Source organism: Elaeis guineensis, chromosome 6 (assembly GCF_000442705.2).
Source record: "Elaeis guineensis isolate ETL-2024a chromosome 6, EG11, whole genome shotgun sequence".
Classification (NCBI taxonomy): domain Eukaryota; kingdom Viridiplantae; phylum Streptophyta; class Magnoliopsida; order Arecales; family Arecaceae; genus Elaeis; species Elaeis guineensis.
In genome coordinates, this window is record NC_025998.2 from 13,425,321 (window position 1) to 13,497,409 (window position 72,089).

Consider the following 72,089-nt stretch of genomic DNA (forward strand, 5'->3'; position numbering starts at 1 on the left):
AGAGGACATCATCTCTTCTGAGGTGCTCCTTCCTCAATGCATAACTGGAAGGAGTGCTTCTTTTTCATCTCGGTCGAGCAATTCTGGGACTTCAACACGTCATGGAGTCGACCTCATAGGTCGGCGGTTAGAGCTCTAATTTTGTCAAACACCGAGGAGGAGGTGTTAAAACAGATCTTTAGTTATACTTTCCCTCCATAGATCAAATTTCTTATCGAGGAGACTTTGTTCAAGGTCGGGTTGAGTTTGGCCGACCCAAAGAGTAAGTTCTTTTTTATGTTCTTCTTTAGTTCGGCATTTTTTTTTCTTTTTAACTAACCTTGTCTTTCGTGTAGCAATGAATTCTATAGAGATAGAGGCTATTCGTCGGGCTATTGTGAAGAGGAAGAAGATAAATGCGGCCCCTGCTTCAAAGTATGGCCAGACCGAGGCCATACTTGCCCAGCCCACGGTTGGGGGTTCCTCGAGGCCCAGCAGCACTTCGAGAAAGGAATCTTTAGTGTCAGCAAAAATGGTGGCGCCGCTTCATTCTGTCGGGCTGGAGGAACCTACCCCCCGGCCTTCTGCATCTTCGTCGCAGTGAGGTTCGGGCACTATCCGGATTTCGATATGTATGTCTTCTCGTCCAACCGATCTATCGATCGAGGTGTCCCCTTCGGTGGAGGTTCTGCTGAAAACCAAGGCCCCGGACGTTAGGAAGGCTATTGATGATTATAGGCTCACCCGATCTCTACTTAGGTCGGCTTTACTACCGGCCGACATTGAAACCTTCAACTCTAAAGGCAGGGCATTCTGAATTCAAGATTCATAGGACTCCCTTCTCCGGATAAGTGATGATCTATTGACCTTCCTTGGCTACTTCTGATCTCTTCTTCCTAAGTACTTTTTACTGACCTGCTCTTTCTTCTTCTTTCTATCTCTTTTTTTTTTTTTTATAGCTCGTCCATCACTTCGATCACTTTTCGAAGATGGTGCTCGAAGCTTGGCGTATCTTGAGGGAGGCTGAGGAAAAGGTCGGCTAGGCTAATAGAAGGGCGGATGACGCCCCACTATCCAAGCTGAAGATCGAAGAGAAGCCCAAGTCACTGGAGGAAGAGGTGAAATGACTGGAGTCTGAGCTCTCCAAAGCTCGAGCTAAAACTAAAGCTCGGCTATCAGCCGAGAAGAAGAAGCATGAGGGGGAGCTGGAGGCTGCCAAGGTCACCACAATCGAAGCTTTCAGGTCTTCGACTGAGTTTTTGGACATTAAGTTGGAATTTGCTTCACTTTTGTATATGCAGGGGACCAAAGATTTCAAAGAGAAGGTCAGGAATCACTTTTTTGATCTCGACCTCGACCTCCTGGAGTCAGACGGCGAGGAGGAGGTTGGTGAGGTTGGAGATGAGGGTCTACAAGTTGAGGACCTCTTTAGTCCAACGTGAGAAGATCGGGCAGCCGAAGAGGCGATGCCAGCTCCACCCTCGGCCATCATCATCCTCTCCAACTGCACTGAGGCTGACGAATCCCATGCCCCCTAAAGGGGGCTTAAGTCTTTTCCTTTTGTATCTCAGCTCGGGCACGTCCGAGCTTAATGTTTGGTCAGTTCTTTTTGTCAACCTCGGTGTGTACCAAGGTATTTTGTAATGGGTCGATCAAAATCTTATAAAAAATTTTTCTTTAATGGAAATGCTATTTTTCTTTATCACTATGTCAACAAGTTGTTGAGATCAATTATTTAATTGTACTTGAGTTTGTGTCTGACCTATGCCAAATACCGCGGAGACCGTTTGTCTGCTTTAGATCATTTTCTTGATGACGAGTGGAAATTGATTCTCCGTATGGTGCTATAGCTCGATAGTTGAAAGGTCGGAGTTGGGTTGCTCGATCCTCGGCCATATCTGAGGACCACATGTTGAAGATCAAATGGAGGTCAAGGAGTTTGTATGGAGATGCATACCAATGGCCGAGGAGCATGTGTTTGAAAAACCGCATAAAGAATACATCCTTATCCTCGACCGTGATCGAGGAGCACGTGTTTAGAGAGCTGCATAGAGAATACATCCTAATCCTCAGTCATGGTCGAGGAACACATGTTTGGAGAGCCGCATGGAGACGCATCTTGATCTTCGACTGTGGTCGAGGAGTGCACGAGCCAAAGAATCGCATGGAAACACGTACCACTCCTCGACCATGATCGAGAAGTGCGTGAGCTAGAGAACTACATGGAGATGCGAACCGCTCTTTAGCCGTGGTCGAGGAGTGCATGAGCCAGAGATTTGCATAGAGAATATCGAGAGCATGTTCCGCACCTCGTCTGTGGACGAGGAGTGTGTTTGGAGAAAACACAATTTGGTAAAAGAAATCCTTTATTGTTTAATAAGAAATTACAATTCAAGGGTGAAATATCCATAAATTATTGGTATTTCAGGTCTTAGGGATTGGAGTTCCATCAAGTCAACAAAGGTGATAGACTTTCGATCGAACTATTTCGACGATGTGGTATGGGCCTTCTCAGTTTAGTACAAGCTTCGATCGTTTGGTTGGACGAGATGCTTTAGCTCAGTTGAGAACTAATTGTCCAGTCATGAATGATTTACTTTGGACTCGGGAGTTGTAGTACCGAATTACTCTTCGTTGATAGTTGGCCATCCGAATCCATGCTCACTCTCGGGTCTCCTCCAGCAAGTCCAAGTTTGCTCTTAATCCAATGGAGTTGCTGTCTGCATCGAACTCTTCCACCTGTAGTGTGGGTAAGCCGATCTCAAGAGGTATGATGGCTTTGGTTTTGAAAACTAGCTTGAAGGGACTCTCTCTTGTTGGAACTCATTGGGTTGTCTGATATGCCTAGAGCACATGATATAGCTCTTCGACCCACCATCCTTTAGCCTGGCCTAGCCGAGCCTTTAATCCTTACAGTAAAGTTCTGTTTGTGACCTCGGCTTCACTATTGCTCTGAGGACAAGCTACCAAGGTCAGCCTGTGAGAGATGTCAGTCCATTACAGAATCTTATAAATTTTGGATTATCGAACTGACGCCCATTGTCGGTGATGATGGCATGTAATAAGCCAAAACAGCAGATGATTGATTTTTATACAAAATCATGGATTTTCACCTTGGTGATAGTTGCTAGCACTTTCACTTCCACCCATTTGGTGCAGTTGTCGTGATGAGTAAGAATTTCTTCTACGCCATCGGGATGGAAAAAGGTCCGAGGATGTCCATGCTCTATTGAGCGAAGGGCTAGGGCATGGTGATTGGAGCTAGAGGAGTTAAAGGTCGGCACTGGATAATTGAAGTTCTCTGGCACTGATCATATTTGTTTACTAGGTCGGCAACATATTTCTATATGGTCGGCCAAAAGTACCCCTCCCGTAGGTTTTTATGAGCAAGAGCCTTACCCCCCAAGTAATTGCTGCAGATTTCTTCATGAACTTCTCGTAGGACGTACTCAGCTTCTGAGGGACGGAGGCATCGGAGCAAGGATAGGGTAAAAGACTTTTTGTACAGCTTTTCGTCATACATGAGATATTGAGGTGCAAGATGTCTTAGCCTCTTGGCTTTGTCCCGATTGGTGGGCAACACACTGTCTTGTAAGTACTGAAGGATTGGATCTATCCAGCTTGGCTCGAAATCTGTTTGCTCAGCTTCTTGAGGGTTTCAAGGTATGAGCTTCTTTTTAGATCGGCCACACCAACTGTTGCAAGCTTTGAGAAAAGATCAGTCTGCACATTCTCCATCCTTGGTATTTATTGGATATTCATAGTGGTGAAATTTGAGGCAAAATCTTTAACCTTCTATAGGTACTTTATCATGTTCGACTCTGGAGCTTCATATTCTCTCTAAATCTGATCGACAATAAGTTGAGAATCATTGTAAACTCTGAGGTGTCAGACACCCAACTCTTTCATCATTCTCAACCCGATCACCAGTGCCTCATATTCGGCTTCATTGTTGGAGGCAGGGAATTCAAAATGTAGGGTATATTCCGCGACCACTCTATCTAGGCTCGTCAAGATTAATCCAGCTCTCAAGCCGATTGTATTTGAAGAATCATCTACATGGAGAACCCAGCATTCGTTGGCTGTTGGAGCTGCCTCATTGTTCTGTTGCTTATTTGGGATGGAGCACTTCAAGACAAAATTGATCAATGCTTGAGCTTTGATGGATGGTCAAAGTAAGTATTTGATGTCAAATTCTTCTAGCTTGACTGCCCATTTAGCTAGTCGTTCGGAGGTATTAGATCGATAGAGTATCGATTTGATAGGTTGATCGGTGAGGACGACAATAGTATGTGCCTGGAAGTATGGGCATAACTTCTTAGAAGATATTATAAAAGCAAAAGCTACTTTCTCAAGCTTCGTATTTCTAGTCTCAGCATCGTGGAGTACTCGGCTAACATCGTAGATCGACTTCTGTAACTTGGCCTCTTGTCGAACGAGAACTAAGCTAATCATCAAGGGTTAGACGGTAAGGTACAAATATAACACTTCTCTAGATTCAGGCTTGCTGAGGAGGAGAGGTGAATCGGGGTATCTTTTTAGATCATCAAATGCAGCTTGACACTCATCCGATCATTGAAAGTTCTTCGTTTGCTTAAGAGTTTTGAAGAAAGGAAGATTCCTTTCGACTGACCTTGAGAGGAATTTATTCAGAACTGTAATTCTCTCGATTAGGCATTGTACTTTTTTTATCGTCCTCAGAGGCTTCATTTTTTGAAGAGCTTAGATTTTTTTTGGGTTCGCTTCAATCCCTCTTTGAGACATTATGAAGCCAAAGAATTTGTCGGAGGTGACACCGAATGCACACTTGCTGGGATTAAGCTTTATTTGAAAGCATCACAGCGTAATGAATGTCTCCTCAAGGTCGGTAATGTGATGCTTGGCAGCTTTATTTTTAATAAGCATGTCATCAATGTATACCTCCATGTTTCTACCGATCTGCTCTTTGAAGATCTTGTTGACGAGCCGTTGGTGGGTTGCACCTGCATTCTTTAGGCCGAACGGTATGACCCAATAGTAAGAAAGATCTTGATCAATAACAAAAGAGGTCTTCTCCTCATCCTTGGGGACCATCCAAATCTGATTGTATTCGAAGAATGCTTCCATAAATGATAAGAGCTGATGCCTCGAGGTCGCATCCACCAGCTGATCAATGTGGGGCAGAGGGTAGCTATCTTTTAGGCACATCTTATTAAGATCGGTGTAGTCAATGCAAGCACGCCACTTTTCATTAGCTTTTTTAACCAGGATGATGTTGGCCAACCATTCTGGTTAGTAGACTTCTCACACAAATTTTGTCTTTAAAAGCTTGTCCACCTCTTCTTGTATAGCCTTTTATTGCTTAGGTGCAAAGCTATGCTTCTTTTGTTTGACCGGATGATATTTTGGATTCACATTGGGTCGATGAACTATGACTTTCGAATCAATATCGGACATGTCGGAGGCTGGCCAAGCAAATATATCTACACTGGCACGTAAGAAGGAAATGAGGTGTTGATGATCCTCTTCACATAGATTCGAGCCGATCTTCACTACTTTGTTTGGGTTTTCATCAACAGGCACTTGGATTAGGTCTTCCACTGGATGACCTCTCTTCTCGGTTAGCTCACCCCGTTCATCTAACTCATCTGTTGGTTGTTTCATGGGTGTTGCCCCATGCAAGGTTGCCATATAGCATTCCTTCACAAGTTGTTGATTTTCTCAGAGTTTTCCAACCCTCTTTGGAGTGGAAAATTTTACCATCAGGTGATAAGTCGACACTATAGCTCGGAGAGTGTTCAATCCAGACCGACTGAAGATGATGTTGTATACAGATGGGGTCATGACTACAAAATAGTTCATTTTGACAACTGCCAGTTTTGGAGCTCGCCCAGCTATTGTAGTCAAAAAAATAGTTCCTTCTATGGGGACAATACTATCCGAGAATCCAATCAGAGGTGTGTTCCTCTTCACCAGCAGCTCAGAATTCAGGTTCATACGAACAAAAGCATTGTAAAATAAAATATCAACTGAACTTTCATTATCAACTAAGATTTGAAGTATATCATAATTTGCAATATTCAAAGAAACAACTATAGGGTCATCGTGTGGATACTTTATTCCATCTAGGTCAGTTTCAGAGAAAGTTACTTCTTCATCGACCTTCATATTCTTTGACTCTTTATCCTCAGCTTGGCTCGGATCCGAGGTACGATGGTCGAGCTGCCCCCCAGAGATCACACGGATCTCTCATGCTGGTTGGTCTCTGTGGGGATCTTCTTATCGAGGAGGCTCATCGCGTTAGTTCCTTGGGATCCACCATTTATCAACATACCGACGAAGGCATCCACATCGGATGAGTGCTTTTATCTCTTTCATGGCTGCCAGTATTTCTCTGTATCATATCCATGGTCTCTATGGTATTTGTAATACTTTCTTGGATTCCTTGCACATGCTGGGGTGAGCATCCTCTTCGATCAGGGGAGCCCTTCTTGCTGCTCTATCTCCATAAGAATTTGAACTCGGGGGGGGGGGGGTTTGTTCAGCAGAGTGAAATAATGAAACCTCCATGGGAGAGTCCTAGATCGGCGCGGTGCTGTAGGAGACCTAGGCCAGTTATTTTGAGGTAGGATTCAAGAATGATGAGGCTTTGGCTCCGCACGTCGATGCTGCACTCGTCGATGGTCCTTTTTCTTCTACTCGACGTTATACTATGATCCCCCATCGAGGTTCTCCCCCTATCGATCCCAGACTTCCTCAGCTTGAGCATAGTTCTCTATCCTTTCCAACATTTTAGCAAAGTCCTTTGGATAGTTGAGGTTGAGGGAGAAGAGGAGGTCGTTTTGAAGAAGCCTGGCCTTCAACGCAGTCATCGCCATGGATTGATCCAGATTCTGAACTTTCAAGGTTGCAGCATTGAAATGATTGATATAATCATGGAGAGGCTCATTCTCCCTCTGCTTGATGCTAACAAGAAAGTTTGAGTTATGTCGCTGTCGGCGACTGCTGATGAAGTGTGCGACGAACTGCTGACTCAACTGATGGAAGGAGTCTACAGAGTTTGGCTGTAGGTTGGAGTATCAATGGCAAGCTGCCTTCCTTAGAGTTAAAGGGAAAGCTTGACAGAGAGTCACATTATTGGTCCAATACAGAAGCATAAGAGTTCAGAAGTTCTCCAAATAATTTACTGGATTGGTAGTTCCATCGTAGGGCTCCATCTGAGGTATCTTGAACCGAGGCGGTAAAGGCTCATTCATAATTCTCTATGTAAATGGCGAGTCGATGTTGAACCCCAGATCGTCGTTCGACTGCTTTCTGGCCTGCTACATACTTAATAAGATCTCGAGCAAATCTGTATATAAACATCATATGAGATATGGTCAAGGCATAAGCTGGTGCTTTCACATCTTAGGGTTTGGAGATGTCCGACTATGTTAAGCATTTAAAAACAGACAAACTTAGATCTAGGTCTGATAAATACTTGTTTATAGGATACCCAAAGAAAACTAAAGGATATTACTTTAACCTCACTGAAGAACAAAAGGTATTCATCGGCAACAGGACAGTCTTTTTAGACAAGAAGTTCCTTGAGGAAGCAACTAATACCACTAAAATCGAACATAGTGAAGTTTATGAGGTAGAAATACTGGCACATACAGAATCGAATTTGATTGAAGAATCAAATCCAAAGTCAGTGGAGGCACCATTAAGAAGATCCGATAGAGTACCGCGTCAACTGGATAGAAACTATAATTTCTTACTCCAGGATGGTGATCCTGTCGAACTAGATGAGAACGATGAGGATCTAATCACTTACATGGATGCTATACAAAGATCTGGCTCTCAAAAATGGTTTAATGCTATGAAATCCGAGATGGAGTCCATAGAGATCAATGGTGTATGGACATCGATTGATCCACTTAATGAGATTAAACCCATAAGGTGTAAATGAATTTTTAAAAGAAAAAGATGAGTGGATGGAAAGGTGGAGACCTATAAAGCCCATCTTGTTGCCAAAGAATACCGTCAGTATTATGGTATTGACTATGACGAGACGTTCTCTCTTGTGGCAATGCTTAAGTCCATCTGGATCATGCTTACAATAGCGGCACACTTAGATTTTGAGATCTGACAAATGAATATCAAAATCATTTTCCTTAATAGTGAGCTGGAAGAAGAGGTGTATATGATACAACCTGAAAGATTCATATCCTCAGATAAATCTAAGGTGTGCAAGCTAAATAGGTCTATCTATAGATTGAAGCAAGCATCTAGGAGTTAGAACATACATTTTGATAAGACAATCAAAACGTATGACTTCGTTAGAAACAGAGAAGTGCTTTCATCTATAAGTGAGCTAACAATTCTATGGTCATCTTCTTTGTACTGTATATAGATGATATACTATTAATAAAAAATGACATTCCAGCTTTATAAAGTGTAAAGCTGTGGCTATCATCGCAGTTCTCTATGAAGGATTTGGGAGAAGCATCCTACATTCTAGGGATGAAGATCTATAGAGATAAATCAAGAAGGTTGCTTGAATTGTCCCAATCCACGTACATCAATATCATACTGAAACAGTTCAGTATGAAGAATTCTAAAAAGGGCTATTTACCGATGGTCAAGAAATTTCTCTCTTTAAAATAGATTGTTCGATAATCTCTTAGAAAAGAGAGCGTATGAGTAGAATTTCATATACTTCGACAGTAAGATCTATCATATATACCATGATATGTATGAAACCGATGTAGCCTATTCACTAAGAGTAGTGAGTAGGTATCAGATCTGGAAGAAAATTATTGGAAGGTTGTGAAGACAATCCTTAAGTATTTGAAAAATATTAAGGGCCAATGACTTATCTATGAAGATACTGACTTAAAATTTATGGAATATACTGATTTTAATTTTCAGTTAGATCACGATGACAGCAAAAATAGGTCGGACTACGTGTTCACTATGAATGGAGGAGTGTGCTAGAAGAGTTTCAAGCAACATACGATGGTTGACTTAGTATGCGAAATGGAACATATTGCGGCATCTGATGCTTCAAAGGAGGCTGTTTGGTTGAAAAAGTTTATCACTGAACTTGAAGTGGTTTTCTCTATTGATGGTCCAGTTTTACTATATTGTGATAGTACTGGAGCTATAGTACAAGCCAAGGAGTCCAAGTCCCATCACAGAATCAAACACATTCTGCGATGCTATCAGCTTGTCCGTGAAATCGTAGATCGAGATGATGTTGAGCTGAAAAAGATTGATGAAAAAAAGAACCTGACCGACCCCTTCACTAAAGCTCTCGAGATCAAAGAGTTCGATGATCATAAGTGAAAGATGGGTATAAGATATTACCCCGATTGACTTTAATCCAAATAGGAGTTGTTAAAAATTATGTCTTAAAGTCAATTAACTTATTATAAATAATTAAATTTTGTATATAAATTATTGATCAATGAATAAAATTATTTTTGATATTTTCGTCACAAAATGTACATCTTCTTAGAACTTTTGTGTTATGATGAAGTTCTTAGAACTATATTATGATAGATAAAGAAGGATTTATCGAATAGTTCTTAAACATATTTGCAACCAAATGATATCTCATTGATAGGATGACGATGCTTATTGAGTATAGATCGTTGTATACCATATAGGATGTCAAATATGCCATAGAATGTTATTATTTTCTGGGCCATATTATGACATCTTACATGTAAAAAGTCATAATATGCCACAGGATATCATAATTTTTTTCAAAGAATAAAAATATTTTTGTTATATAAAATTTTTAAACAAAACATAGGACTACAGATATTAAATGCGTGTTGGAAAGTGATAATTATATAGACCAATCATATAAAATAGTATGCTCCATATCGGATTTTCTACACCATCCATGGTGCAAAGAGAATTTTTCAAGTTTGTCCTCATCAAAAAATAGTCCATTTGAAACTTTTGTTTAATCTACCGTCTACTAATACGCATAGCTGCGACGCAGACCCTCCATGTAGAAAAGCACGCATTAAATACATAAAAACTATTCACCCCTTCTTCTTAGTTTTCCTTAAAAGGTATATTAAAAATATATGCATCGGAGGAATAGTACACAAATATTAGACTTTGGAGCCTTCCTTTCTTCAGCGGAATAGAGAAATCTGTTAATGGATTTGCCTCAACCAATCTTTATTTATTTATTTATTTTATTAAAAATTTCTAGCAAGATGTGAAAAAGAGGAAGTCGACTAGGATAGAGATTTTTAAAATTTTGCTTGTTTCCATTGCTAAACTTTCACAATTTTATATAAATATTTCTCAATTATTACCCAAAAAAAAATCATCTCCTGCTTTCGTTTTTCCCAAACTGGCAACTATCGATATAATACTTCGATGAATTGGTGCACGGCCAGCAATGCATGACCACATCAACATGTGTATTTATATCTTTATCAAAAATATATATATATATACATATACTTATACGCACAAAAACAAGTATAGCAATATTTGAAAAATAAAAAATTTTATTTTTAATTCTATTTTCAACTTAAAAGCAGCTTCCTAGTTGAGTTTTATATAAAGTAGCTCCCCATTCCAAACATAAATTAAAAGCAACTCTCTATTTTTGACTGAAATTATCCTTATACCCTTATACAATAAGGCATTATTTCTTTACAATAAGATAGTATTACATTATATTAGTACAATATTCTTTTATAATAATACAGTATTACTTTATTATATTATATTAATACAGTATTCTTTTACAATAAGATAGTATTACATTATATTAGCACAGTATTCTTTTATAATAACGTAGTATTGCTTTATTGTATTATATTAGTGCAGTATTCCTTTACAATAAGATAGTATTATATTACCATAGTGTAGTATTACTTTACAACAATGCAGTATTGTTTTATAATAGTGTAACAGTATAGTATTATCTTATAATAGCACAATACTGTTTTATAATAATACAGTACTAGTTTATAATAGTGCAGTATTGTTTTATAATAGTGCGTATTGTTTTATAATAGTGTAGTGTTGCTTTATAATTGTAGAGGTAATTCGGTCATTTTATATCATTTAGAAAGTTGTTTTTAAATTATGTTTCAAATAGGAAGTATATTTTACTTGAAACCTAAATGGGAAGCTACTTTTAAGTTTTAACTCAATTAAAGATTTCTCATTAGTTTACCTATTGAAAAATAATATTAAACAAAATTGACAATATTTTTTTGGATAAGAAAGGTCATTACCATTAAGTTCGTTTTAAGAGAAAATTGTCATCATATTTTAACCATGGGTAAAAATTTAATGAGAAGCCTCAATAAAAAAAAAAGGGTCCGATGGTGACTGTCCGTGGCACTGGGTTTGTGATGCATAGATGGTGGCCAAAGATGATAATGAACGGTGATGGCCGATGGCGAGGGTATACAGTAACCTTAATCAATCATAGTGCTAGGGTGACAGGAATACGGTGGTGATCACCCAATAGGAGGTTGACTGATTGTTGCTGCAAATGAAGCTCTTTAGCATAAATTTTTCAAATCATATGTTCAAAACATGAGTCGGGGACTATTTTCAAATAGTTTAGCACTTGTCTTTCTGGCTTCTGCTTTATTTTTTTTCATCCCTTGGATTCCAGTCCAATATTGCATGGTCTTTGTTAATTGTATAGCCGTGCTAACTTTGCTATCAGTTTCAACATTTTGATATCCATGTTTTAATATTGATAAGTAGCTTGTTTTCTAGTTATCTTTTAGAAACATTATTATGTCGGGAACCTCCACACAAGATTTTTTTTGTTGGGTATAGATCCTCTGCGGTACTAAAAAATTATCCTAGGGTGCTGTATATGATTGAGCACCGTCCATTTTAACATGAACGGCTACATATATTCACACATGTATATTTTAAAAAAAATAATATATATATATATATAAATCTTAGAGATATTTAGACAGCTTGGATAATCATCTATTTTACGATGGACATCATCTAATCATACACAGTACTCTACGATACTTTTTAAATACCGCATAATCTTTTTTATTTGCTCTTTTGTCTCTGCAAATCATCAATATTTAAACATATTTTTGGATATTTTATCTAATATTTTGGGTTTTACATCTCAGACTACAATTTTATATATAGGATGTTAAACTATATAGGATAATAAGAACACTTATAGAAAGACAAAGCCGTTTTCCTTTGATTTAGTATGCCTAGCTACAACACAACAAGAGGAGCCAGAGCAACATCTTGGTTTCTCAATCCCGATTTCAAATTTACAAATATTCTCGAATGAGTTGGGGATCAAATTTATGAGGTATCACTTTGTAACTTAACTCATTCATCAAAGACAGCAAAAACACGATTAAAACAAATAAATAAATAAATAATTTGATATCATATTAGCGAGGGTCATACCATGATGAGCTTAAATTGGATTGTGTCCAACATAGGGCTGACAATATAGGAGTAATTAAGCAAATCCATCCTACCAAATTCAGCATACATCAAAGTATTCACTTTATCAACTTAAAATTGCAATTCATCCTTTTTCTTTCATATGGGTTTTCTTATTAACAAACAAATTTAAATGGAAAAAAAAAAAAAATTCCATCTAAGCACTACATCCACCAAAAGTCTCAGGCGCACATGGGATTACTTGGTATGGTGCAACGTTTCGTGAACAAGGAATCGACCAAATAATTTTTTTACTTAAACGGAACGCATCATTAAGCACAAAACTATTATCTTTCCTGCGTTGGTCTATGGTAGCTGATCGCAAGAGCATAATTGTTATGACTAAAGATTTTTTTCCTTAAAAAAGCTATTAATGATACAAGAACATATATCCTCGAACTTTATCGGTAGATAACTTGAAGTGGTTCCAAACAAGAAAGATAATTAAAAAGACAAAAGACCATTTGAAGTAGATCAACTTTCTAGGTAGGTAACATGAAGTGGTTCCAAAACAAGAAAGATAAAAAGACAAAAGACTATTTGAAATAGATCAAAGGCCTGGCAGAGTTGGGATCCCATGTCCCAGCCTCCCTCATGTATTCCAAATACCTCAAGAACTCAGGCCTTGCCATAGCCTCCTTAGTCGGCGCTTCGAGAATTTTGATCACAGGGTGAGCTTTTATATCCTTTTGGTTTGATGTCTTCTTTTTGGCCGTGGCGGCCTTCGCTTTGCTCTTCTCGGTGAAGTTGAAGGAGAACTGCTGCGACAGGAGTCGACGGTAGCCTCGGCGATTCTTCTGATGGCCCGAAGCTTCAGACATTGCTGTGGAGGAAGAGAAGGTAAGGGAGTAGGTTGGCGTACGCTTAGTCTTGTGTTGCTTGTGCTAATGGTGAATGCAAGTAGACGATGTTGAAGAGTTTAGAATATAAAGGCCTGGAATTTGTGGAAATGGTCGAGTTTTGATGGAATTGATTAATCTTGCATGCATCATTTTTAACTGTGTATCCTAAAGAGATGTATTTGACTTGGTTAACCTTCATTGACATTGTCTTGGCGTTGTTAACACGCTTTGATGAAATGTAACATATATTGTAAAGAAAGCACCTTGCTGAGCTATCTTAGAATGCCGAGTCATGACTTCCACAAGTTGGTTGGGGAAAAAAATGAACGAGCATACGTCAGACCATATTTAGTCACACCATGGTCCCTTTCTTCTTGGCTTGATTGTAAACTTCTGGTCCCTTTCTCCTTGGCTTCAATGTAAACTTCTGTTTACTTTATTCCATTTTTTTTTTTTTTTTTGAATGTCAGGATCCACCCCAACGGCAAAAAAAGACAGAAAAAGGGGAAAAGAAAAGGAAGCAGCACAGGTAATAGGGCATGCACAAGGGGTATGGATCCTTCACAATGCAATATTGTAGAATGGCTATGTAGCCATAGGTAGCCACCATTAAAAGATGGATGGTCATCAAATAAGACATCCAAATATATTCCATATCATACATGGTATATATTATTTGATGGCTGTCTGTATCGTGATAGCGGCTATCTAAAGATGCACAACATTTTGCAGTGCAGCTTGTGCACATCATAAAAAATCATGAGATGTTTGTGAGAAAATAAAGAACTTGATCATTTTCTGTAATATTATATAAAAGAATATGTGCCTATGCTTCAACTGCTCTGAATCTATTTTAGCCATCCCTCTTCTTTTCTTCTTCCAACTTAGGCTTCATATCTTCCATCAAAAAAAAAAAAAAAAAACTTAAGCTTCTTATCTTTTTCTAATAAGCATATATATATATATATATATATATATATATATATATATATATATATATATATATATATATATATATCATAAGTATGATACATCATGTGAGAGTTTTCTGAGAGTGCAAGAGGACTCGGCGTGTTGAAGAGTGGTGCAACTAGGGCTTCCTAAGCTGATTGATTGCTAGTATTGGAGAATCTATTCAGCTAACGACGGGCTTTTGTTAGTGCTATCAAGGGCATTATTTGGGCACCTATCCTCTTCATTGTTACCATCATGTTCATCTTATTACTGCATATACTGTATAATGATCAGTGAATTAATTGAAAAGAGTATAAACCTGAACCTGTGGACATAGAAAATTCTGTTAAACCATGTATAATTTGTTGTGCTGTGCCATTTTGATTTTCTTTTATTTTCTAGACATTTTTCTGCTGCTAACAATGGGTTCTAAGAAATTCATATATATATTTTGATGTTTTTGGCTCGTGAGCTTACATTGCTGAGCTCATAACAACGCTATTTGTCAGTTTGATAATACAAAATTAGAAACAATTAAGTTCATAAGATAGAAATCTCATTCTTTTTAATACAAACTATCGCTCAAAAAATCACTCTCCCACATTGTTTGCCATAAGCCTCTTGCTTGAGATTTGTACTTACTTCATGGTTCTAAAAAAGTTGGTGGAGCTTGCATCCTTCCTTTCTCCAAGTATAAGAAAGTTCTACTCTCTGGATAACTCCATTTTGATCACAATTTGCTATACCAACATTGTTCGTTAGCCTAGCTTTGTTGCCAAAACGCACCGTTGCCATGTTCATCCTTTTAATATTAATTTAATGTGAACTCCAACTTCCGTTCACATTGTCCAATTCAACGAATCTTTTGTATACTAGACAAATTAGATTATTTTAAGCAAGGGTTAAGTCACCGGCAATCCACTTTGATCCGTCGAGTCCGACATGTTCAAAAATAATCAAGCCATAGGTATAAAATACCGAATTTTTTCCTTATCTTTTTGGAGCTAGATTATTATTGTAAGCAAAATTGGTCATTGATGAAATTGCTAGAAAAATTATTCATGTCAAACATGTGGAAAAATACCTACCAAAATTAAAAGAGAGAACTAATTAATTCCTGCTGTGCTTATTATTTTTTAGCTCATGTTCAACATCTAGAATGCGTAGTTTTTTGAGATCGTAAGAAGTGAAGTCTAATTTGAGAGAGTAAACTCTGTTAAACCGTGTTTTACTTATAAGTATCTGACAAGATATATGTGAGTAGGCTTTTTGAAGTGTGGACAGATGCACATAGTGTGAGAACTTGAGAGGCCAAATTGAGGTTGGAACTGACAATCATCGCCATCAGTAGTCCTAGTCGAAAAAAAGCTGATTAGTCATAGCATATTAATCTATCTATCTATTTATCTGTCTATCTATCTATTTGCATATACACGTGTGTGTATGTGTGGTGTGTTCTCCATAGCTCTACTTTGGAAGTTGGAGAACCATGTGAAACTAAATTACATGGGGTATGAATGCTGATTAAGTGCTTGTACTTGGATAGTTTATTCGACTCCTTAATCTACCATCATTTAGCTCAAAATTCTACATGGTGGGCAAAAGTTTTAATTGGTGATACGTTGGCCATATAGGCGTGGATGACTTGTACCGTAGTAGATGCCTATATCCCAAGGTAGAATGCTTGGTAATTTGATATATCCCAAGACATTAGTTGATATATAATGATTGAGATATCAAAATATTTAAAAAATATAAATATAAATTAATAAACTATATTTAAGCTGATATTTTTGTTTTTGGTAATTGATCAGTGCCAATACATTGATAATGTATCAATTGGTCTCATAATATATTGTTTTTTATGTATAAGCAAAAATAATAACGATCAACGTAGATACAAACAAAAATCTCCCACGCGCGTGCACACGTGCACACATCAAGGATATTGCAGCATAGGTCCTTTAATTGAGGCTGGATCATGAGTTGGTTATGGTAATTCTATGTCTAATTTGACTCTTTTGTGGCGAGAATGCTTGGAGTTAAATGGGATCAGACCAGTAGGTACTCGCCCTACCTCTAAGGATAGTTTTTAGTGTTAGTGGGGTGGGAGGGGGAGCAACAATAAGGTCCATGGACGTCCATTAAGAGAGAGTGTTAGGAGTATTGCGGCTAATCTCCCATCGCTTGTCGTCGATAAAGAGCATCTACAAAATAAAATTCTCACAGACTGAAATTGTATCCGACAGAAACTCTCCGATGCTTAAATCAGCGAAAAATAATGAACAACAGATAAAGAATATTTGAATTAGCAGAGTTTCAGTCCAGAATTGTCTTACCCATGCTGTTCATTTACCTCCTTTTTATAGATGATTTTGATGTAACTGTCGAGCATGTGATCCCACTTTTATGATACTAAATTATCGAGCCATAATTATGGAGTTAATGGACTGTTTATGCCCACTAATAACCATGACACGTAGTCAATAACCGTTTATAACAGTTAGATGTGTAGGTTCCACACATTCCGATCTTATGTGATCATGGGAAGATAAGCCGACTATGTGTCGGAAATAGTAGTAGGTCAGTAGTTGTGAAGACCCGAATGAGCATCGGATGATGATTCTGATATGCCGATGGTCATCAGTCGGATATTAACTGAATCGTCGTGATTGTCCATTGTTGGTTGATAATAGCCGACTGTCGGTCGGTTAATTGATTGTTAGTCGGAGTATTGTGTTCATAAGATCAATATAGGATCAAAGTCGGGAGTCGGTTGAATGGTCCCAACAGGAAGATACATTTCAGAGTACAGATTAGTCTTCACCATAGACGTTGGACCACTCTTTGTATTAACACGTAAGCATTTCAGACTACAAAATAGTGTTTACTATATATGATTGCTCATATATTTCTCTTCAAGCACTTGGAAGCAAATGGAAGATGCATTTGCTTTCCTCATCATGCTGCGACTGAAGAGCGATATCCTCAGTACAACATGCCCCAAAAATAAGTGCTTCTTTCAGTGCTCTGGTTCATGAGATACTGCTATACTGACAAAATAACAGGTTTCACTGAGTTCACTCTAAAAGACCAGTGGAGTTCTGGTTTTTCTTTATGCATCACACGGAAGGACTTTGATGTATCTTCAATGGATCACCAGCTTATCAATCTTTTATAAGCAACCATTTATACCCTTGTTCACTGCATCTTTTTTTCCGGATTCTCAACCTGTTATAAGTTGTATTACCGTCTGTAGATGCATTCGGTAGCATTAGCACTCGGCTCCACAGACATCTACCTGTTTATGGTCATGCTCAGCTTTTTCTTGTAAAGAAAGTTTTTTGTTATCTTTCTCTTAGCTGTTTGTGTTGTATTTTTTGTAGTAGTCACAGTAGTTTTGGTGTCCTCTTTTGGTACCTCTTATACCTCCGCATGTACTCTTGTATTTTCACTTTATTACTACTAAATATGTAGACACTAGCTCCTCAGTTTTATCAAAAAGAAGAAGAAGACCACTAGAGTAGTGTCCATGACCATTAAAATTTTTCTCAAGGAAAAAAGAGATTTATGGGACATATATAAAAATTGTTCTTGTAGGTTTAAAGGGATTGAGTACTCTATGGAGGAAGGTCATGGACCTTGGCCTCAAGGAAGGTCATGGACCTTGGCCTCAAGTTTCAGTACTCTATGGAGGATATGTTTGATGCCGCCATCGTAGAATAAAATGTTGATACCCCTACGTTGTGGCATTGAGGCAGGAGAACATGCGGCATGGATGTTGTTGGGGGTAATTTCGTACTAGTCGAAGACATGAGGTATACGAGAACATGAAGGTACCTCGAATTTAGTCAGCTTCTCCTGGTTCACTTACTTCAGACAGTTTCTGATCTAAAATCCGGTAGGGACTCGGCCGTCTCTTCAATTCCGACTCAACAAGGTATTTAAGCTGATCTTATTCGACAAAACAGGAAAGGTTGATCTTCAGCCCCCACACAGATCCTCAAATTACATGACCATTAGGAATAAATGATGACGAGAGGATAATGAATAAATAACAAGCAATCTCTTCAGATAAGAGAAGGATAACAATCGAATTTCATCAGATAAAGTAAGACTAACTATCTAATTTTTCTTCAGCTTTTGCCTATAAATAAAGACCCATAAAGAATCTCCAAGGTACGAAACCTCTTTTCTTGCTACACACTTTTTTCCATCTATGCCAGAGATTTGATTTGAGCATTGAAGGATCTCCACTGGAGCCAACTCCGATCGAGGACTTTTCTTATAGATCCTGCTGCTGCCATCTAGCCATCGTAGTCCTTCAGTAGCCGCCGACCTCCAGTCAATCCGATCTCAAGACAGATTTCTGCCGCAATAGATGTGAAGAGAGTAAATGAATTTAATGATTCGAAAGTCCTAATAGCTTAGAACGAAGACCATGTGGTATGGTCATATAAAGCGAATATAGTTTAGGATAAATTACAGTGACATCTTTTCAAATTTTTGTGATTTACATTTATCCTCCAAAAATTTTAGTTTTTTTAATTAGATCTCAAAATTTAAATTTTTATTGCAATGTGGCCAATTGTCTATCTACGCCGGAATCCATGAATATATTATAATCACCAATATAACTTAAGATAGAAAATATTAAACATGTTTCTGTTGGTTATATTATAGTATTGTGATGTGTTTTGGCAGGAACGGAAGCAGATCACATTGTGCCTTCCATTCCTCTTCCTTTCTTAGTAAATAGGGCCTTAAAAAAAATCTGATTTAGATCAGTTAAGAGAGAGAGGAAAATACTTTGGGTCGGGGATGATGGGGGTTTGTGGTTTGTGGAGGGGTGGGGACATGCTGCCTTCAAACTTTCGAAAACTTCTGGTGCACTTAGAGAAAAGGAAAGTACCAATCTGTAGGCTTCAAGCTTGGGATTAACTTACTAACAGAGGTGCTCTTTGTTTGCTGTCCTCCAAAAAATTCTCGCCTGCTTTCAAATTTGGGGAGCTCCTGGGATCAGACAGAACATTGCTGGGGCATTCTGTAATCTGGAATAATTTGAGACCTTTAGCTACTTTGGGAGATATTAGTCCTAGTCCTGTTAACAAGGAGACTGCAGATTGAACTCTGTTTCTTAGCTTGGGATGATGGAATCAAACGGGAAGGTGGCTGCTGCTTCAAACGTTGTTCATCAGCAAGGAATGCATCTTCAATTCTTCGACTGTAACCCTTTCTTTTGCTCTTTTTCCTGTCTTGCAAAGTACTCACAAATGTTTGGGCATTTCGTAGGCAATACCTTTCTCTCGTGACCCTGTATCTCTATTGTGGGTTGAGGGTTTCAATGAAGGTCTCATGCACCACAACAAATCCTTGGGGCCGGTTCATAAGCAATTGTAGATATAGTAGTTAGCTGGGAGGAGTCACATGTAACGTTTTAAAAGTATTGAGATTTGAATGAAAATCATGAATTATTGAAAGAGTGTTCTTATAATTTTTTAATAATTTTTTAATTTTAAAATAAAAAATAAATAAGTAATTTGATAGTTACCGTTAATGGCATTAGATTTTTGTTGGATGGTTGGAACATCTTGTAACAAAAACTTAACTTTTGAAATTTAATTGAAAAAATTAGAATTATTGGATGGTAAGTGTAAATCGTAAAAATTTGAGAACCTATTCTTTTGAAGATAAAAAATTTACTCAGGATATATATTTTTCTAAATAAATATTTTTTAAATAATATTTGGATAGAAAAATAATTTATCAATGTTCTTCTATACATTAAAAAATAGTTCGAGAATCTTTTAGCCATATTTTTTTGCATTACTAATTTCCTAAATAAATTGCTAAGATCAATCCATATTTCTCATAATATATTTATTATATAAATATTATTATATATAATAATTAATATTAATATAATATTAATATTTTGTATTAATATAATATAATATATTATTATATATAATAATATATTATATTATTATAATATATTATAATAATATAGTATATTATATTATAATATACTATGTTAAAATATAATATAGCATATTATATTATAATAATATATTATTATATATTATATAGATATTATTATATAATAATAATATATTATATTATATTATATTGTATTAATATAAGATTATATTAGGAATGAATTAAAAAAATTATTTTTTTAATTGATGAAAAAATAATTTAGCCACTTCATAAGTGAATAAGATTTTTTCAATTTCATGTGTAAATACTATCCATGAGAAAGTAACTTATCCATTTTAAAAAATATAAAAATATGCATAAATTAGTCAATGAGAAAGTTAACCAACTTTTTCATAATATTTATCCATAAAAGAATAGATCCTAGAGAAATATCATGATAATTTATTCTATAGTTTATTATGAATATTTAGTGGAGCACATTCTCATCATTTGACTTTTTTTTTTTTTTTTTTTGTCCCTTTTTATTCCTCTGACGCTGCTAGAAGACTTCTGCCAGGTTGTGCTTCGTTACTAATTCAATAATCAATGAAAATGACTGGTTTCAATCAACCACATAAAAAAAAAAACAATGAAATGGTTGATGAATATTTCTATTACTGTTAAAGAGAACCGGAAAAAAGAAAAAAAAATGGAAAATTGCGTCATATGTCCAACTCCTTTATGCAGTTTTAAGTTTTAGTGCCATCTTTCGAGATAGTATTAGTCTAACCAGACCAGCGGGAAGAAAGAAAAGAAAAGTGTAAGAATAATCTCATATAAATTGTTGCTGGAAATGCTCTTCCTCTCTATCCGTCTCTGTCTCTGTGAATGTGTGCGTGCACGTGTTGTGTTACAAAATACCCTTTGTCTGCATCAATGTTCCAACGTAACAATCTTAACCAGGGTTAGCAAAATGATAACCTATCCCCCAGCATTTTCTGAATCAGAAGTTAATTTTATCTATTATAACTCATCATTAAGCAACCCAAATTGATTATTTTGAACATCATTTATAAGCACCAATTTCAGTTGTTTTCCAGCAAGTTAAGAATTTCGCGTGCACGTGCAGAATGCCACATGCTGCATTTGTTTGAGTCATTATGATAAAAAAATCAAACGACCTGTCATCTGGGAAAAAGAGGTAGGTAGAAATTATTGGCCAACTGAAAAATGATGAACTTCTTGCACCATGGATTTCATTGCAATAGAAACATTTTTGCTCTGTGTTATATCTCGTTGGAGCAGGACTAAAATTCTAATACAAACTACTAGAAACTACACATATACATAAATGCAAAAGAATGATTACAATTTAGCAATGTTATCAAACTTGCTGGATCCAAAATTACATTGCCTCTTACTCTAAAATCAGCTAAAGCTTGAACTGTGAACAATATATAGTACCTGTTCCATCTGCTATCGCTCTTCTGAGTTGAATCTATTCCAAGCTTCCTGCATAACTCCCAAAGCAGTGTAAATATAAGAGAATATAATGGCGATATGATATCATGCATGTGAAACTTTTCGATGGCTATGTAGAGCTTTATCTGCATATAACCTTTATAAAACATAGAATAGACGTTGTAGTATAAGGTTTCAACTGGGGAAAAAAACCAAAACAGCATAAAGATAAGAAGGATTCAATTTGCATGAGTAAGACTCCTTAATAAACATTATTTATTTGCATATGTAGGCTAATAACAATATAATCGAGTAAACTCATTAAGCAAATGAACATAAACAAGAGAAGAAAGCAAAGCAATCCTCTGTATAGCTACCAAGAGCTCATTTTCCAATTAAGAACCACACCTAGAGGCATATGTACAGATAACCATCTATACACCAAGTCACCGACATAATACCATTTTCATTCTCATAGAATGAACGAAAGCATATATGGTTTGACAATGCACCAATTATATACAAGGCTTGGGTTCGCATTATTAATCATATTTTGTCATTGATTCTTATACAAGGCCATCCTTGACAATACAAGTACTGACCAGCAAAATCATGAGCAAACTTCAATTTTTAATGATGCACAAATAGAGGAATGTAGAAGCCTAATCTGCCAATCCACCGAAATTACTAAGTGCAATATGGTTGGAGAAAATGGCAAAGGAGCTCTACTCTACATAGACTGTGAACCTTACATCAAGCAACTATAACAACCATAATTTAACAAAGGCTGTGCTTAAAAATTCTTTTGGATACACATCCACCTCAGAAATGTCATAGTATTTACTGACATGACCTGAATCCAGCGCCCTCTTTCCTGTGAGCATCTCACATCCCAAAATGAGCTCCCAGTTTTCCTGAATATAAAACTGAAACTGGACAACTCAGAAGAGAACTTATGGGAGCACAATGTTGTGGAATCATGTAGTCTTGTAAATTGTGCAAGCAAAGAAGTCCATGAAACTTCTGGAACCAGAAATAACAACTTAAAAGATGAAAGTCCAAGGTTGCAGCGAGGGTAAGATGGCAAGTCTGTTTTCATCTTTGCTGTTGACTTTCATATGCTACAAAAGGTGGTTCTACCTAATTGCCCTATCCCTTCATTCCTATCGATATCATTTCCATGGTTTCCTATATAAATTAATTGCTAATCACGAATCTAGCTAGTTATACAATGTCCTGATATAGTCAGTTCTTTGTCACTCTTATGGTCAGAAGGATGTCATTGTAGTCTGGCCAAAAGATAAAACTGCACCATGTCGGCATAAGGTTGCTCTAATTAATATACAAGCTAATGGATCTCTCAGATTATAAACAAATATAACAAATATAACGTTCTCTTTTACTTTTGATATGTAGGATGAGGAGAAGATGCAGAGCTCCACCTATTCTTATTTGGGTGATAATATATGGTAGTCTCTCTATATTGTCGTCTACCTTTGCTCTCTATCACCATAATCTACATGATACTCTTCCCTGCTTGGATTCCAGTTACTAAATTTAAGCCTCTGTTAACTGGAACATTTGATCCTTTCCAGCAATACTCCTATTGAAATCCCTTAAATCTTCTGATTATTTCTCATTCCTCCATTTTAAAGTCTGCTAAGAATCCATCTATTTCTCCACCTCCATTGCAGAACACTAGTGGAATCTAAATTTGCTACATTTTGCAGAAAGAAATGACATCAGAACTCAGCTACATCAATGAGGACTTCTATTTATCAATTCTGATCTCCGTATCTTTCTTCTGGTTGGTTTTGGACAAGGTTCTGACATGTTACACAAGAATGAGAGAACAAATTAACTTGTTTCTTGGTTCAGACAATTATTGCTTGCTTTTGTTCTGTCAATTTCTTTAAAGGATGATTGAAGGCCTACTAGTGGTGTTCCTAAAGAGGAAGACGAAGAAGAAGAAGAAGAATTTAAAGAAGCTTGTCTCAACCTAGTTCAAGTTTGCCGACTTGTTTCCTCCCATCTCTTTTTCCTTTTTTTTTTCTTGATTATATAGTTATTCTTTAATGATATAACATATGAAAGTATAGCCAAAATTCAAGTTCTGATGAACTGCTAACTTAATTTCTGATTTTTATTTATCAATCTAATAACTGAGCATTTTTTTCCAATTACTTTAACCAGGCATGTGCTTCACTTCCATATTCTAAAATATTTTATAAAATTGCATGTATAAGTTTTAGTCCACATCAATAAAGCTCAAATCCTCCATGCATCATCATCTTGCCAGCAACTGTTAACAGGGTATTTTGTACAAAACTCTTAATATAAAGGCAATCATCACAATTTTAAACAATTTAGTTTTTGTAAAAGGACATCTTAACATCAATTATGCTTCCATGCATATTGTCTTAAAATGCAGATTTCTTTTACCAGCATCCAGCTTCATAATTACCAAACAAGTCAGAAACTAACTGTGATTACTCAAAGCAATCATGTATAATAGTAATCCTTTTCTGCGAATATCATAAACATGGGTAAAGAATCTTACTACTAGATGAAAAAAGTTTTTAAATTACATAATCAGGAAAAGACAAGCCTATTCAGGAACATACCTTAAGGAGATCAAAAACCTTCTCACAAACGTACTTCTGTTGAATGCTAGCACCCCTCTGCTGCAATTTATCTGGATGAACGCAAAGAGTAGCCTTCCTGTAGGCTTTCTTTACAGCAGGAGCTGTAAGAATATCTGTCAATGGAATTGGCTGCCAGCCACTCTCAGGCCCAAGGATCTGCCAATTAAAATATCAAGTGAAAACACTGCCAATGTACATGGTTATCAAAGTCTTGTTAGCTGCTGGTGCAGACTGAAATTCGCAAACCAGTGAAAGGCTACGAGAAACTTTTGTGGTGCTAACAGAACTTGGTAGCAGTCAAAAACTTTTTATGAAAATAAATAATGCTACCATGAAGACAACAAAATAAAAGACTCCCCAGGAATCACCTAATCTTCCTATTATATCAGAAAAAATCCAGATAAGCACCCTATTGAATAGAAGCTCTAGACAAGCAGAACTTGGGCAAGAATTCTCATTCAGACATGGTATATTTCATGCATATGTTAGTGAAAGTACTAACTGCATGATTATATATAGAAGACTACTTAATACATCCACTTTCCAAAACTCCAAACCAACATCATTCACTTTCCAGAACTCCAAGCCAACATCCTTTCACTTCTAGGCCGAGCTCACTCATCGCTAGTTTCATTCACCCACTAAATTCTGTATACATGGTTTCATATACTTACTGCTTTCAGCTTATGCATTCTTTTTATAAGAGAAATGCAGGAGTCTATTGGTCCATTTCTTTTAACTTCAATGCATGAAATATCCATAACATAGAGTTGTGCAACATTGAAGGTGGACCTCAAACATTTAACTGCATTAAAGGTGTATGAACGAATTTGATGTCAACAATAAGATTCAGTTAAGGATATAATAAATAATTCTTCAAATCTATCTAAAGACATAAAAGAATCCGAGCGGTCTACAAATTTAAGCCATCATATACTAAAATATGGCAACTATTATACACTTCAAGTTTTTACTGGTAGATAAGCATGAAAATACCTAGGCTTTTTTTTTTTTGGACATAAGAGGTTACAACGTTTTATTGGTTCTGCCCCTCAGGAAAACCCAACTGTTAAGAATTTCAGTGTAGGCACTTGGTTCTTCATTCTAGTGAAAAAGTAGTTTAACCCATTTATCCTAATACATTTCAAGCTAAGAAAGCAGCTGGCACGGTGAAATAGATATGCAATGCTTAGATATATATGGTAATAAAATCAAAGACAAAAGAATGCTTACATATTGCAATGTTGACAGCAAAGCCCGCAAATTTCCTTCTTTTCCATTCGACCATCTCTTGACTTCAGCATCCAGATACTCTGCTAACCTCTGCAACCACAGTTCAAGGATGGTCACTGAAAGAAGTGCACTATACTGCTAGTCCTATAAACCTTCATGAATTAAGTCATTACATGTCTTTCTGCCTGCTCCCTTTGTGAAAGAAGATCACGCCTATTCTTTTCTGCAAGAGCTTTTGCCTGAAAATAGCAATGCAAATAATTAAGGAAAGGCATAGGCAATCAAAACTAAAACAAATAATTGGCCAATAGCATAAAAAAGCATGAAAATTTTAGATACTTCACATACTGCACGTTCAACTGTCCGTTGATGCCTCTCAAGTCTTGCTTTATATCTTAAATTTGACTCACCCTCACCTGTTTCAAAATTAATCATCAGAAAATGATAGTGTAATGAAGTTGAGGAGAAGAGACATGGAAATGCATCACCAAGGCAAAATGGTATAAATAGATGGCACTGGGAATTATCAAAATGAAGCAGTTATCACCTTGACCGTTGAAATCTGAATATATTTGGCAACTGCCAGAAGAACTTCTTTGAAACTGTGCACTATGTGCAACATCCTGCATGTCCTGCCATGGTACATCAGTCAATCAACCAATGCCATACAGTTTAAGAACATCCAATCTGAAAATATGAAGCCAGAACTAGAGAGGTACTACATATTATAATTCTACTTGTGCACAAGCCAGGTTTTAGCCTTGTTCCAGTAACTACCTTATCTCTGGTCTTAAAATGATCCTCTGCCACATTATCTTTCCTCATCTTGTTCCTAGAAGTGGCATTAAATCTCTCCATGCGTTCTCTTGCTTCTGAAGCAGCTTTTTCAGCAAGTGCTCTTTCTACAGCACGCTCCCGAGCTTCTGCAGTTGCTCGCTCCATGGCAGCACGCTCCACCCTCAATCTAGCTTCTCTCAAAGCTTTCTCAGCTAGTGATCTTTCCTGAGCTTCACGAGAAGCGTTCTCCGCTTTCTCTCGGGCCTCTGCTAGTGCTCTTAGCCTAGCTTCAGCAATAACCCTCTCCACTGCTATCCTTTCTGCCCTTTCCCGGGCTTCAGCAAATGTCCTCTCCTGTGCTTCATGGGTAGCTCTTTCAACAGCGAATCTGTCCTTTTCTCTTTCTCTCTCCCGCTCTTTCTGTTCCTTGAAGTTCCTTGCCTGCTCTTTCACTTGATCTGTTTCTCTTTCTATTCTTCTTTCATTTTTCCTTCCTTCTGTTCTATGCAAATTGTTAGCAGTTCTGTCAGATGCCAAAGCACTACTCTCCATAGCATCTGGAGCTGAACTTGGCATTTTATCTTTCTCAGCAAGCTTCTCTGCTTGCCGAACATCTTCAGTGGTTCTATCAGAAGCCAAAGCACTACTCTCCATATCATCTTGAGCTGAATTTGGTATTTCACCATTCTTAGCCAACAAAGAAGCCTGCCGAACATCTTTAGTGGTTCTATCAGAAGCCAAAGCACTACTCTCCATATCATCTTGAGCTGAATTTGGTATTTCACCATTCTTAGCCAACAAAGAAGCCTGCCAAACATCTTCCATAACTCTGCCTGCAGCCCTCTGGAAGATCTCTCGAATTCCATTCAATTTTTTAACTTCTTCAATAATATCAGATGCCACGTGAAATTCTTTAACATCCTTGCTTCTTTCCTCTCCATGGTCACTTACAAATACAGTCTGCTCATTTCCCAGCTGAAGCGACGCTTGATCTCCCTCTTGTTGCTTGTCCTTTTGCAAAAATTCCAGTTGAGCATCTACCATTTTCATTTCATTGAAATCTTGGCAGCATGCCTCTTTTGCCGATCCTGTTTTCTTCTCTTGTTCTCCATGCTCCATGGCCCCTATTGCTGTTTTCTGTTCCTTCAAATCACCTTCCAGCTCATCGGCTTCTGGATTCACCTTGAGCTTTAACTCATCTTTCACCTGCAAACATGCCTCTTGAGTCACATTTACCCTTTTACTTTCTTCCAGCTCATGCAGCACCCAGGTGTCTTCTGATCTATGTTCATTTTCTGCATGATAGCATTCAACATTTCCTTTTATTCTTTCCTTACCAGAATTTTCACACTGGCTAGCTGCCTGAGGTGCTTCCAGGTTGTCTCCTTCCCACATGCATGATCCATGAGGAACTTTAATTTCCTTCTCGATTTCATCCCGAATACCTGTTCTGCTGTCCACATTCAAATTATCTTCATGTTCAGAAGGTACACAAGTTACATCAGTTGTACCGAATTTCTCCTCATTGTCTTCACTTTCACAAGCCTCATTAGCAGCTTCCAACTTTCTTTTTTCATTTCCACTGGCATAATTCTCCTCCAACTTACAAGCATCATCCAAAGGTTTCAGTGTCTTTTCACTCTCTTCGCATGCAGGAGCCTCATCACTAGTAAATCGTTTCTTTACGTCTTCTCCATGAACACTGGCTTTTTGAATCTTCCTTAAGTCATTTTCCTCTTCATCAGGATCCTGATCGTCTTCTAGAATATTTGCGCTCTCTTCATGCACACAAGCCTCTGGAATCATATCTGGTACCTCCTTGATTTCTTCCTCCCTGCAAGCTATATTACCATCTTTCAATTTCATAGTATTTTCTGCCCTTTCACTATTTCCAGCACCTTCTCTCAACTTCCCGATTCCTTTACACTCATAAGCCTGTCCAGCATCTTTATTCACATTTTCTTTGTCTTCACTAATCATTGCAGTTTTTTTTGTATTCTTCACAATAATATTCTGATCAAAGACCTCTCTGACCATTTTATCATTCTTCTCATCATTTATCAGCTCATAGAATTCTTTATCTGTTTTCCACTTTCCAGAATTCTTTTCCAACTTATGGGACACTTCAGAAAATTTAAAACTATTCCCTTGAATTGACCGTTGATCCTCTTCAGCTGATAGTACATGCCCTTCTTTCTCTTCATAATCCAGAGTTTTCTTGGTTTCACTTATGACTTCATGTCTTTCCTCTGAAGCAATGCCATCAATCTTTTTACCCTGCTTTACTAATGTTTTCCGAGTTCGTTCTTCATTGAAGCTTTCTACTTCTTGGGTAGAATGGTCCCCCTTCCTGCCATTACATTTTACAACATCATAATGACCCAACCTGCGGCTCTGAAGATTATCACGTTTCCTCTCCATTGACTCCTTTGCACTTTTTAATCTACCTTGAGCTAGTTCCATTGCTTCTTTCATAGCAGCGGCAGAAGCTGCAGCAGCTGAACTAGCATCCACCTCCGCATCAAAAAAAGGTGAGCTGCCTTTCACAGACTCCTGATGTGCATGGTCTTTGGAAGAGGCCACACCATATCGAGTTTGATGACTTGCAATGGGTTTACATAGTTTTACTTCATCTAAATCAGTTCTGGCATTTGCATATGTCTCAATTGAGCAAAGCCCCTGCTTATTAAATAACTTAGGTGGTGGCCTTGATGGTGGTGGGACTTGCAAGGGTTGTGTCTGAAGACTAATATCAGATACACTTACATACAAAGCATCCGCAGAAGAAACATCTACTGTGCATGTTGATTGATTGCTAGAAGAGCATGAATGGTGCTTCGCTTTTGCATGACCACTTTGTGAGGCAGAAAATTTAGTGGCATGCAATTTCTGATCTGCTTTCAAGTCACTTCCTGTACTCTTTGTATTGTCAGCAGAAGAGGTCGGTGGAACTTTTTTTCCTTGATCCAGATCAGCTAGCTCACCATTGACCATGTCAGGAGGATTGTTGCTCACATTATTCTCCAGGGGGTTGCAACCATCAACCACAACGGCAAATCCAGGAACAGCATGAAGTTGAGTTACATGAGTTCTACCGCTTATTGCATCTTCTATGTTTCCTCGGCTTGTCTTGTTGTATAACACCTTCAACTGTTTTAAGCCATCATCAGGATGATTAGAGTTAGATGAGAATTGATCCTCTTCTGTGCATGCCACATTATCTCCTTTAGGATGTTTTGGAGGAAATTTGGATACTTCTGTCATCTGTGGGCCAAATCCAGTTCTTCTTTGTCCTCTATTAAATTGAAAACAGGAAGAAGAAGCAAAATGATCAGATTTGTATAGAACATTTAAGTCAGAAAATTCATGCAAAACAAAGATGCTGCCATACCAGCAGAGTAAAAAAACTGCAAAAAACTACAACCATGGTAGCTAAATGACTGAAATAAATGTTTTACATGTACTGAACAATGGTTTCCTTGTTCACATATCAGATAAAGTTCTAAACTGCAATAATTTCAATCATGCAAGTTTAAAATCATCAGAACTAAAATGGAAGTACAGAACTTCTATTTTCACCAATCTATATGAGTTATGTAGGTACCAGATAACCAGACTACTTTTTTTGATTTTCTAAAAAACAGCTATTTATGCTGTGCATGATTGTGATAAGCACTTTCTAGTTACAATATATTCAGGGGTATTCTTTAATGTTTTCTGTGAATGTGAAGGGAGGAGTTTTATATGTTTCAGAAAAGAAAAACTGAAACTGAAAAAAACTACATCCATGGTAGCTAAACGACTGAATTAAATGTTTTAAAGGAACCGAACAATGGTTTCCTAGCTCCAATATCAGATAAAGAGATAAACTGCAATAGTTTCAATCATGCAAATTTAAAATCATCAGAACCAAAATGGAAGTACATAACTTCTATTTTTACAAATCTATAAGAGCAATTAGACACAGGACTTCTTTTTTTTTTATTTTCTAAAAGCAGTTCTATATGCTGTCCATGAATGTGATAAGTCCCTTCTAGTGACATTATATTCAGGAGTATTCTTCAATGTTTTCCAAGAATGAACAGGAAGGAGCTTCGTATGTTTCAGAAAAGAAATCTAATGCACATTTCTCTTAATAGTGCATACGGAAATTATCAACATACAGAGCGCATCCCTATTTGTTGTTGCTACCTCAGTAAATTTTGCATTGATCAACCATGGTACTCTATGGCTGCATCCAACAGCTTCTGAACTAGAAGCAAAAAAAATTAGTTGAGCAATTTTTGAAGGGAAAGCTCTGATTTAAAAGTTTAAAATGGATTAGAATGCATATGATGAATGTTGGGCAAGACAAAATCAATAATTGTGTTCAAACAACGAATTAGTGTAAGAAAATATTGGCAACAAGGCCTTCTTTTTCAGGGTGACCAAAATGTTAAAAAAGTGCAACATTTTTTTACTTTTTTTCATAATATAACTCAAAGTTAATTTAATTTGAATAGTAGACATCAGAATCTGAAGTAAAAGTTATTAATGAAGATGGAGGCAGATCTAAGACACAAGGAACCAACATTTAGTTGGTCTTGGAAGGATTTTAAAGAAAGACATGTCAAAACTCTTGTTTGCTAGAAATTTCTATTTTCCTAAGATTTTTGTCCAAGCAAATTATGGATGTCAGAAAAAGACAAAAGAAGGGCATAATAAGGTGTGATATGATTGTGGTACAATGAATAATGGGCTCAATCTGATTTTGGGGTTTCTCCATGAGGGTTTAAACATTTCATACCAAGGTAAAAACAATGAGATGAAGTGGAAAAAAAGGGTTTAAGGGAACTTGCAAAAAGGATTTGAAAAGTTGATTTAAATTTCGATTTCAGCCCTTAGTTGCAAAAATGGATGCTGGTGCAGGAGAAGATTAGGTGCAGGGAAGTCAGTCTTTTATTTATTTATTTATTTATTAACAAATAAGTGGATTTACAGATGAGTTTCCATCAAGATTCCCAAAGGGGTGTCGTCCCCCAAGCAAAAGATTCCTGACACTAAGTTTTCCAGGCCAAATGAATTCCAATTTGGTAGTTCCAGCAGTTTTGTTGGTTTAGGCCATATTTCAACAGCTACAATTGACATTGTAAAAAACCCAAAATATATCAATTAAATAAGGAACCATCAAGAAACAGTTAAATAAAATAGGTCAAGAAAATAAAGTGGAAATCATTTTGAAGCATGAACAAAGTGTTTTTGGACCTTCTGGATGTCTCGTTTTGCTGGTTTTGCATGGCTATAGTAAAATACGTACAAGTTTCCATAATCCCTCTATTCTTTACTCATTATTATCTGGCTGCCTGCTCTCCTCCTCCTCTCTCATCCTCTCCTTATTCTCCCTTTTCCACTCCTCTACTCTTCCCTTTCCTCCACTCCTTCCTCCTCTTTTAGTCCACTACAAGGCAATGTGCCAAACTTTTCTGTTCTGCTCAACCTCTATCAACTTACCCCACCCCACCACCTAGGACCATGACTATGGCTGTCCCGAACTGGCACCTTTATTTCCCCTACCTTAGCTATTACTTTTAAGGATAGGCTCTAGCTTAGATATCATACTTCAGGCTGATTTATTTCCCTACACCGAATTCTCTCCTGCACCCACCACCAAATAGGGTAACTAAGGTCTTGCCCATTATCATGCCTACAAGTGTAACAAAAAGAGAACAACTTGAAGGATTAGGCAATATAAGAAGTGAGATAACAAAAACTTTCGCAGCAATTAGAGAAGTTTAGCTTCATCTTTGTTTTGTTGAAGATAATGAACTCATATACCTCCTAGAAGAAAAATCAACCAAAAGTGGCGAATGTAAAATAGGCATAAGATAATGAATGCCAACTAAAACAATCACCCTGAAATATATTAATGGCTATTTTGACATATATACTTGGTAAAATCCATATGCAAAACAAAGTCTGCACTTACAGTAAGTTAACCTGGAGGGTCAAAAAAAAGCTGTAAATCCTATAAGGTAAGGGGTGCAATGATGATACCCGCTGTAAAATAAAAAAGAAAAATGAAGGAGAAAAGGGAGGGGAAGAAGAAAGTAGCTGGAGGTTCAAGTGTCAGAAAAGAAAAAAAAAATTGAATATACATATAAACTAAATTTACCTTTTAGAGGGTGGGTAAAAATATATCATTGAGACAATCATTATATTCCTCCTATTTGTATCAGTTATAGCAATTCTATTTTCTATTTTCTATTTCAGTCCTATCTTAAGCTAAGGGCTCTGAGATGGAAAGGCTTTTCAACTCCCTTCCCACAATTCATCTAAGCTTTCTTTCGTCTCGTCCCCTCTTTTAGCCCTTTAGAATTGTCTACACCATTCATATCCATATCGGACGTAGTAAAACAAATTATATTTGTCGCAAAATCCAAAATGATATGGGGATGACTAAATTCATTGTACTTAACAAACTTGTACTTTCCTCTGAACAACAAATAGGACTATCACATTGAACATATAATTAACAGATGATACCAAAAGTTCATGCCCTGTTTCACAATTTATTTGGTATACAATATGCCAGTTTGCTTAGCTGCTATACTTGTCAAAAATCGTTAACCCCCAATAAATTCGATTATTCTTCACCGCACAAAGCTAGTTATAATAACAAATCATCGAACAGCCACCCCATCCAATTAGATGCTTTCAAATGAAATGACACGAAGAACATCTCATGAAGAGGGATTGAATGAACAAACAACAAAACAGAATCTTCCACGGTAACCTGCTCTATTTTGCTTTTCTAAGCCAAGCAATATAGAAGTGGCCAGATACAACATTGCGAAGCAGAACTCATGCTTTATTTACCTCCATGAAACGAACAGCTAGCTCCATATAAATCCCCAAGTTGCCTAAATGTCATTTAACCATTTAGATGCAAAGGAACAAACACCTCTCTAAGGCAGCTTGTTTGACCAAGAAATTGGGCATGAGCCCTCCCAACTACCTAAGTTAATCACACACTTTGAACAATAGATTAACTAAAAGCACAAACATACAAATTTTTTATTTCCATAGAAGATAACTCATCTAACCATGAAAATATCAAGAAATCAACAAGTAAGGCCAGACCTCTCATCCGAAAAAGAAACCTCCTCCTTGTTGGGCTCCGCGAACAATTCCTGATAGGAAACCACGAACTCCCCGCCATCGAACCCCCGAAAAATCTCAGCATAATCAAAGCCGGACCTCCAGGCATCGACCGGAGCATCGTCGAGGCCATCCATGGTCGGCGGGAGGTCAAGCACGGGAATGAAGCACGAACCGGCGAGGCCGCCGAATATCTCGGAGTAGTCGTCTAATCGGGCGGCGAACGGCACCGCGTACCGCGGCGGCCCGCCGAACACATCGTCGTAGGCCGATTTCGCCGCCGCGGCCGCCTTCTTGGATGCTGCCCGGGCCGCCTTCTTGGAGGTTGCCGTGCCGCCGATGCGGGAGGCCGGCAGCTCCTCCATAGGAGCAAGAGCGACAGAGAGAAAGGGAGAGAGAGGCAGAGCGCTCCGCTTCGGATTTTGGGGGTTTTTCCCTCTCTAGCTTGCTTCTATATTCTTGAGCGCTGGAGAGAGAGCGGATTGGAGACGTTCTTCGGCTGTGCGCGGTGAAGCAGTGCCTCACGAGCAGTCAGCGGGCGCCAGCTTCCTTTTGTCTTTTTTTTTTTTTCCTTCTTCTTTCTGGACGATTTTTTTGGGTGGGTTTAACATGGACATAAATACGTAGCACCCGAAACACGTCGATTTATTGTGGATGGGCGTTTAAAAGAAGAGGTGGAGCCCAGAGAATGAATGGGTGGTGGAGCCCAGCTGTTTTTTTTCGGTGAAAAAGACTGAAAGGTCCTTCAGGCCCCCGGGCCAACCTGGCTCAAAACAAGCATCATGGTAATAAAGTCCATATCTCGACCCATATGTCAAAAGTCGTTTTCATATTTATGGATTGATATGATGCTATATTGTATTAGCTGGCTTTTGGATATTTTATAGAGTTTAGAGCAATTAACGAGTGATTATATAAGGCAAGATATATTATACTTGAGCCGGTTTGATCATATGCTCTCCCTTTCATTGGATTTCTCCATATTTAAACACAAATAGAAAAGATCCAAACTCTAATTTACGAAAATTTAAATAAAGATCAAAATCTAATATATGCGTGCATCGACTATATTGATCAGCATCTTTTGCTTCAGTAAATTGATATTAGAATCTAAATTTTACCAAGACAAAATAATGAAACTAATTGTATGCATGTGTTTTATCCTAAATTTTGTTCTACAATTTTATAAGATGTCCTTGGAGTTCCACAAGCCACGTCAAACTTTCTTTGGAAGTCGCATCATTTTGAGAAGGAAACGTTCCAGTACTTATATGCCTAACGGTCCTTTGTTAGGATTAGATAGCTTTTTCCAAGATCATGGATAGAATTTCTATGCTTGTCTAAAAATCAAATTTATTCTATGTGCTTTCATTGGGGACCAACTACCACATGCAATTAAGTGTTAGCTCTCAAATATAAACACACACCCACATATGCAATGATAAGCTCTCTCATAGTCATTTCCTGTAATCAATCATGATCCTTGCACCGTCATATATTTCATTTGTAAAACCTTTTTTTTGTGTTTAAATATTTGCCCACATTTGCGATATCCCTCTCATGGATGAGAAAGAGAGGTTGTACACTTTGAGTATTTAAAGAGGAAGGGCCAAAAATGAAAGGGAAATAAAGGAGGGCTGTAATTGATATGATCTTTTAAATTATCTATTTAAAATTAGCCTGGTACCTCACCTATTATATCATTCCAATTGTTCCTTTAATATATGGGTCATATTTCAGAGAACACAGTGCATTGCAACATCTCTTAAATACTTGCTGTAAGCATAAAACAGTCATATGGCACAAAATTTGGTACGATATGAATGACAACTTTGACTTTTTGCACATTAATTTTCAACATGACAAATGCATTAATTTCATAATCACTTCAAGTATATAATATTATTAAAATTTTTATTTGGGGGCGCTAGCATGAGCATGTCCAATGCACATGAGAAAAGGATGAATAATTTCTTCCTACATTTTCCTTATATAATGTTACTGTTAAATTTTTCTTAAATAAGAGATTGTATTGGCACTTCAATTTTCCCCTTATCTTTGTAGAGAAAAGAAAAAGAGTATTGAGATTTCTATTTTTATTATTAAAATGGTTAAGTACTGAATTAAATGAAATGTTAATTCGATAAACTCTACAGCTAACTTTATTCAAGATGATGGTGAAATTTTTTTTCTTAATGAAAATTCATAGAGAGTCCATGCTCCTCCAAATGCTTCTAAGTTGAATATCAATATTGTTTAAATAATATTGATAAGACTTTTGCTCGTTTACGGAGATTTGGATCGTATTTTTCATGCAAAAAAATGATTGATCTTATTTTATGGCATCAAATATTGTATATTATTTTATACAGATCTCAAAGCACTCTAGCTGTTTCTTTCATCCATTTGTATATGTCTTAAAACGGTCATTGTATGATCGAATTGTCAATATTGTGAAAGAAGATAGAATCATTCATGCAAAAGACACAACCCAAGCACTAATTTGGGGTTAATTATTTCCTATTGCAATAAAAATGAACGGATCCGCATTCTACTCCGAGAATCACCTAACTCGACATCATATGTTTAGTTCAGGACTTCGCCGTTGGTATACGTCCTGACAAACAAATACAGAAAAACCAAGGCCATAACTTGGACACGACCCAAAGATATCGTAGACTGACAATAAATACTTTGTAGTATCTTGGTCGGTGCCAACCTTCGATCCAAATCTTCGTGTCTATATGGAGTAAGCCTGCAGTGATGGATGTGTCGGACCAAACCAGCCCGTTCCTTTGGATAAAAATAACAAAAAGGGATGCTGGGATATTGCTTTGTGATGGCAACTTTTTGTCATTTTCGGATGTGTTCGTTCCTGTCTTTAGGAACGGTTGAAAGGCACCAACGTTGTGGGAAGTTAGGTGGTCCTGGCATGGAGATTTCAGAGGAGTTTGGTAATGTGCGGACTAGCCTCACGTTGAATCTTATTTTAATTGATGAAAGGTATTGGGCATTGCTATTATATTTTGTATGAATTGAATTTTTATATAAATTACTGTTGTTGGTTGCATATGATTATGGATAGTATCGGTTAGTAGCATGATCATGCTATGTTTCAAATTTGAGACGTGGTAGATAAAGACCACAAGGTATCAAGCAATTACCAAAACCTCTCCATCATGTGATATTCTCCAGTATGAAAGGCATATGTCCCGTGCGTAAAAACTGGCGTTCATCCATCGCAAATCACCTCAGCAGCTTGGAATATTTAGTTACAAAGTAGACTTTATATGATCCTATTGAAACTTTGAAGACAAGTTTCAATCTGTGTTTGCTCCTTTTTTTTTTTTTTTCCAAGAATTGCTCTGCATTTGTTCTTTTACATGCTACTGATTCCATAGCTCCATCTATGCCTCCATCTTTTTTGGTTGAAGCTAGGCTGAATTGTGTTGATTCATATAGACATAGGCTCATTCAAAAAGCTTCTTTGGAAAATTTACACCAGCATCTGAAATAGTTTTGTTTACGGAAGGACCTGCAATCAATGCAACATACGTTGCTCCAAAACTGTAGCTTGTTAGCACATCACTTGTGCTTTGCATGTGAGAGATTGGATTCAGAGACGACTAACATAGGTCAACAAGAGCCCAAAAAGAATGGAAATAGTAATATTAATTCTCTTAAAAGTGATGGTAGAGTCATACCCCGTGCATTCACTTTACAGCAGTAAACAAAGAAATGAGGACTTGCCACCCACCAAACAAGTGAGAGATTTGATTCAGAGACGACTAACATAGGTCAAAAAGAGCCCAAAAAGAATGGAAATGGTAATTTTAATTCTCTTAAAATTGATGGTAGAGTCATACGCCGTGCATTCACTTTATAACAGTAAGCAAAGAAACGAGGACTGGCCACCTGCCAAACAAGTGCTAATCTCGATTATTTTATATTACTCGTCCAAGTTCATGCTATGCACTGTTCCATGCTCAAGTCACCCACGTTCTCAATCACTTTCGTATTTAATATAACGTACAAAACATCATCAATTTCCTGGCTACGTCACCGTTTATTATGATCGATATTTAAAGGACAATGACAGTTTCTATCCTAGACTATTTTTATAATGGGATTGTCATTACCATGGATCCAGCTAAGATTCTAAACATCCCATGGCCTTGGGGAGACCAGCACCTCTAAACCCAAAATTTTGAAGCAACCCATCTCAATTGGTTCAAAGAATGGCTCCCTGGGTCCTTGTGTTGGCCACAGCTCATCATCACATCTACCAAAAGCAACACTCATTTAAGATGATCAAACACTATCAGACTGACCCCTCATCGATGCACGCAATCAACATCAGTGGATGAAGCATGGGATGTTGGGCAGGACCAGTCATTGAGTACCGTCACCTATGGAATACCATGCAGATCAAATTCTAAAGGAGTGTCATGATGTTTATGAAAGGTTTGGACTATATGACTTGATGGCCTCACATTTGTGCAGGAAATAATTTAAGCTTTGGGAGGGCATCGTACTTGAATTGTTGCCTATGAATGGAGTTGGTGATGAGCATGATAGAGGGGGCCACAAACAAGACATGTGGGATGGGCCCATGGCCATGGTGTGGATGCATGTAACATGGTTGGTGTTGACCTATTGGGTGCATGATGAGAGTTCTTTAGGACTTATATTTTATGTCTTGCTAACCTCTGACAATTGAAAAAGAAAAACTTGAATGCTGATGAAGATGGTGATGGAATATGATAGTTTATTAACCTTATGCACAAGGGATGAAAGGAAGGAGTTTGGGTATAGTTGGGCTACATCATGAAGTCTGAATCAGATTAGGAATGCCCACTTGCTGCAAATTTAGCCTGCAATATACCTTGAAGTTTTTGTTTTCTGGGGAAAAATAACAAGGACCTGTAATAAACATTGCAAGCTGAACTTGCAGCAACATATTATGTGGTGTGGAAGCTGGAAAAAAAAAAAAAAAGAAGATCTGCCCGAGCTGGCAAATAGTTCTGAAGTGTACTTATGCTTTGCTGGATGTGCTTGGCTCTATCACTACCATGTAAATAAGTTAGCTTGCTGTTTTAGATTAATCATTGATGGTTATTCTAGAATTAGATTTTTATTCTTTTTTATTAGAATTGGGACCATTGGAGATATAGAGAAGGCATTCAAACAATTACATTCTAAACTTAATTTGTGAAAGGTATTTAAACAAATTTTTTAATATAAAGTCAATTTATATTACAAAATTTGATAATTAAGATGATATAAAAGGCAGAAATAATTTATTGAATTTAACATTGCTTTCTTTAGGCTTACAAGCTATTATAGCTGTAAGGTATTTATATATGATAACTAGGACATATTATGCGTGCAAAACAAGTAATCTTTTATGGACTAGAGAATTGTACAGCTTCATATTAACTGATGTGAGAGGATAAGAAGGATAACTAAGTTTCTATATCAACATATTTTGAGCTCTTTTCTCGAATAATACAAAAAAAAACTTTTTTACCAAAATATATTCAAACCAAACTTATTTACCAAAATGATGTAAGAGGGAAAAACGCCATTTTGAATGGCATTTTTCCCCTGCCACGTCACTCCCCATTTCCACGGTGGCATCATCCCAAAAAAAAAAAAAAAAGAAGAAGAAACGCCATTTGGAATGGCGCTTTTAAAAACGCCATTCCAAATGGCGCTTTTAAAAACGCCATTTTGAATGGCGTTTTTAAAAACGCCATTCAAAATGGCGTTTTCCAATTTTCTCACCCAAAATAAAGGAAAAAATCGTGGGAAAATGGAAAATTTTGTTTTTTAAAATTTGAAATTAGTAAATAAATTAAAAATTTTAATTTTGATTGAATTTTAAAATATAAAGATTTGAATTTGTAATTCATTAAAAAAATTAATTTAGATTTTTTATTTCAAAATTTTTTTAAAAGATGTCCAAAAAAACCTTAAGAAATTAAAAAAAAAATATCATAGAAAATAAAAAAAGAGAAAAAAATATGAAAGAAATAAAAATTTGAAATTAAATTGAAAAACATCGTTCGAAATACTTGTCTTCAAAATTTTTAAGAAAATTAAAAATTATAAAATTTTAAAAATAAAAAAAAAGAATTATAATGTAAAATAAAAAAGAATAAAATTTTAAAGATAAATTGAAATTAAAATATTATTTCAAATTACTTTCTCAAATAAAAAATAATAAATTAAAAAAAGATTCAAAAAAATTTTAAAAATAGGCTAAAAAAATTTTATAAAAATAAAATAAGTCTTTAAAAATGCCATTTTGTAAATTGAACTTTAGAAAAAATAATAATTTTTTAATTAAAAAAAAGAATACGTAATAGAATGCTAAAAAGAAAAAAATGGAAGAGAAATGAAATTATAATTTCAAATGATAACTATTTTAAAATAAATAAAAAAAGTATCATAGGAAAATAAAAAATAACAATAAAATAAGAATTATAATTATAAATTTTAAAGAAATTTAATTTTAATTTAAATTAAAAATTATCATTTAAATTATTATTTTCATTATTTCATTTAATTTATTTATTAAAAGATTACAAATACATAATATAAAAAATTGTAAGAAAAGTAGATTTATATTTTTTAGTCGACTCCATGAATCGACTAATGGCTAAAAGAGTTTAACGGCACGCAAAATTTTTGACTGCGACACTCTGTGAGTCGATCCCTTCACTTTCTTTCTGGTAATTTTTATTTTTTAAATTTTTTAAATAGAGAAAGAGAGAGGAAGAGGGAGAGAGGAGGCAGCTCACCGTCGTGCTGTCGGAGGGAGAAAGAAGAAGAGGGAGAAGGAGAGAAGAAGGGGGGAAAGGAGAAAACGCCGTTTCCTTCGGTGTTTTTTTTATTCTTTTTCTTTTTTCTAAATTTTTAAATTTTTTTTCATAATTTGTTTAATTATTTTTTTTAATTTATTAAATTTTTTAATGAGGATAGTAATTTGAATGATAATTTTTAATTGAAATTAAAGATAATTTTTTGTTTTAAATTATAATTTCTATTTTATTACCATTTTTTATCTTTTATTTACTTTTTTTATGATATATTTTTTAATTTAATTTGTAATTTTTATAATTTAAAAATATAATATTAGTTTTCTTTCATTTTTATGATATATTATGTATTCTTTTCCTTTACTTAAATTTGTAAAGGAAGAAGGAGAAGATCGAGAAGGGAGAAGGAGAAGGGAGAAGGAGGGGAAAAAGGGGTTTGGGGAGGGGAGAGAATGACGTTTTCTCTTTTTTTTTATTTTTTATTTTTTTTAATATCTTTAGTTATCTATTTATAATTATTTAATAAATAAATTTAATTAAATAATAAAATAATAATTAAAATGATATTTTCTAATTTAAATTAAAATTAATTTTTTTTAAAATTTATAATTATAATTCTTAATTTATTATTATTTTAATAATTTTTTTATGATATTTTCTTTAAAAATTATTTTAAAAATTTTATCATTTCAAATTATAATTTCAGTTTTCTTTTATTTTTATCTTTTTAGCATTCTATTACGTATTCTTTTTTTTTACTTAAAATAGACTTATTTTTTCTAAAATTCAATTCAAAGAGCAACATTTGATATATTATTATTTACGTTATAATTTTTATAATCCTTTCAGCATAACATTTTCTCTCCTAATATTCTGAGACACGTTCGAGTATGTGTATCTATATGCACTAATCATAATATCCAATCATTTAAAATTAAATAATATAAAATAAAATCAACATTTAATATTATTCAATAGAATAAAAATGTCAAACGTAAAAAAAAAAATACAACAAATATGAAAAAATACTAAATACAAATACAATAAAGACTAAGTCCCACAAGAACGTCGCGGCGCCCATGATCGTCTGTCGGATCATCTACGGACTGAGAGACCCGTTCAACTCTCTCATCTGGATACACGGATGGATGCCTCTCAAAAAAGTATCATACTCATGTGGCCAACTGGTACCCGATGATGGCATCTGGGGGATGTACGAAGAAGAAGACGCTGCCATCTGTAGATGAAAAGGCGGTGGCATCTGTGCAGCATCAAATGATGACATATGCGGTGATGGCATATGTGAAGCATATGGTGACGGCGTATAACTCATATCTAGCGCCCGAACTGCTCCATACCAAAGCGCACAGGTATGTGCATCAACACCAATCGCCATAAATGTTCCGGAACCTGTTCTCTCCATCTCCCGCAGTATCTGAATCCGCTCGTCCTCATCAGTCGTAGATAAAGCACGACGAGCGTCCAACACGAGATCCGACATAGAATAAGTCTATAAAATAAAAATAGAACAGTTAGTATAAAACAATCAGTATAGTGTACAATATAAAACAAAAATATAACACAAATAACATGAAGTAATTTTCATAATCTTACCAAAAGACGTACAGTAGAACTCTCGCCCTCGTATCCAGAAACTGCATACTGAGACTGTCCAATGACTCGCACCATAATGCGGGACCCGTCGGGATGCGGGACCCGCCGCCGGGACGCGGGACCGGCCGCCGGGACGCGCGGCCCACCGCCGGCCGTCTGTGGCCGGCGGCCAAGGAGAAGGGAGAGAGAGAGAGGAAGAGAGAGAGAGGAAGAGAGAGAGGAGGGGGCCGGGGCCACCGCCGGGACGCGGGACCCACAGCCGGGGCGCGCGGCCCGCCGCCGGGGCGCGCGGCCCGACGCCGGGACGCGCGGCCCGCCGCCGGGACGCGCGGCTTGCCGCCGGCAGTCTGTGGCCGGCGGCCACGGAGAAGGGAGAGAGAGAGGAAGAGAGAGAGAAGAAGAGAGAGAGGAGGGGGCCGGGGGCCACCGCCGGGACGCGGGACCCGCCGCCGGGACTCGCGGCCCACCGCCGGCCGTCTGTGGCCGGCGGCCAAGGAGAAGGGAAAGAGAGAGAGGAAGAGAGAGAGGAGGGGGCCGGGGCCACCGCCGGGACGCGGGACCCACAGCCGGGGCGCGCGGCCCGCCGCCGGGACGCGCGGCCCGGCGCCGCCACTCTGTGGCCGGCGGCCACGGAGAAGGGAGAGAGAGAGGGAGAGAGGGAGAAGAAGAGACAGAGGAGGGGGCCGGGGGCCACCGCCGGGACGCGGGACCCGCCGTCGGGACGCGGGACCCGCCGCCGGGACGCGCGGCCCACCGCCGGCCGTCTGTGGCCGGCGGCCAAGGAGAAGGGAGAGAGAGAGAGGAAGAGAGAGAGAAGAAGAGAGAGAGGAGGGACGGGGCCACCGCCGGGACGCGGGACCCACAGCCGGGGCGCGCGGCCCGCCGCCGGGACGCGCGGCCCGCCGCCGCCAGTCTGTGGCCGGCGGCCACGGAGAAGGGAGAGAGAGAGGAAGAGAGAGAGAGAGAGAGGAAGAGAGAGAGGAGAGGGGGCCGGGAGCCACCGCCGGGACGCGCGGCCCGCCGCCGGGACGCGCGGCCCGCCGCCAGGATGAGAGAAAGAGAGAGAGGGGAAGAGGGAGAGAGAAAGAGGAAGATGGAGAGAGAGGCGGGAAGAACTCACCGCCGCCGAGACCTCGCCGCCGTGCCGCCGTGCCGCCGTGCCGTCGGAGAGACGTCGGAGAAGATCAGGAAGGGAGAAGGGAGAAGGGAGAAGAGGAGAAGGAGAAGGGAGAAGGAAGAAGGAGAGGGGGGAAAAGGGATCTGGGAGGGGAAAACGCCATTCTCTATGGCGTTTTCCCCCTTTTTTTTTTATTTCTCGTAATTAAAAAAATATTTTCTTATGAATATCTTATTCCATATTTTTTCTCAATTTTTAACTTTACACTGTATTTTTTTTTATCAAATTTTAATTCTAATTAAATTTTAATTTTTCCACCCATTTTTTTTCCTTCATTTAAATTATTTTTTTAAATTATAATATTTAATTTTACTTATTAATTAAAATATTATTTTTAATTTCAATTACAATTTTAATTCTTATTTCTTATTTTTTTAAGTCACATTGATAAAATACCCTAACAAAGAAATTGTAATTAATTTATTTTTATTTTATTCTTTTATGATATATTTTTTCTAATCTAATTTATAATTTCTATATTTTTAAATTTTATTTTTAATTTTTTTTTTATTTTTTATATTCTACTAGTATTTTTTTCCTTTATTTAAAATAATTTTTAAAAATTTATATTTAAATTAATTTTGTTATTTAAAATATAATTTTTAATTTCATTTACAATTATAATTCTTATTTCTTAAAATTAAAAATTATAAACTTTGTTCTTCAATTACAATTATAATTTCTATTTTTTTTCAATTCTTTATATTTTTATAATATTTTTTAACCCTACTTTTAAAAATTTTTTGAATCTTTTTAATAAATTTACTTTTTAATTTTCGAAAGTAATTTTAAATAATATATTTATTTCAATTAATATTTAAAATTTTATTTCTTTTAAATTTTGAATTATAATGCTTGTTCTTTGATTATTTATAAATTTCTATTTTTTTCAATTTTTTATCTTTTTATGAAATTTTTTTAGGTCATTTTCAAATTTTATTTGAAAATTTTTTAAATTAAATTAATTTTATTCTTATAAAATATATTTAAAAAATATTTTTATTTCAATTAAACATTACATTTTTTTTGGTTATAAATTTATATTTGTTATTTTTGGTGACTTTTTAAAAATTTTCACTTTTCAACTTTTTAACTTTTCATAATTTTTTAACTTTTTAATGTATTTTTTTATCAAAATTTATTTCAAATTTAATTTTTTTAAGTCACATTTATAAAATACCCTAACAAAAAAATTGTAATTAATTCAATTTAATTTTATTATTTTATGATATATTTTTTCTAATCTACTTTATAATTTCTATATTTTTATATTTTAATTTTAATTTTTTTCCACTTTTATCTTTTTTATATTCTATTAGTATTTTTTTTCTTTTATTTAAAAAATACTTTAAAAATTTATATTTAAATTTATTTAGTTATTTACAATAAAATTTTTAATTTCATTTACAATTATAATTCTTATTTCTTAAAATTAAAAATTATAAACTTTGTTATTCAATTTCAATTATAATTTCTATTTTCTTCAATTCTTTATGTTTTTATAAAATTTTTTAACCCTCTTCTTAAAAATTTTTGGAATCTTTTTAAAATAAATTAATTTTAATTTCCGAAAGTAATTTGAAATAATATTTTCATTTCTTTCATATTTCTTTCTCTTTTTTTTATTTTCTATGATAATTTTTTTTTCTTATAATTTTTTAAATTAATTACAAATTAAAATCTTTATATTTTATATTTCAATCCAAATTAATTTTTTAATTTATTTACTAATTCCAAAATTTAAAAAACAAAATTTTCCATTTTCCCACGATTTTTTGCGGGGGGAAAATTGAGAAACGCCATTTTGAATGGCGTTTTTAAAAACGCCATTCAAAATGGCGTTTTTAAAGACGCCATTCCAAATGGCGTTTTTCTTTTTTTTTTTTTTTTCGGACGATGCCAGCGTGGAAACAGGGGCTGACGTGGAAGGGGAAAAAACGCCATTCAAAATGGCGTTTTTACCTTTTGCATTAGTTTGGTAAATAAGTTTCGTTTTGATATATTTTGGTAAAAAAGTTTTTTTTTTCGTATTATTTGGGAAAAGAACTCAACATATTTTTTTAAAAGTTATCAGTAGAAAAGGTAGTGAACAAGGATAACCATGGTTTGAGCCAAGGCCTGCCAAACCATGGTTGATAGCTTGAGGCCCTAGGCCTAAGCCCATGCTTGAGTCGAGGCTTAAGCTCAAACACAGACTTGAAATATGAATAGAAGCTAGACCGAAGCCAAACCAGAATCCAAACTATTAGGTGCCTATGCCCTCTTCTTCCAGGATGAGATGTTCAAGGCCTTGCCACTAAATTGGCATTGATAATTGTGATTATCCCTCATGGTTTGACAGCTAACTTATGTGAAGTCATTTCTTGACTAAAAATTTTATCAATTATCATTCAAATTTTAAGGACCTCAAACTCATCTGCAAGTTTGTATTGAAGGTTCTATGTTCAGCTTTAAACATTAAACAATTAATGATAAGTCGTTTGATGTTAGATTTTGAAGCCACTTGAGATCTCTCTCTGGAGTCATGGCAGGATAGCACATCTTCCAAAGAGAGAACTCAAAACACCTAGATTCTACAGAAAGATCGTTAGGTTAAATCAAACATTCTAAATCATAAGCCCAAAATATTGGTTGGAGTTCAATATTTGCAAAAAAAATTGTCAATTTGAATGTCCACTTATGCTTAAACAGCCATCTCGTGTTGGATAGGCCAAAACATTTTAGCCAATGATTTTGTTTTTAATGATTGATGTTGAGACATGCCAATCAAAGTAGATATGGACCTTGTTACCAAAAAACAAGAGATGATGAACCAATCTGTGAGAAGAAAGGGAAGAGAGACGAGATGATCTCAGCAGATGGAGCACAACTTGTTCCCACTAGCTTTATGATTGGAACCTAAAACCCACTTTCATTCTATGAACTTATGTTTCATTCTAGGAAAAACTAGTGTCTACTTCCATAAAGTTCTGTATACAACCCTGCTCCGATTTGGATTATATTCAAGCGTTATCAGTAAAACTAATTATAGCAATAACATTAAGAAAACAAACACTAACAATGCTATCTTATTCAGCTTGTCAGTTCATCTCTGTTGCAAATGCCCTACTTTTGCGTACCAAGCATTTGCAATAGGTACTGTTGCTGTTCATTTTTATTAAGGCCAGAAGATGGGTGACTGGACCTTGCACAGTGGTGCTGGAGTGACCTACAAAATAAGTTCAAATCGAAGGTTTTCACTCCGACGAAGATCCTCCGACGCTCAAGTCAAATTTCAGAAAATAAAGAGAGCAACAATGGATTTTCTGAGAGGAATTGCTTATCTAGATCCTCAAAATTTTAATTATTTATAGAAGAGAGTTGAGAAAATGGACAATTTCAAAGATCTCAGATCATTAATCACGTCATTGCGGTATTATAGCCCTTATTCACTCCCATGGAGTGAGGAGGCTATTGCTGGCAACATACTGAGTGGAAGATTTGAATATCCTTTTGCCCTTATTGAATATCCTCGAAGATCATGTTTGACCTTCTGGCATTCTTAAATTGGATGAATAGTGTCACCTGATGGGATATGAGGGTCTCACTTATTAATTGCATAGTCTGTCAATCTGGAGCGAGTATAGAGATCTTAACCTTCATATGCTTTCCATGTGGGGATATTTATTATTTTTGTCCTTTTCTACATGGTGTGAGTGGTTGCCATACAGTCAAGAGGCTATTGAAGTATCAGAGGATCACATAATGAGTGGATACCTCATATCAGCATGAGTGTAGGTCGAAATACCTCATTTCAGTATGAGGATAGCTCGGAATACCTCATCTCAGCATGAGTATCGCTCAGAATGCCTTATATTAATATGAGGATAGCTTAGGATACCTCATCTCAATATGAGGATAGCTCAGGATACCTCATCTCAGTATGAGTATAGCTCGAAATATCTCATATCAATATGAGGATAGCTCGGAATATCTCATATCAGCCTCATATCTATGTCCCGAATACAAATTCGAGGATAAATCTGAGGCATTGAATGTACCTTCGTAACACTATCTCCTACTTCTGAGTCTGAAAATCAGACAAAGGGAGTATTATTGATACGATGCCTCGAACCTAAGGACGTCCATGCATGCATCCCATTAAGGCATCTGTTCTCCATTTAATGCAGGCGGCGAAAGCAGCTGAAAAAAGCTTGAATTTTGAGCCGATCTAAGACCTTTTGAATTTAGACCGATCATAGGTCATTTTGAACCAGGGTCGATCGAAGGCCGTTAAATAAAAGTCGATCGAAGGCAATTATTCAAGGGTGCCGATGAATGACATCTTTGCTCTACTCATCTCCATGCGAGCGGCATCTTTGCTCTGCTTATCTTCAATGATAGGCCGATCAAAGACCATTTACGTCAAAGCCGATCAAAGGTCGATTATTGTGAACTGAGGGTCTTTTTGGTTAGCTCTCCGAAGATCCTTTTAGATTACTCTTCGTTCATTCTGAGATTGAAGATTAATGGATAAAGATCAGCCCGGATAAAGATCGACGCGTAAGGATCAGCCCAGATGGAGATCGATGCATAAGGATCAGCCCGAATGGAGATCGACGGATAATGTTTGGATCCGAATGAAAATTGATTGATACGGATCAGCCCGGATGGAGATCGATGGACGATGTTTGGACCCAAAAGAAAATCGATGGGTAAGGATTAGTCCAGATGAAGATCAATGTGTAAGGACCAGTCCGGATGGAGATTGATGCGTAAGGATCAGCTCAAATGGAGATCGATGGGCCATGTTTGGATTCGGATGAAAATCGATGGGTAAGGATCAGTCCGAATGGAGATTGACGAGCGATGTTTGGATCCGAATAAAAATCGATGAGTAAGAATCTGCCCGGATGGAGATCCATGGACGATATTTGGACCCGGATGAAAATCAACGGGTAAGGATAAACCTGGATGGAGATCGATGGGCTTCGGGGGTCCTCATTGGTTAGCTTACTTAGTATGGTCTGACCCTTGTCTTGGTTCAATTTTGGCTTAGGGACATGTGGCCCTATAAGAAAAAGAAGAGAACGGAATAATAGATAGAGATTTGAGAGCCTTTTACCATGAGGGATTTTATTGAGAGTCCTTTGATTTTGCTTAGCTTTCTATTTGCCTCGGTTTGGGCTTGCTTTTTGTTTCGAATTAGTCTGATTTTAAGCTCTGATCGATCTTGATTTTCTCTTCTACTCAGATTAGATTCCACCTCAGATCTGCTTGATCTCATCTCGGATCTACATGATTTCAGCTCGGATCTACAGATTTTACTTCGAATTTGCATGATTTCAGCTCGGATCTGTAAATTTTATCTCGAATCTGCATGATTTTAATTTGGATCCATAGATTTTATCTCGAATCTGTAGATTTTTGCTTTGAATTCGTAAATTTTATCTCAGATCTACAGATTTTTGCCTTGGATTTGTAGATTTTTGCTTCAAATGGGTTGAATTGGTCCTGATCTGGATATTGAATTCATCCGATCTGGACTTTACTTTAGATTAGCCATGTTCCGCCATCTTCATGCACTGTACTTTATTTTTTAATTTAGATAGGTGGATGGGCCACAATGAATGAACATAATGTACCTTAGGGCCACTCATGGGTAGCCATGGCATTGTGCAGGTCGAACCTCGGCTGTGGGTAATGTTAATGCCGCTGAAGGCAAGGCACGCGAGCTGAGAGCACCGCGCCTAGATAACTTCGGATCTACCACCATCCAAAGCCTCAGATCGGCTTCGATCTTTATGTTAATCAAATTTTCACCTGGATCTGGACCTGCCGCTCAGGGCTCTGCAGTTCTGCAAGAAGAAAATAGAAATGGAGGTTTGAGAGAGAGATCTGTTGCCCCACCCGACTAATTTTTGATCTGAACGGATTTTTGCTCGCGTGGAGGCCTCGGATCCATCCATAGGTGACCTCGGTGCAGTGGGCCCAAGGTCGTTCTATCAACGGCCCTGTTGGGAGTGCCGTCGAGAGCTCGGAGAGATCGTCGAGAGTTGGGGAGGCTTCAACGCCGATGGAGGCCTGGTGCGTGTGGGAAGTACCTCAGTCCAGGTGAGCTCGGTATCGATGAGGCAAGGTTGGCGGTGATTCACTTGTGGTCGTTAGAGGCGAGGAAGGAGACTACGGATTTAAGACGGGGTATCTCGAACCCACCTACAAGTATCCCCTCGGTGCCATTGGAGGGAGGGAGCAACCTTGGAATCTCGAGTCTGGGTGAGGTTGGCATCATCAGAGGCAAGGTATGGAAGGAGCTCGGAGCTGTAAGCAAGCGAGTCCGGTGCCGATGGAGGCGAGGCACAGGTAGGGCGACCTCGGAGCCCAAGATCTAGGCTAACTTGGCATCAAGATGCGAAAGGGGTGACGTCAAACCTAAGCGAGGTCGACGTTAGAGGTGGGGCTCGAAAGGGGCGGCCTCGAAATCTCGGATTTAAGGGGTTAGCACCTACTGAGGGAGCTCAGAGGGTGAACTCTGGGAGCTCGATCAAAGGGTGATGTCAGATGTTGTTTGTGGGAGAGCTTTCTCAGCACCAACAGAAGGGAGGCACGAGCGAGGAGCTCGGATCCGACAAGCTTCGCACCGTCAAAAGCAGGGCGCACGTGGAGAAGACCTTAGGGCCGCGGATCCGGAGACCCCAGCCGCGCATGAAGGCTCCGACATTGCTCGACGGAGGCGGAGTACGCATGGGGGAGTCGTAAGGCCACCGGTGCCGGCCTTGGCACGGGCCGAAGAGGCCTGAGGTCACCAACCTGGCCGGGCTCGACGCCGATGGCACTGGCACGCGGGAGGAACCGGGACCACCGATCTGATGGGTATGCGTGCGGGAGAGGCTTCGGGCCCTGTTCCTCTTTTCTCCCTTCTCACTCTTTTTTTTCTCTTCTTTTGGGCCGTCACTGATGACGAGATGTGACCGGAGGGAGAACTCCCTCCACCAAAAATTTTTTCCTTTTGTTGGACATGATCTTTGATTCGAATGCTCACGATCCTGTAGCCCTGACAGTAAAAAAATAAAATAAAATATTAAATATTAGAACTCGAGGGACTTCAACGATTTTCTCTTTTGTCGGATTTCAATCGGCTGTAATTTTGGATACTGTAATATCCTTTCGTATCCTTTTTTTTTTTTTTTTTAAAGCCCTTCGAAAATTTAATATTTAAATTTAAAAATTTAAAAAAAAATTATAATCTCATTTTTTTATTTGAACATCATGATCTTCTTTTCTGTTGAGTTTGTTAAAAAATTTTAAAAAAATAAATAAAAATAATTTAAGGATCGAAAAATATTTGCATCTTCTTCCTTACTTTATTGATTTCCCCATCCTTCGATACAAATAGATGGCGGGCATTGCACTATACAGGTCGGGGTTGATATAGACACGAAAGCAAGATGCATCTCTCATCACGCGTCGTTGTTCTGCCGCATCATATGAATCGCAATGATCCAAACATATACCCGTCGGACCGGCATATTGAACTGATCCGCACTTATCTCTGCGACCGACAGAGGTGACGGTGCTGGCGGTTATGGCGATGTGGGGGCCTCGTTATCGACAAGGACTCCCCTATTTCTAGAAGAGACGTCATTGGAACACCATGAAGAAATCTTACGTGGCACCATCGCATGCTCACTTGGCTTCCCAAAAAATGGGTCTGAGCCCTCCTTCATGTGGAGGGGCCGGTTGTTATGATGCCGGTGCATGATTTTCTTCGACACTGACGGCAGATTGCTCCGATTTAGGGATGGCAATGAGTAGGGTTTGGGTTGGGTATTGTACTATCCATCCCCAAACTCGAACTTAATATCTTATACCCAAATCCTATCCGATATCTGATCGAATAAGAAAAAAGATACCCATCCCCATACCCAATGGATTCGAAGATATCTACGGATAACCTATTTCCCCATACCCAATCCATACCCGTCCCATACCTATCCCATACCTATCCCATACCCAAAAAAAATAAACAATCAAAATAATTTTATGCATATTATCAATCAAAATAAAATTATTAATTCAACATAGAACATAATTTATAAATCTAGATTTATAGAAATCAAACACAAAAATATAATTACAATTCAACATAGAACATATAAATAATCAAAATAATTTTATGCATATTATCAATCAAAATAGAATTACCAAAATAGAATTATAAATATATATATTCGGGTATGAGTTCAGGTATTACCCATATTCGTAGGTTCGGGTCGGGTTCGGATTTGAGTTTGGGTAGAAAACAGCACTACCCATATCCATACTACAGTTTCTGGATTTTACCTAAATCCGAATCCAAATCTAGTCAAATTCTATTTTTTAGGTTTGACCGAATTTGAGTAGGGTGCATACCCATTGGATCGGATCGATTTTGCCATCCCTAGTGGTGATTTTTTTTTGTGGCATATTGTGAAAAGTAAACCCTCTGTTGCTACTCGTTTTTGTTGAGGTCAAAAGATGGGTGACTGGATCTTGCACAGTGTTGCTGGAGTGACCTGCAAAATAAATCCAAATCAAAGATTTTCGCTTCGATGAGGACCCACCGATGCTCAAGTCAGATTTCAGAAAATAAAGAGAGCAGCAATGGGTTCTCTAAGAGGGATTGCTTATCTGAGTTCTCAGAGCTTTCGTTATTTGTAGAAGAGGGTTGAGAAAATGGGCAACTCCAAAGATCTTGGACCATGAATCGCGTCGTTGTGGTATTATATTCCTTATCCGCTCCTGTGGAGTAAAGAGACCGTTACTGGAATATACTGAGTGGAAGATTTAAATATCTTTTTTATCCTCATTGAATATCCTCAAAGATCATGTTTGACCTTTTGGTCTTCTTAAATTAGATGAGTGATATCACCTCATGTATATGAGGATCCCACTTATTAATTACATGATTTATCAGAATAGAGGGATCCTAGCCTTTATATGCTTCCCATATGGAGGTATTTATTGTTTTTATCCTTTTCTACATGGTGTGGGTTTTTGCCGTGCAATTGGGAGGCTATTCAAATGTCGGAGGATCACATAATAAGTGGATACCTCATATCAACATGAGTGTAGCTCGGAATACCTCATCTCAACATGAGTGTAGCTTGAAATACTTCATCTCAGTACGAGGATAGTTCAGGATATCTCATCTCAGCATGAGGATCACTCATAATATCTCATCAGTATAAGGATAGCTCAGGATACCTCATCTTAGTACAAATATAACTCAGAATACCTCATATTAGTATGAGAATAGCTCGAAATATCTCATATCAGTCTCATATCTACGTTCTGGATGCAAATCCGGAGACATATCCGAGACATCGGATGTACCCACGTAACAAGTACACATTTTCAAGCTAGAAAAACTTAATTGAGAAATTTGTCAGGTTAACCAGTGAAGAACTAGTTGACAGGAAGCCATTGAAGAAGATTCAAGCACAGAAACATCATCCGGATGTGTACAAGAATCTAGTGATTTTTTGGATTTTAGAACCTAGTCGTTCTCATCATTTGGTCTTCTTAAATTAGATGAGTGGTATCACCTCATGTATATGAGGATCCCACTTATTAATTACATGATTTATCAGCATAGAGGGATCCTAGCCTTTATATGCTTCCCATATGGAGGTATTTATTGTTTTTGTCCTTTTCTACATGGTGTGGGTTTTTGCCGTGCAATTGGAAGGCTATTGAAATGTCGGAGGATCACATAATAAGTGGATACCTCATATCAACATGAGTGTAGTTCGGAATACCTCATCTCAATATGAGTGTAGCTTGAAATACTTCATCTCAGTACGAGGATAGTTCAGGATATCTCATCTCAGCATGAGGATCACTCATAATATCTCATCTCAGTATAAGGATAGCTCAAGATACCTCATCTTAGTACAAATATAACTCAGAATACCTCATATTAGTATGAGAATAGCTCGAAATATCTCATATCAGTCTCATATCTACGTTCTGGATGCAAATCCGGAGACATATCCGAGACATCGGATGTACCCACGTAACAAGTACACATTTTCAAGCTAGAAAAACTTAATTGAGAAATTTGTCAGGTTAACCAGTGAAGAACTAGTTGACAGGAAGCCATTGAAGAAGATTCAAGCACAGAAACATCATCCGGATGTGTACAAGAATCTAGTGATTTTTTGGATTTTAGAACCTAGTCGTTCTCATCACAATGTCCATTCACTTTTGTTTTATTTTTTTTGAATTGATTTCGGCAAAACTTTTGCTGCCATTGAGTTTTACCACCTTGATCTTCTTGTACTAGTGTTGTATTCTGGATTGCCTCATTGTTTTTTTTTTTTTTAAGGTCGTACGGTGCCTGTTCATGCCGTTGAACATCAAGCTTTGTTTCCTTCTTTTCATTAGCTGTTCACTGGTATCAACCATCCTCTCCCCCGGCCAAAAAACAAAACAACATAAAATAAAATTTAATAAATGAGGCTCACTGTAGGCTTTTATAGACTAGCCTTTTAGCTCCAAGAACAGATTAGTGATGCTTAGCAAAACAAGAGATCCATGAGGCAAAAAAAAAAAAAAAAACACTTTTTTAAAGCAATCTGACTGAGATTAATGAATTGAATTTTTTACCAATTGACAAAAGAACTGTTATTAATATTCTTTTATTGAACGAAATAAGAACTGCTGCAAATATTCAAGCATTCTCAGAAACAGTCACAAAACTCTCTCTCTCTTTCTCTATCTAGTTTTCCCAAGGCCAAGGAGCGGTCGCAACGCTTTCAGAGGTCGAACAGCACACGCGCAGGACCTTCTCTCCTCCTCATCATCCAGCTCGGCAATCCCCAGCCGGAGACGCTTCCCCTGCCCCGTCGACCGTGCCGCCATCTCCTCCCCGGAGTTGCCGCCTCCGTCTCCACCGCTCGTCCCACGCGTCCAAGACGGACCGGAGCCGGGCCAGCTTCTCCTTGTGCTCCCCCACCTCGAACCCCAGCAGCTCCGCCGCCTCCACCTCGTCTGCCAGGTGGTCAATTCTCGTCTGTGCGTACAGCTAGCCTCTTCTCCAGCGACAAGAACCGGATTTCCTCGGCCGCGAGCTTGAGAGAACGGTGCATGGCGAGCTTGATCTTCTTGTGGAACGGTGAGCAGCTTGATACCTCCATGTTGCTCTCCATATTTCGTTCCTGGAAATCTCGGAGGTTGGAGGTTTTAAGGAAACGTTTCCTAGTTCCTACTATGATTTGGAATTGTTGCAAGCTGGAAAATTCGTAGTTCCTACCATGATTCGGAACTGGAGGTTGGAAAAGTTAATTTCCTGCTGCTATGATCATGAATCGCCGTGGATTCCTCCACTCGATTTTATTATATTAATTATAAAACTATTTTTTAAGTAATATATGACAAAATAAAGACCACTCCATTCTCTTATCCTTCGAGTTAATCTGCCTATATACGGTAGGTCTGGAAGAACCTACTTACACGTGTTTGTATTTCAAATTATAAACCATCAATTACAACTATTAATTATTTTTCCAAATTTTAGTGGATATGCGTCAATATTGAAAACAATGCATACCTAATTCACCATTTTTGCAATGGATTAGCAACCTCTGGGATCATGATACCCATATTTTGTGTGGCCATTCTTAATGTATGATCCAAGGGCTCTAAAAAAAACGTTAATGCGAGCAATGGTTTCACCAACATGTTAATTCAGTCATTCAAGTTTCATGACATATTAAGCAATGCATAATAATGCCATGGGCACCAATAATGTGTGTATATATATATAAAAAGGGTTGTGATCTTCCCTCGGAAGGTACAATCAGTATTTTTTTAATCATAAAATTAATATTTATATAATTGTATCTTTTCTTTCTCGTTGTTGCATCAAATTATTAAAATAGTAGTTGCATTCCATGTTTTTTATTTTTAAGATTTTAAAGCCAAATAAAAGTTGAGATATTGGAGGATATTGATTAAAAATATTTAACTTATTATCTTTTCTCTGCTAAAATTGACTCTAATCGTCCGATCGTTTCAGTAGTGACCAGTTCACTGATCAATTTAATAATGAGGTGCAATAATTATCCATTAAATAATCTATTCCTATCCTTCTTAAAAAAAAAAATTATTCCTATTATTTAGATTGCATACCACACGTGTGAAAACTTAATGTTAATATTTTGATTTTAGGTATAAATAAATACAAAATAAATGTAGGGAAGCCTTGAAGGATTCACATTGTTTTTACGGCCCAGTTCATCATTTGTTTTTAATCTCTTTACAGTGCCTCCATCCTCTTTGAGCTCTTTTACATCTTTGCTGGCTGTTCTCGACTCTCCTTCGATCTTGCCTTTGGAGTGAAGCGTTGCCAATATCACATTTCATCTAAGAGGATTCAGATCTTAATCAACTGTTCAAATAACTTGCATGTTTAGAGAGTAAACTATTATTATAGATCATGTTGATTCCAATAGAATGAATTAATCAAATAATAATTTGCAAAAAATACTTTCAACATTCATGTTAGTTGTTGAATAAGGTGGAGAGTTCCTTAACATTAATTTTACTCAATTATTAGTACAGTTTCATGCAGGATGGATTTATAGTGTTTCTACTTTCTTAATCAACTTTTGCCGGGCATTATCATAAAAGGCAACCCAAATGAAAACTTTAAGAATATGTTTGATTGCGAGAGGTTGGGCTTTGAAATAAAAATAAGAGTAAGTAGCTCTCATTTTAATCATTTGTTTGGAGAGAATTTTCATTCCTAGTTCGATTCCAAAAGAAAATGAAAATGCTTTGATCCATCAAAATTTAATCTTGATTCTCCACTAGTATTCAAATCCTATTTCGATTTTAATTTTGATTTCGATTACAAATCAAATATATTGGAAAATATGATCAATTCAATTTCTAATCTAATCCACTCTGATTTCGATCACAAATCAAATACATCTTTCTAATTTTGATCGTGGATCAAATACATCCGAAGTTTTCTTGAATCCACTGTCTTTTTTATTGCATTAAAAATTAGAGCTTTCAACCCACCATTATTGATCAACCTACATAAAGAGGCAGTTTTGAATACCTTTCTCCTGCCACCCACCATTATTGATAAACATACATGAGGAGGCAGTTTTGAATACCTTTCTCCTGCCACCCACCTCCATATTGCATGCACCAAGTGCACCATATTGCATGCACCAGATGCACGTAGACCGCATCAAATCTCATGGTGGATAACATGCCACGCGACCCCTTGTATTTCACCAATTCCTAAGTGCACACTATCCATTGTGCATATGCTCCGAGATTTGCCCTAGTTCACCTGCCCCTGCCACCCATCAATTATAATTCATCAGACTTAATGTCAGGCTTCAGCAAATGAGGTAGGACTCAGAGTCTTAATATTCCATCTATCAGTTCTTTTATCAAATTGAAACTTGACATGGCATTCCTTATTCGAAGCTAAATTAACAAGCCTAAACATTTTCTCAGAATCCATAGGACTTACAATTTTCAAGATAAAAGGGTATCCACTCCATGTGGAAGGTGAAAGCCATAGGCCCCATGAGGAAGAGCTCCTATTTAATGAAGAAAGGCTTGAGGATCAAATAGGCCCCCTCAAATCCCTCCCCAACTCCTCTGTAAACATGAATCTCTTTGGCCAAAATTGCAACCAAATTTCTCTTTGAGAGAATAAAAAATATATAAAAAGAATGCAACAACAGAGAAGGCAAACTGAACTCTATGTTTTTTATTACTTCATCATCTGTTTCAACCTCTATTTATAAAGGTGACTTGCTTCCATGTTAGATACCATGGCTATCAAACAAATTGGAAGTTCAAACTTATCTAAAATTCTATCAAGCAATCCACTAACTTGTTTTTCAAAAATAGCATCCCACCATTTTTCAAGCTTTTTAGAACATGAGTTATTCTCCAACATGCCCCCTTAACACAATTTCTCTAGAACACATGCCAAGTAGTTCTCACAGCTTGATAAAGGTCTCCGCCTTCAATGCTTTGGTGAAGATATCAGCAACTTGATTTTGACTTTGATAATATACTAGCTCGATATCATTATCAACTCTTGAATAAAGTAATATCGAATATGGATATGCTTGCATTTTTCATGGAATACCATGTTCTTGGCAATGGCTATAGCTGAATTATTGTCACAGTAAACTTTTGTGGCACCAATTTGGAGATGATCAAATTCTTCGAGTAACTTTCTAAGCCAAACTACTTGAGTTGTGCATTCTGACACTGTAATGTATTTTACTTTTGTATTTGATAAGGCCATAACATCTTGCTTCTTTGAATTCCATATAAAGGCACAATTGCCAATAAAAAACATGAGGTGCTTTTTCTCTCATCAACATCACTAGCTCGATCACTATATGTATATCCCATAAGTGCAGAATTGTTAGATGTATAAAGAATGCCCAAATCTATTATACTTTTGATGTAGCGCAGGATCCTCTTTGTTGCTTGTAGATGGATTTGTATGGGTGACTCCATAAATTTACTAACTAACCCAACTTCATAGGCTATATTAGGTCTGGTGGCTGTGACGAAGACTTCCAACCAACTGCTTGTAGTAACTCACCTCCACCTATTTGCCTAAGCATTTTTTTGTTAACTTCAATCCTGTTTCAACAGGAGTGTGTTAGATTGTGCAATGATTTCGTATGTGTGTTTTTAAAATTTTTCATAAATCAAATTTATGTATGCAGCAAAAATAAAATAAATTAAAATCTTTTAATTTAAACTACATATCAGATCGGATCTGAAAACCACACACTAGATCTTGATACGAACACGACAAGAATAATCTGAAATCTGAAAACAAATAACAATAGTAAACAAGAAGATCCGATCTCTATACCTGATCGCTTTCAGATCCTGCAGATGTCCAAGGTTTACATCTGAGCCGCATAAGTGTCCGACATCTACTGATATTTATATGAAGATAATCCCAATCAGAACTTCGAAGCTACCGATGTGCTAGCATCCTTGCAGGCTTCGTTTTTCGGCTTGGATTTGGGCCCTCCTTCAACATCTTGGAGAACAGGACTGCAGTGTAATCTCATCACACTAATCTGATTGGATCTAAATCGAACGTCAAAAAGAGGAAGAAAAACCCTTCTTTTTCTCTTTCTCTCTCTGTCTAATCTCTCTCTATATCTCATATCAGATCTGAGAATTAATTGGGTGTTGGATATTGAAGAAAGGAGGAAAGGAGGCGTTGGGAAGAAGAGGTTGCGACAAGGACCTTACGCTCAGATATGTCGCATGCCAATTTTTTTTTCTTTTTTATTCTTGTCGCACAAAGCCATCCAATGCCCTAACTAGATAGGATCTGATTAGATCTAATTCAAATCAAAATTGAATTTGATTGATTCTTATCTGGAAAGAGGGATGAAAGGCGTTGAGATGGGAAAGACAGCAAAAAAGAAATCACACACACACATACCGCATGCCATCCCCTTCTCTTTATTTTTATCGCACAAAAAATAATTTCCACCACCCCCTTCCAGATAAAGATCTGATCCACTTCCTAATTTGAATCAAATCCAAAGAAAAGTAGAGTCCATGATGAGAGAGACTTCCATAGAGAAAGGGCGCCAACTATTGGCACCCCCTTCCACCTTCACGTGCCCCTCCTTCTTTCTGACGTGAAAAAAGAGAGAAAAATCCAGTAACTTTGGGCTTAGGCACTTATTTCAATTAGATCCAATTTGGATTCAAACTGAATCTAATTCGATTCTGATTCGAATCAAATTCGAAAGATTGTCAAACCTGATCCAATCAGGATTGAAATTCAAGTCTAACTTGAATTATTAAACCCAATTAGTCTTAAATTAAATTAAGTTCAATTAAATTAAATCTGATTTAAATTAATTAGGACTTGATCCATAATTTAATCAGGTCTAATTAAATTACAATACCTACAATTAAGTCCCTCTGCTAATAATTAGCAGTTGTTATATCGGTAACACTTATAAATTAGCAATTTTTATATTTAAACCATCAATCTAATTGATAATTCGAATATAATCCAAGCCATTGATTAGGTCAAGCTTCTTTTATACATAACCTTTCAGGTTCTATTCTGTCTGGTAGTGAGACATATTATGATCTCTATCACAGTATCATCGAAACTCTTTTCGATAGGCTGGAATGGTTCCAACTCACCCTGACAAGGATCGTTGATCCAAAAATAATCCTACTAGGTTCTCACAATCCATCAGTAACATCTAGTAGCATATAGTGACAATCTAGCAGAATAAAAAAATAAACTCTTAGGTACAGTTATCATGTGATTTAGTTCTTCTATTGTGAGTTTTGACTTGACGAAAGTCATAAAAAATTTGTCAAATCCTATCATCAGTTATATGCTAGATTGGTTCGACTCGAGTTCATTTGTGAATTTCATGAAAACTCTTTTTCAGTATTCACACTTGCTCTGGTCAGAGATTTTCAGAACTCAGTCTCACGAATCACATAGGACTACTCCTTTTCTACCAAGATCGATAGATTTTATATAGATACATCTTACTCAAACAGTGAATTTGAACCTACTGTAGCTAACATATACAGAAAGAATCCGAATGGCTAGAGATCAAGAAAATATGCAGTCAAACTAAGTAGTCTCACTGTGAATAGCCAACACATCACAGGTCAAAAGATTACTTACAACCACTACAACATCGAAAAAATCACTAACGAGTGAATAGACATCCAATTGATTTCTCATATTGGTCACGTTTAGTGTAAGTTATTCTCTAACAATCATCTGTACTCTCATCTTAGTATCTTCATACTGCAGACTCGAGACTTATCTGTCCAAAAAGAAAGTGATCCATGCACCGATCTTAACGAAATCGATCACTATCCTCCATGATGATCCTACGATCGGAAGTATTTAGAAATTAACCACTAATAATGTATATCTGAAATTCTCAATAATTTGAGAATATACAAAATTATCTTTGTTAATTTTTAGGACAATTTATGGATACATAGAACATAAATGGTAATAAATACTGCCCATCAAGTATAAAACATATCCTAGAATTATGGTATGTGCCAGCCAAGATTGACTTCTAGGACATACATTTAACAATCTTTCACTTGCATTAAAGCCAATTTATCATATACTTGAGCTCCATCTTCTGAAGATGGGCTTCGATCTTTGACTGGCTAAGTGACTTGGGCCTACCACATCTCATGTGGAATCTACTCTCTACACCTGTTGGTATTTCTACTTGGGGTAATTGTGTATACCGCTACTCTATGTGCTTGGACTTCTGCTGAGATCTTGACTCCTTAGCGAGGGCTATGGGCCCATCATCTTTACAGTATAGTGTCATGGCAACCGATGGCATGACATCCAATTTTTTCTTCCTCTTAAGTTTTCTCTCCTTAAACTTTCTTCTTGACTGCCAGCAATTGTATTATTTTGGCCTCTACTTCGACTGCGTTTACCACCACAGCTAGCACCACATCTGTTGGGTATAAAATACCCACAGCCGAAACCCCCAGCGAAATCGACGACGGAACAGAACAGCTCCGCCCGGGCTCCTACGGGAGCCGGGCTCCACCACCGGCATCGACAACGGCTCAGCTCCGCCCAGACCCCTACGGGAGTCGGGCTCCGCCTTCGACTTCGAGCAGCTCGGCTCCGCCCGGACTCCTACGGGAGCCGGGCTCCACCTTCGACTTCGAGCAGCTCGGCTCCGCCCGGACTCCTACGGGAGCCGGGCTCCGCCTTCGACTTCGAGCAGCTCGGCTCCGCCCGGACTCCTACGGGAGCCGGGCTCCGCCTTCGACTTCGAGCAGCTCGGAGCCGGGCTCCGCCTTCGACTTCGAGCAGCTCGGCTCCGTTCGGACTCCTACGGGAGCCGGGCTCCGCCTTTGACTTCGAGCAGCTCGGAGCCGGGCTCCGCCTTCGACTTCGAGCAGCTCGGCTCCGCCCGGACTCCTACGGGAGCCGGGCTCCGCCTTCGACTTCGAGCAGCTCGGCTCCGCCCAGACTCCTACGGGAGCCGGGCTCCACCCTCGACATCAACAGCAGCTCAGCTCCGCCCAGACTCTTACGGGAGCCGGGCTCCGCCTTCGATATCGACAGCAGCTCGGCTCCACCCGGACTCCTACGGGAGCCGGGCTCCGCCTTCGATATCGACAGCAGCTTGGCTCCGCCCGGACTCCTACGGGAGCCGGGCTCCACCTTCAGTATCAGCTGCTGGTAAGCTCCGTCCGGACTCCTATGGGAGCCGGACTTCATCTTTAACTTTGATTGCAGAGTGCTCCGCCCGGGCTCCTACGGGAGCCGGGTTCCGCTTTCAGTATCCACTGCAGGTAAGCTCCGTCCGGACTCCTACGGGAGCCAGACTCCACCTACGACCCCAACCGAAAGGAGGACCCTTCCCGGACTTCTACAGAGCCCGGACTCCGACCGCTGCCGAGCCTCGATCAACAGATCCGCACCCCTTGGCGGATCACAATAACAACCATGATCCTGTTCCACTTCCTGTAGCGGATTCCGCACGGCTCCATCACCTCCTGCGGTGGACCCATTACTCTCTGACAGGCTGTATCAACGGCCACGATTCTACTCCACTCCCTGCGGCAGGTGCTGCACGATCCCACTACTCGCCGACAACTAGCGGCAACGGACGCCGCTCCACTACCTGCAACAGGCCCTACGTGGCAGGCTATGACAATAGCCACGGGTCTATCCCACTACCCTTCGCAATAAATTCCCCTGACCATAGGCGGCCCACTACCAGACGGTTACAAATGTCGCCATCAATCCGTTGCCTCCTCCGCCTATAAAAGGGGGACCCAGATACGTTATTCTCTAAGCTCATTTCTTGTATCAAAACTCTGCTAAATTCTTCGTTCGAGCACTCCATTCTTGTTGAGGTAGAGAACTGACTTGAGCGTCGGAGGGTCTTGCCGGAGCAACCCCACCTCCGGTCTAGACTTCCCTTGCAGGTCCCGGCGGCGACCGCGGCTTCCCCGACTCCAGCTTCTCCGGCGCAAGCAGATTTTTGCACCAACAGGATTGGCGCTAGAAGGAGGGCGTGTGCCTTCGCAGCACCCTTGTTCTTGAAGGAGCGCTCAACGGATCCGCTTCCGGCCGTCCTTTCCGGCGCCCAATCTTCCTTCCCCCATCTGATGCCCTCTCGCGAGGTCTCTGCACAACTACCTCCGGCTATGGTCGCCGATAAAGGATGGTCGGATGACCGGTCTCCGCCGGATTCCGTCAACGTCATCTCGGGGGAATCTCGGCGGGAGGCAGTCATCACACCAGCCGCGTCCCTCAAGCGGCAAAAAGTTGAAGAGCCTATAGCCTTCACTGAAGAAGACGCCCAGGGAGTCCAATTCCCTCATAACGACGCGGTCGTGGTTTCCTTGAACATAGCAAATTACGACGTCCGTCGCATTCTCGTCGACAACGGAAGTTCGGCCGACATCTTGTTCTACAATGCCTTTTCAAGAATGGCCACTCTTGGCGGTCATCTAAGGCCGATTTGCTCCCCCTTAATAGGGTTTACCGGTGACGCCGTTCCGACGGAAGGAATGATAGCTCTAACTGTGACCGCGGGTCAGCATCCAAAGCAGTCCAGAGCTCTAGTAAATTTTCTGGTGGTAAAGACGCCATCTGCCTACAATACAATTCTTGGCCGACCCGGCCTCAATGCCCTCAGAGCTGTTGTTTCAACTTACCATTTGAAATTGAAGTTCCCCACCAGCCAGGGGATCGGAGAAGTCCGAGGAGACCAAGCACTGGCCAGGCATTGCTACAACATTGCCTTGCAAGGAAGCGATCAAGCGGACCCCTGCCCGGTCGATGGATTGGATACCCGCGATGACCTCGCTGAAGAGAGGGGCGGTCCAATTGAAGACCTAATACCAATCCCTCTGAATGATGGAAACCCGGAGCATGTGGTGTTAATTGGCTCCAACCTGGGGGAGGAGGTGCGGACGCGTCTGGTGGATTTCCTCTGAAGAAATGCGGACGTTTTCGCGTGGGTCCCGACGATATGCCGGGGATCGACACAGAAGTCATGGAACATCATCTGGCGGTCGACCCTAAACATCGGCCGACGAAAGAAAAAATCCGGAGTCATGCCCCGGAGAGGCAGAAAGCAATAGCCGAGGAAGTGGATAAGCTTCTCAAGGCCGGATTTATCAAAGAAGTCAATTATCCTGAGTGGATCTCCAATGTTGTTCTGGTCAAGAAAGCAAACGGCAAGTGGAGGATGTGTATCGACTTCAAAAAGCTGAATAAGGCTTGCCCAAAAGATAGCTACCCCCTTCCCAGGATCGACCAACTGGTGGACGCCACCTTGGGCCATGAGCTCCTCACTTTTATGGATGCGTTCTCTGGCTATAACCAGATTAGAATGGCATCGAAAGATGAAGAAAAGACAGCTTTCATCACTAATCGCGGCCTTTACTGCTACAGGGTCATGCCGTTCGGCCTCAAGAACGCGAACGCCACCTATCAACGACTGATGAACAAAATCTTCAAAGAGCAGATCGGCCGAAACATGGAGGTTTACGTAGACGACATGCTTGTGAAAAGCAGGTCTTCCGGACATCATGTCGCCGACCTCGAGGAAACTTTTGGCGCTCTTCGAAAGTACAGAATGAAGCTGAACCCGACCAAATGTGCCTTTGGGGTAACCTCAGGAAAGTTCCTGGGCTTCATGGTATCGGGGCGCGGGATTGAGGCCAATCCAGAGAAAATTCGCGCCATCCAAGAGATGACCGCCCCAAGGTCGATCAAGGAGGTTCAGTGCCTCACGGGAAGGATTGCAGCTCTTAATCGCTTTGTCGCGAGGTCGGCCGAACGATGTTTGCCCTTCTTCCAAACCCTCAAGCAGCCGAAGAACTTCTGTTGGACCCCTGAATGCCAACAGGCATTCGAAGAATTAAAAGGCTACCTTAGCTCACCTCCACTGCTGGCGAAGCCCGAACCTGGGGAGGAATTATTTTTGTACCTGACAGTCTCTCCCACAGCCCTCGCAGCGGTCCTTGTCAAAGAAGAAATGAAGGTCCAGCGGTCGGTCTACTACATTAGCCGTGCGCTGAGGGACACCGAGACCAGGTATACTAAATTAGAAAAACTGACCTACACCTTATTGATAGCAGCTCGGAGACTCCGACCTTACTTTCAAGGGCACACGGTGACACTACTCACCGATCAACCGATCAAGGCGATTTTGCACCGAGCTGATACCTCTGGGAGAATGGCAAAATGGGCAATCGAGCTTACAGAATTCGACATCAACTACAAACCTAGACCAGCAATAAAGGCCCAAATATTGGCAGATTTCATAGTAGAGTGCACCATCCCCGAGGAGGCCAAACCTGAGCGAAGCAAAGTTGACGACCTGAAGGCTCGACCGAACTCCCCCAACGAAGAAGCCAGCCCCTCCGATTGCTTTTGGACCCTCTATGTGGACGGATCTTCCAACATGGCAGGCGCAGGTGCAGGACTAATCTTGGTTAGTCCGGAGGGAGTCGTCATGGAGTACGCTCTGCGTTTCAAGTTCTCCGCGACAAACAATGGAGCGGAATATGAAGCTCTGATTGCAGGATTAAGGGTCGCCAAAGAGCTTGAAATAGGTCGACTCCGGGTGCACAGCGACTCCCAACTTGTGGTGGGGCAAGTCAGCGGAAGCTATGAAGTACGGGAGGACAGTATGGCCAAATATCTTGAGAAAGTGAAGGAGTTCACCCCCGCCTTTAGCAGTTTCGACATCAGGCAAATTTCAAGGTCGGAGAATACCAGAGCCGATCTTCTCTCCAAACTGGCGACATCGGCTCCGACCGAATTGCCCAAAGGCGTCCTCTTTGAAGTTTTAAAACATCCAAGTACGGAAGAACCGCGGCCCGTAATGGAGATCGACCACGAGCCCAACTGGGTCGACCCACTGACAATCTATCTTAAAGATGGGGTTCTCCCCCAGGATGCGAAAGAGGTCCGGAAGCTCCGAAATCAAGCCTCCTGGTACATCCTTTATGAGGGCAAATTGTACAGAAGATAATACTCCTTGCCCCTCTTAAGGTGTCTCCGGCCCTCAGAAGCTGACTACGCTTTATGAGAAGTACACGAAGGAGCTTGCGGAAACCATCTGGGGGCCAGATCTTTATCCCACAAGTTACTCCATCAAGGATACTACTGGCCAACAATGCATCGTGATTCGATCGAATATGTCAAGAAATGTGATCGATGCCAGAGATACGCCAACGTCCAGAGATAACCCGCTACCGAGCTCACGCCCTTGAGTGCCCCATGGCCTTTTGCACAGTGGGGGATGGACATTCTAGGCCCCTTTCCCATGGCGTCCGGTCAAAGAAAGTTTCTCCTTGTAGCGATCAACTACTTCACCAAATGAGTCGAGGCCGAGCCACTAGCAAAAATCACAGAAGCGAAAGTGCAGGATTTCGTCTGGAAATCAATCGTATGCAGGTTCGGTTTGCCTAGAACCCTAATCACTGATAATGGACGATAATTCGCAGGAGCCAGATTCGCTGAATTCTGTGAAGATCTAAACATCTCCCACAACTTCACATCAGTGGCCCATCCTCAGGCAAACGGCGAAGCTGAGGTAACTAACAGAACCCTTTTGCAGGGAATTAAGACAAGGCTTGAAAGAGCGAAAGGAACTTGGGCGGACGAGCTTTATCATGTGCTATGGGCGTACCAAACTACCCAGAGGTTGCCTACAGGGGAGACTCCCTTTGCTTTAGCCTTTGGTACGGAAGCCGTCATCCCGATCGAGCTTAAACTCCCGTCGGCACGAGTCGTGACATTCGACGAACCCCAAAATGCACAAAGTCTCAGAGCCAACCTCGACCTGCTGGAAGAAAGGCGGGAGATTGCTCAGGTTCGAATGGCAGCCTACAGACAGAAAGTTGTCCGATATTACAACGCCCAGATCAAGAACAAGGCATTTAAAGCAGGAGATCTAGTGCTCCGACGAGCTGCTGTCTCGCAACCACAGGGCCAGGGGAAACTTGCCCCAAACTGGGAGGGACCTTACGAGGTCAAGGAAGTAGTCCGGCCTGGAACTTATTATCTTAAGGAGCTCGGAGGAGCCGACCTCCCGCAACCATGGAACTCAGAAAACTTACGGATGTACTACCAGTGATTTCGCCCTAATCAAAAAATGCGTGCCCATATGTCTTGGGACAATTCAAGCAAACTGTATCAAAAACAAGAGGGCAACCTCTTAAAGTCGAAGGCCCGGTTCTTTTAGATCGGATGGGAGGAGAGGCCTCGCAACGCCCATATGTGCCCCCACAGCCCTGTTAGGGACAGGAGGAGAACCTCGCCCTAACTTGAGCAAAGTCGAAGGCCCGGTTCTTTTAGACCGGATGGGGGGAGAGGCCTTACAACGCCCTAATGTGCCCCCACAGCCCTGTTAGGGACAGGAGGAGAACCTCACCCTAACTTGAGCAAAGTCGAAGGCCCGGTTCTTTTAGACCGGATGGGGGGAGAGGCCTCGCAACGCCCATATGTGCCCCCACAGCCCTGTTAGGGACAGGAGGAGAACCTCGCCCTAACTTGAGCAAAGTCGAAGGCCCGGTTCTTTTAGACCGGATGGGGGGAGAGGCCTTACAACGCCCTAATGTGCCCCCGCAGCCCTGTTAGGGACAGGAGGAGAACCTCGCCCTAACTTGAGCAAACTCGGAGACCCGGTTCTTCTAGACTGGATGGGGGAGAGACCCCACAGCGCCCTAAAGCGCCCCCGCAAGCCAGGCTGATAACGCGAGGAGGACCTCACGCCGGCTCGAGCAAAACAAAAGGTCCAGACTCCTACGAGAGCCGGGTCCCAACGACAAAGAAGACTTCACCCGGACTCCTACGGGAGCCGGGTTCCGCTCTCAGTATCAGCCGCTGGTAAGCTCCGTCCGGACTCCTACGGGAGCCGGACTTCATCTTTAACTTTGATCGCAGAGGACCCCGCCCGGACTCCTACGGGAGCCGGGTCCCAGCGACAAAGAAGGCTCCACCCGGACTCCTATGGGAGCCGGGTCCCAGCGACAAAGAAGGCTCCACCCGGACTCCTACGAGAGTCGGGTTCCAGCGACAAAGAAAACTTCACCCGGGCTCCTACGGGAGCCGGGTTCCAACGATAAAAAAAGATTTCACCCGGACTCCTACGGGAGCCGGGCTCCATCGCCGACATCAGCTACAGGACAACCCCGCCCGGACTTCTACGGAAGTCGGACTTTGCCTAGGACTTTGATTGCAGGAAAACGAAAGCTTTGCCCTGGCCCCTACGAGAACCAAGCTACTCCAACTTCAGGAGGACTTCTCCGCTCTGACTCCCAAGGGAGCCGGACTTAGCTCCGACTTCAACAGAGAAAAAACCCAAGCAAAAAGGAAAGCAAACAGTGCCCGAAGGCAACGAAAGCCTGGACCCCCAAATTCAAGCCCTAGGGGGAACTTCGGGCCCGAAGGGCCCCAAGCGAGCCTGCAGCCGTCGACGGAATCACAATTGGGTATCTTCGAACGGCGTGAGAACTGAAAAAGTAGCTCGGCAAACGACAACCCCACATGAACTGAAGAGGTCGCCGACGACCTTGGGACGACGTTATACAGACGAAGAGAAGGAAAGGAAAATGGAGAAATTCGACAGACAACTACTTAATGCGAGATGCAGACGAGGTAACAAAATCTCTTTTTCATTTAACAAGAGTATACGTTACAGGACCCGGTGGGTCAAAAAAAAAAAAGAGAAAAAGAAGATACACGTCATTACAAGTCTCGCAAGCACGGTTCGGACAGGACGAACCAGAGGCCGCTACGAACTCCTCTCTCCGTCTCTATCCTTCTCTGTCGCGTTCTCCAGTACGTGTAACAGCTCTCGCCCCATCTCGCCTCATTCTGTTTCCGAAGTCCCAATCCTAGCGGGAAAGGGGTGGGATTGATCTCCGGAGGTGGTAAGGGCAACGGCGGCAGTAGCGAAGACCTGTTTCAAGAAGAACCGGAGTCACCTCGGAAGCGGTAGCGACGCCAGAGATGTGCCTCATCTCCGAACGCCCCACAACAGCCGCCACCCAAATTGCTCCGGCAAGGTCGGCATGCACTACTTCCACCGTCCCCGCAACAAGTTCCACTGCCTCGCCATCGATGCCGACCGCCTCCGGTCCCTCGGCCCCGACGGCGTCAAGGATCCCGTCATGGCTTATGACGGCAGCTCTGCCCTCTAGACCGGTATCACCCCGCCTTGCTACTCCAAAAATCACGGGCATAATAACTTCACCGACAGCCCCCGTTACTAAACCCCCGTTGTTGAAGGAATTCTTCCTCGAGCCCCCTTTAAAATGACGGAGAGTCTCACCGGCCGCCGTTCTCCTCCTCACCTTCCTCCAAGCCCTAAAAATCCCCCCAAGGACGGCTTCCGGGGTAGAGGACATGGTGTAGGGACCCTCAGAGAGGAATTGGGAGGCTGAAGGAGGCAAGGACTGGTGCGAGGGAAGCAAGACTCTCAGGGGAAAGAAAAGCACCAGGATGAGGCCATGAAAGGACCGAGGGGTTTAAATAGCCGACGGATCCTGGCGCAGTTATGGCGACGAGTATTCCTGGGCCAGCTGGTGTGTGCCACGTGTCGCGCTTATCCGCTTCATTGCTATCGAGGGTTGACCGCTCGCAAATTTCTGTGGCACGGCACTTGGGATCGCGGTTCAACAGGGGTTTCGAAAAGACTCTTCAGGTCACCTTCACCGAAAAGCGGGCTCTGACGTACGCACATTAAATGCCAAAATATCTGGAGGCGGCAGTGCGCAGGATTCGAAGGGACGGTTTCGGCTATACCCATCTCTCTCTCTGTACTTCCTTCATTTGAAATTCAAACTCGAAAGTAGGGGGACTAGTGTTGGGTATAAAATACCCACAGCCGAAACCCCCAACGGAATCGACGACAGAACAGAACAGCTCCGCCCGGGCTCCTACGGGAGCCGGGCTCCACCACCGGCATCGACAACGGCTCAGCTCCGCCCAGACCCCTACGGGAGCCGGGCTCCGCCTTCGACTTCGAGCAGCTCGGCTCCGCCCGGACTCCTACGGGAGCCGGGCTCCGCCTTCGACTTCGAGCAGCTCGACTCCGCCCAGACTCCTACGGGAGCCGGGCTCCGCCTTCGACTTCGAGCAGCTCGGAGCCGGGCTCCGCCTTCGACTTCGAGCAGCTCGGCTCCGCCCGGACTCCTACGGGAGCCGGGCTCCGCCTTCGACTTCGAGCAGCTCGGAGCCGGGCTCCGCCTTCGACTTCGAGCAGCTCGGCTCCGCCCGGACTCCTACGGGAGTCGGGCTCCGCCTTCGACTTCGAGCAGCTCGGAGCCGGGCTCCGCCTTCGATTTCGAGCAGCTCGGCTCCGCCCGGACTCCTACGGGAGCTGGGCTCCGCCTTCGACTTCGAGCAGCTCAGCTCCACCCAGACTCCTACGGGAGCCGGGCTCCGCCCTCGACATCAACAGCAGCTCAGCTCCGCCCAGACTCCTACGGGAGCCGGGCTCCGCCTTCGATATCGACAGCAGCTCGGCTCCGCCCGGACTCCTACGGGAGCCGAGCTCCGCCTTCGATATCGACAGCAGCTCGGCTCCACCCGGACTCCTACGGGAGCCGGGCTCCGCCTTCAGTATCAGCTGCTGGTAAACTCCGTCCGGACTCCTATGGGAGCCGGACTTCATCTTTAACTTTGATTGCAGAGTGCTCCGCCCGGGCTCCTACGGGAGCCGGGTTCCGCTTTCAGTATCCACTGCAGGTAAGCTCCGTCCGGACTCCTATGGGAGCCGGACTCCACCTACGACCCCAACCGAAAGGAGGACCCTTCCCGGACTTCTACAGAGGCCGGACTCCGACCGCTGCCGAGCCTCGATCAACAGATCCGCGCCCCTTGGCGGATCACAATAACAACCATGATCCTGTTCCACTTCCTGTAGCGGATTTCGCGCGGCTCCATCACCCCCTGCGGTGGACCCATTACTCTCTGACAGGCTTTGTCAACGGCCACGATTCTGCTCCGCTCCCTGCGGCAGGTGCTGCACGATCCCACTACTCGCCGACAACTAGCGGCAACGGACGTCGCTCCACTACCTGCAACAGGCCCTACGTGGCAGGCTATGACAATAGCCACGGGTCTACCCCACTACCCTTCGCAATAAATTCTCCTGACCATAGGCGGCCCACTACCAGACGGTTACAAATATCGCCATCAATCCGTTGCCTCCTCCGCCTATAAAAGGGGGACCCAGATACGTTATTCTCTCAGCTCATTTCTTGTCTCAAAACTCTGCTAAATTCTCCGTTCGAGCACTCCATTCTTGTTGAAGCAGAGAACTGACTTGAGCGTCGGAGGGTCTTGCCGGAGCAACCCCACCTCCGGTCTAGAATTTCCTTGCAAGTCCCGGCGGCGACCGCGGCTTCCCCGACTCCAGCTTCTCCGGCGCAAGCAGATTTTTGCACCAACAACATCCATGCCATAATTTTACTGCTCTTTGTCCCTCTTGAGATTTGTCACCAATTATGAATTGGGTTTTGGAGGCTTACTCAATAAAAGATGTTGATGTATGTACTATTCTTTGATTAAGACAGTGCTTCTGAGCTTGTAAGAGACCCATCAAATCTTCAAGTGTCAAAGAATCCAAATCTTTGGATTCTTCAATTGTAGAAATAATATGGTCAAATTTGCTAACAAGAGTTCTCAAAATGTTTTCAACAATTTTGTTAGTAAAAACTTCCTCTCCATTCAAATGAAGTTGATTTGAAATAATAATAATACAATTAAAATATTCAGCAATAGTTTCGATTTCTTTCATCGACAGAGATTCAAATTCACCATGTAGAGTTTGAAGGCATACCCTTTTTATCTTTTCTACGCCCTTATATGTATTCTCCAAATCCAAGCCTCTTTTGCAGTCTTGGCTTTTGAGATCCGCTCCTACGTCACTAGGTCTACTGCTTAGTACAAAAAGTAAAGGGTCTTCTTGTCCTTTTTATAGCCACTAATCAATGCATCCTTTCGTCCTTAGAAAAGGTTATCAAAATCTTTGAGATTATCTACGTTGGTGAAACCGCTCTCCATGATGTCCCAAATATCTTAAAACTGAAATAAGCATCATATCTGAATGCACTATAGATCATTGTTCTTACCATCAAATATGAGAAATTAATAGTTGATCATATTATTTGCAGCCATGATCTCTCCTCTACTTCATCGCTTTTCATAGTAGATGGAGACAAAAAATTGGCGAGAGGCGGGTGGGGAGATGCATCCGATTTACTCCACCAGGTTGCTTTCTTGAGAATTGGGAGAAAGGAAAAAATGGGGCTTTGATACCAATTTGAGGGAACAAAAAATATATAAAAGGAATGCAACAATGAAAGTGGCAAACTGAACTCTATTTTTTTTTATCACGTCATCTTCTATTTTAACCTCTATTTATAGAGATGACTTGCTTCCCATGTTAGATAATATGGCTATCAAGCGAACTAGGAGTTCAAACTTATATAAAATTCTATCAAGTAATCTACTAACTTATTTTTCTAAAAAGCATTCCATCATTTTTTAAGGTTATCTAGAAATTGAGTTATTCTCCAACACTCTTATCTCATGGTATTGAATGTTGAAATAGGATTAATGACAAATTACACTCTGAACATCCCAATTATAGGGTTAATTCTTAATTTATCACTCTCTCGTGCTGTCCCAAAACTCTAAATAACCAAACCTTCTAGCACACCTATAATTCAGATACAGTTTAACATATTACAGTTATCGTTCACTTGAATATCCAAAGGCACCTTATCCCAAAGTTGAATTCTTTGGAGCAAAAGATAGAATTATTAATTTATCTTAAAGTTAAATTTATGCTATATGTTGCAGCACAATAAAATTGTTAATTTGTTACTTGCATGTTCCTTTTAATTTGGATTAATTTAATCATAAATTTTTTTTTGGAACTAATTAGAGATTTTTAATTTCATTTCAAACTTTAATTTGATGCAATCAAACCATCAAACTATTAAAAAAATTTAATTCAGA

The 72,089-nt window shown here is 39.6% G+C and overlaps 1 protein-coding gene across 4 annotated transcripts; it reads right to left on the bottom strand.

Moving 5' to 3' along the window:
- Nucleotides 1–21,375: 21,375 nt before the first annotated feature.
- LOC105047179 (uncharacterized) lies at nt 21,376–33,906 on the bottom strand. Of its 4 annotated transcripts, none has more exons than XM_010925987.4 (8): nt 33,380–33,906; nt 26,261–29,555; nt 26,031–26,115; nt 25,832–25,899; nt 25,657–25,722; nt 25,484–25,573; nt 24,230–24,406; nt 21,376–21,656 (listed from the first exon to the last, which is right to left on the bottom strand). In XM_010925987.4, exons 1-8 carry the CDS (start codon nt 33,760–33,762, stop codon nt 21,621–21,623), a joined length of 4,200 nt encoding a protein of 1,399 aa, XP_010924289.2. In that variant the 5' UTR covers nt 33,763–33,906; the 3' UTR covers nt 21,376–21,620. The 4 variants fall into 4 exon arrangements, with proteins under 4 accessions (XP_010924289.2, XP_010924288.2, XP_073115324.1 ...); XM_010925986.4 differs by having other exon boundaries at nt 25,823–25,899; XM_073259223.1 differs by lacking the exon at nt 21,376–21,656 and adding an exon at nt 22,238–22,531 and having other exon boundaries at nt 25,823–25,899.
- Between the last annotated feature and the right edge of the window lie 38,183 nt (nt 33,907–72,089).

What these genes read in the sequence shown, in the direction of transcription:
- LOC105047179 (XM_073259223.1), bottom strand. Translation starts at nt 33,762, where the DNA reads ATGGAGGAGCTGCCGGCCTCCCGCATCGGCGGCACGGCAACCTCCAAG. An exon ending in TTGAACGTGCAGTATGTGAA is followed by an intron (nt 25,723 to 25,822) that starts GTATCTAAAATT and finishes TGCTATTTTCAG; the next exon opens with GCAAAAGCTCTTGCAGAAAA. An exon ending in GGGAGCAGGCAGAAAGACAT is followed by an intron (nt 25,574 to 25,656) that starts GTAATGACTTAA and finishes CTGTGGTTGCAG; the next exon opens with AGGTTAGCAGAGTATCTGGA.